This window comes from Symphalangus syndactylus, chromosome 19 (assembly GCF_028878055.3).
Source record: "Symphalangus syndactylus isolate Jambi chromosome 19, NHGRI_mSymSyn1-v2.1_pri, whole genome shotgun sequence".
Lineage (NCBI taxonomy): Eukaryota > Metazoa > Chordata > Mammalia > Primates > Hylobatidae > Symphalangus > Symphalangus syndactylus.
The window spans coordinates 20,984,521-21,045,468 of record NC_072434.2 but is presented as its reverse complement, the minus strand read 5'-3'; the positions used below and the strand labels follow the sequence as shown (position 1 = coordinate 21,045,468).

The window sequence follows — 60,948 nt, the reverse complement described above, 5'->3', positions numbered from 1 at the left end:
TAGTTGCTGGGGGACCAGGCTCGATCCAGTGTGAATTCCGTGAAGTTGTGCAGGGTTTTACCGTTTGCCGAGTGTTAGACAGGTTTACCTGGTAGAGTTCTCACATTACCTCGTGAGATACACAGATATTATGACTCTATTTTACTGGTGCAGAAAGAGGCTCGGGAAGATTCATGTTTCTTGCGCGACTTGCCCAAGGTGACACACAGTCCTAACAACTGGCTTATCGCTGGGTGTAAGATCTGGAACTCAGACCTTCCCAGCCAGGGCTCAGTCCTCGCCGCTGCCTAGATGCGGAAGCAGGAAGGGTCAGCAGAGAAGGGTGCCCCACCGGAACGACTGGAACACCTCAGTAGGATACGGGTGGGCAAACGGGGGCCACACGATCCCACCGGCCTCTTTTGTCCTAAGTCCCGAGGCACGGGTGCAGCTAGAAGAGTGGGCGGTAGAGCGCAGGGAGGGGATGCGGTCGGGAGCAGATTTCGGGGGCGGGGCCCGCGGCCCTCGGGGCGGGGCTCCCCTCGGGTTCGCGGCCCGGCGGGTGAGCAACGGCGCTGCGGACCATGGCGAGCGGCGAGCCTTCCCCCGGCACCGGCGCGGCCCGGCGGCCGCTGCACTCCACGCAGGCGGTGGACGTGGCCTCGGCCTCCAACTTCCGGGCCTTTGAGCTGCTGCACTTGCACCTGGACCTGCGGGCTGAGTTCGGGCCTCCAGGGCCCGGCACAGGGAGCCGGGAGCTGAGCGGCACCGCGGTCCTGGACCTGCGCTGCCTGGAGCCCGAGGGCGCCGCCGAGCTGCGGCTGGACTCGCACCCGTGCCTGGAGGTGACGGCGGCGGCGCTGCGGCGGGAGCTGCCCGGCTCGGAGGAGCCGCCCGCGGAGCCCGTGAGCTTCTACACGCAGCCCTTCTCGCACTATGGCCAGGCCCTGTGCGTGTCCTTCCCGCAGCCCTGCCGCGCCTCCGAGCGCCTCCAGGTGCTGCTCACCTACCGCGTCGGGGAGGGACCCGGGGTGAGTGTGCCCCGGCCTGGGCCCGCCGCTGCCTGCCCGCCCTTCCGGCCCCGAGCCGCCCTGCACCCGCACCTACCCCACCCGGGAGGGACAAGGAGCACCCTTCCAGAGCGTCCCTGGAGGGGCCTACTCCCCGCGCGCCGCCTCTAGGCCTCCTGTCCTTGCTTCCTCTTTTCCTCCCGGGCTGCCTGGTTTCCTTCTTCTGGACTTCCTCCAGCCACTGGGCGGCGCATCCTTCGCCCTTTCCGTCCTTCCGCGTCTCCTCCCTGGCCCTGGAGGCTAGTCTAGATTGCGCCGCATTCCCGCTCATCGCACACTGCCGTTTCTAACATCTTCCGTGGCTTTCTAGGTGACCTGTTGTTCATGCACTTCACTTAGTGCTGTCTTGGACTTTTGGGCCGAGGTCCCTGATTATCAGCCACCTTATCTCTGCTTTTTTTTTTTTTTTTTTTTGAGACAGAGTCTCGCTGTCGCCCAGGCTGGAGTGCAGTCGCGCGATCACTCACTGCAGGCTTCGCCCTCCGGGGTTCACGCCATTCTCCTGCCTCAGCCTCCCGAGTAGCTGGGACTACAGCGGCCCACCGCCTCGCCCAGCTAATTTTTTTTTGTATTTTTAGTAGAGACGGGGTTTCACTGTGTTAGCCAGGATGGTCTCCATCTCCTGACCTCGTGATCCGCCCGCCTCGGCCTCCCAAAGTGCTGGGATTACAGGCGTGAGCCACCGCGCCCGGCTCCTTATCTCTGCTAATGGTGGCTCTGGAATTAGCCAGATGCTGATCTAGCTCTTTGTTCTGTGTGGCCTTCTAGTTCCACGGTTAAAGTTCATATCTTTGTTTTTGTTTCCTCCTGTGATTTGATTAACGAAATCCTCCTGGATTTAATTAACGAAAGAATTTGAGTAAAAGTGAGAATTGGAATTAGGGTGCTATAAGCATTATAATAATTTGGCCTTCTCACTGTTGGTTAACTCTTTAATGTTTTTTCGGGATGGGGCAAATATTGGAAATAAGAGGATGGAGTTCCGTGGCTTATGTCTGTAAGAGTCAGAAAATCCTTCCTGGAGAGTCCTTAGGCTGTGGCTGCCAATTATCTCAGGTAGAGTTGGTTGCAAGTTTCATAGTAAACTGCTTTCTTACAGTTTAATTTTTCTTTGGTTTATTTATTTGAGGTAGAGTCTCACTCTCGTCCAGGCTGGAGTGCAGTGGCAAGATCTCGGCTCACAGCAACCTCTGCCTCCGGGTTCAAGCGATTCTCGTACCTCACCCTCCCTAGTAGCTGGGACTACAGGCGTGCGCCACCACACCCGGCTAATTTTTGTATTGTTTAGTAGAGACAAAATTTCACTATGTTGGTCAGGCTGGTCTCAAACTCCTGACCTCTTGATCCGCCTGCCTTGGCGGCCTCCCAAAGTGCTGGGATTACAGGCGTGAGCCACCGTGCCCCGCCCACAGCTTGGTTTTATACATTAGGGAGACATGATACATCAATCAGTATATGTAAGAAGTACATTGGTCAGGTCTGAAAAGGCGGGACAACTTGAAGCAAAGGCAGGAAGACATGAAGCGGCTTCCGGATCACAGATAGGTGATATACAAATGGTTACATTCTTTTGAGTTTCTGATGAGCCTTTCCAAAGGAAACAAATCAGATATGCATCCATCTCAGTGAGCAGAGGAGTGGCTTTGAACAGAATGGGAGGCAGGTGTGCCTTAAGCGGTTCCCAGCTTGAGTTTTCCTTAGTGATTTTGGGGGCCCAAGAGATTTTCCTTTCACAGCCTGATAACACCACTGCACTCCAGCCTGAGCAACAGAGTGCGACCCTGTTTTAACAAAAAAAAAAAGCAAATATGATGAGTAAGCAATTTTGGTGGGTGGGGGGTGATGGCTAATATTTAATAAGATGAGCCAGGCACTAGTCTAAGTGCTTGACATATGTTAAATGAGTTGTCTTTCCATAAGTGGCTAATATGGTGTGTGGTACATGGTAAGTAAGCTGTGTTAGCTCTTACTGCTAACTTTTGTATTTCTTTTTTTTTTTTTTTTTTTTTTTTTTTTTTGAGAAGGGGTCAAAAAGCTCCCTACATTGTTCTTTTTAAAAATCTCATTTCCAGGCTGGGTGCGGTGGCTCACATCTGTAATCCCAGCACTTTGGGAGGCCAGGGCTGGCAGATCACCTGAGGTCAGGAGTTTGAGACCAGCCTGGCCAACATGGTGAAACCCCATCTCCACTAAAAATACAAAAATTAGCTGGTTGTGGTGGCTCACACCTATAAACCCAGCTACTTGGGAGGCTGAGGCAGGAGGATCACTTGAATCTGGGACACAGAGGCTGCAGTGAGCTGAGATCATGCCATTGTACTCTAGCCTGGGTGACAGAGCGAGGCTCCTTCTAAAAAAAAAAAAACTCATTTCCCAGCTGATCAGTAAAAACATCACTGACTGATGGCATTCAATGATCAGTCAATTGATCAATTCTTACTGACTGGTGTAGTGGCACCATCTCAGCTCATTGCAGCCTTGACCTCCCTGGCTCAAGTGATCCTCCCACCTTAGCCTCCTGAGTAGCTGGGACCGACCACAGACCTGCCACCTCCACACTTGGCTAATTTTTGTTATTTTTTGTAGAGATGGGGTTTTGCCATGTTGCCCACACTGGTCTTGAACTCCTGGGTTCAAGCCATCTGCCCGCTTTGGCGTCCCAAAGTGCTGGGACTACAAGCATGAGCCAACATGCCTGGCTTAATTTTTTTTTAATAGACTTTATATTTTAAAACATTAAAGAAGAATTGAGCAGCTAGTTCAGAGAGTTCCCATATACAGTTCAGTACTCCCTACATACACATATACACACAGATTCCCCTCTTGCTACCATTTGGCATTAGTATGACACATTTGTTACAATTAACCAATGCTAATACATTATTAACCAAGATTGAATCATTTTACATTAGTATAATAATATATTTGTTATCATTAATGAACCAGTACCAATACTGGAGTCCATAGTTTTTTCAGATTCCCTTAGTTTTTACTTAATACCTTTTTCTGTTCCAGGAAGCCATCCAGAATTCCACATTATATTTAGCTGTCATGTATCCTCTTGGGACTGTGACAATTTCTCAAACTTTCCTTGTTTTTGATATAACTTTGACAGTTTGTTTGTTTTTTGAGACAGGATCTTGCTCTGTCACCCAGGCCGTAGTGCAGTGAGTGGCACAATCATAGCTCACTGCAGCCTTGATCCCCCTGGTTCAAGTGATCCTCCTGCCTCAGCCCAAGTAGCTGGGACCACAGGTGCATACAACTGCGCCCAGCTAATTTTTTGAATTTATTATTTGTAGAGATGAGGTCTCACTGTGTTATCCAGGCTTGTCTCAAACGCTTAGGCTCAAACAAACAATCCTCCCACCTTGGCCTCCCAAAGAAAGTGCTAGAATTACAGGCATGAGTCACTGCTCCCAGCCAGTTTTTTGTTTTTTATTTTTTTATTTTTATTTTTTCTGTAGAGACAGGGTCCTCCTATGTTGCCCAGGCTGGTCTCAAACTCCTGGCCTCAAGCAATCCTCCTGGCTTGACCTCCCAAAGTGCTGGCATTACAGGTGTGAGCCACTGAGCCCAGCCAACCTTGACAGTTTTGAGAAGTGTTGGCCAGGTATAGTGTAGGATGCCCCTGTATTGGAACTTATCTGATGTTTTCTCATGATTAGATTGGGATTATGGGTTTTGAGGGGAAATTCACAGAGTTTTAAAGTGCCATTTTCTTTTCTTTTCTTTTCTTTTCTCTTTTTTTTTTTTTCCTGAAATGGAGTTTCACTCTTGTTACCCAGGCTAGACTGCAGTGGTGTGATCTTGGCTCACTGCAACCTCCGCCTCCCTGGTTCAAGCGATTCTCCTCCCTCAGCCTCCGAAGTAGCTGGGACTACAGGCACATGCCACCACCCCGGTTAATTTTTGTATTTTTAGTAGATACAGGGTTTCACTGTGTTGGCCAGGCTGGTCTTGAACTCCTGACCTCAGGTGATCCACCCGCCTCAGCCTCCCAAAGTGCTGGGATTACATGTGTGAGCCACCCTGCCCGGCCAAAGTGCCATTTTCATCAGGTATTGAGGGCGCATAGTATCCACATGATACATGACTGTCAGCGTTGACCTCGGTCCCCTGGCTGAAGCAGTGTTCATCAGCTTTCTCCACTGTGAAGTTATTCTCTCATCCCTTTCTAGATTGCACTGTACCTGTTATAAGGAGACTAATTAAATTTTTCACACACAAAAACTCAAAGAAAAACCCAGCGTCCCAACGTAGCTTCCTTATACCTCTTAAAATAGATCTCAGACACTGCTGTGTTCAGAACCCTTCATTAGACTTGCCCAGGCCTGCCTCCCCAACTCTGCATCCAGAGCCTGCATCTGTTTATGCCTCTGCTCATGTTGCTGCTCGTCTCCTTGTGAATGTCTCCTCTCTTCCTTTCCAGCCATCTCCATCCTGCGTGTCTTTGAAGGTCCAGCCAGAAAGTTTTCTTCCCCTATGAAATCATCCTGGAGTAATCGAATCCATTTCTAAATTCTAAATGGTATTTGTTACTGACCTATGCTCCACCCTGCCCCACTTCCAGGTAAATGAATGCCTGTTTGCTATAGGCAAAAAGTGGGTTTTGTTATAAATCATTCAGATTTGACCTTTTTTTTTTTTTTTTTTGAGGCAGAGTCTCGCTCTGTCACCCAGGCTGGAGTGCGGTGGCATGAGGCATGATCTCAGCTCACGGCAACCTCTGCCTCCTGGGTTGCAATTCTGAAGCAATTCTGAAGCAATTCTCCTGCCTCAGCCTCTTGAGTAGCTGGAATTACAGGTACATGCCATCACGCCTGGCTAATTTTTGTATTTTTAGTAGCAACAGGGTTTTACCATGTTAGCCAGGCTGGTCATGAACCCCTGACCTCAAGTGATCCACCTGCGTCGGACTCCCAAAGTGCTGGGATTACAGGCATGAGTCACTGCACCCAACCCAGATTTGCCCTTTGTTTAAGAGCTGACAGAACACAGATAAAGAATCATATAACCAGTGCCCATCATATAAAATACATTTCTTCTGAAAAGGTAAATTTTAGGAATAGAAAGCACATATTAGGCCAGGTGCAGTGGCTCATGCCTGTAATCCCAGCACTGTGGGAGGCTGAGGCGGACAGATCACCTGAGGTCAGGAGTTCAAGACCAGCCTGACCAACATGATGAAACCCCATCTCGCCAGGCGCGGTGGCTCACGCCTGTAATCCCAGCACTTTGGGAGGCCGAGGCAGGCGGATCACGAGGTCAGGAGATCGAGACCATCCTGGCTAACAGGTGAAACCCCATCTCTACTAAAAATACAGAAAAATTAGCCGGGCGTAGTGGCGGGCGCCTGTAGTCCCAGCTACTTGGGAGGCTGAGGCAGGAGAATGGCGTGAACCTGGGAGGCGGAGCTTGCAGTGAGCCGAGATGGCGCCACTGCACTCCAGCCTGGGCGACAGAGCGAGACTCCGTCTCAAAAACAACAACAAAAAAAGAAACCCCATCTCTACTAAAAATACAAAATTAGCCGGGTGTGGTGATGCATGCCTGTAATCCCAGCTACTTGGGAGGCTGAGGCAGGAGACTCGTTTGAACCCAGTAGGTGGAGATTGCAGTGAGCCAAGATCACACCATTGCACTCCAGCCTGGGTGACAAGAGTGAAACTGCCTCGAAAAAAAAAAAAAAAAGAAAAACACATATTAGGCTGAGCATGATGGCTTATGCCTGTAATCCCAGCACTTTGGGAGACTGAGGTAGGCAGGTTGCTTGAGGCCAGGAGTTGGAGACCAGCCTGGCCAACATGGTGAAACCCTATCTCTATAATACAAAACTTAGCTGGGCTTGGTGGTGCCCACGCCTGTGGTCCCAGCTACTTGGGAGGCTGAGGCATGAGAATTGCTTGAACCTGGGAGGTCGAGGTTGCAGTGAGCCGAGATTGCACCATTATACTCCAGCCTGGGTGACAGGGCGATACTCTGTCTCAAAAAAAAAAAAAAAAAGAGGATACATATTAATCACTGACTCCCAGTTGAGTTCTGCTTTTCTGTGTCTTATCACAAGTCCAAATGCAGTTGCTTCAGTAGTTTTTTGTTTGATGAGAAACTACTACAGTGAGAAGGACACAGATAGGGTACAGATGACAGGGTCAGAGGCTAGGTCCAGGGTCTCTGAGATGACCCATGGGATGCAGTGAGGAATGGAACCTTTCTGGTGGTCTGCCCTGTGAAGTGGATGTCATACTTTGGCTTGGATTCCAGGATGAACTAAATACACAGAGGAAAGAGCTTTCTAGTCGAAGCAGACTGGCTGGCAGAAAGGTTTTAAGGATTACCTAAAATTCTCTCATTCCAGCCAGCTCACTTCTCTGGCCAGACTGAGCTCGTGTGGGAGATGTCAGTTCTGAAATGTTCTTCTTTTCACTTAGGTTTGCTGGTTGGCTCCCGAGCAGACAGCAGGAAAGAAGAAGCCCTTTATGTACACCCAGGGCCAGGCTGTCCTAAACCGGGCCTTCTTCCCTTGCTTTGACACGCCTGCTGTTAAATACAAGTATTCAGCTCTTATTGAGGTAAGGAGACTAAGGTTAGGTGCACCTGCCCTTGGGATTAATAAATGATTTCAGATCTATCAATCAGGTCACATTTCAGTGGTAAATTATTATTCATCCATTCAGTGGTACTTCTGAAAAATTGCTTACTTTTAAATTCTTCCACCTACTGAAGTTGTATGTAGCCTTCCTCTAAATCCCATCAGTTGAGCACAGATTTAGTTTCTTGAAACCTTTGTGTTCTCCAAGATAGACTCCGGGCCATTATCATCACACACAGGTGGCCGGTCATGCTCTTATTCAAACTAATCAAAAGGAGACTCTCTCCAGGTAAAATCTCCTAAGCTTTCTCTGTTGTCAGGTCCCAGATGGCTTCACAGCTGTGATGAGTGCTAGTACCTGGGAGAAGAGAGGTCCAAATAAGTTCTTCTTCCAGATGTGTCAGCCCATCCCCTCCTATCTGATAGCTTTGGCCATCGGAGATCTGGTTTCGGCTGAAGTTGGACCCAGGTAGGAGACAAAGACCCCACAGGCAAGGTTGGATTGGCCTCAGAGGCGAGGAGGACTCTGACCAGTGGACCTGCTGGGGTGGTTCTTGGGCAGTCTTGGATCCTCTATGTGAGTCCAGAGCCTTTCTGCAGCTCATGCAGCATGAGCACAGCTGGAGGAAGTGCTCTTTTTCTCCCTGCCTTTCTCACTCTCTCTCTCCAGTTCTAATCCTGCTGCCTGGAATGAGATCATCATCCCTGCTAGCAGTAGCGCTGTCCTGGGCTGCCTTACAGAGGGATGTTGGAATTTAGGCTGCAGTTTTGGGAAATGGATTTATTTTTTTATTTTTGAGATGGAGTCTCGCTGTGTTGCCCAGGCTGGACTGGAGTGCAATGGTGCGATCTTGGCTCACTGCAACCTCTGCCTCCTGGGTTCAAGCGATTCTCCTGCCCCAGCCTCCCAAGTAACTGGGAGTGCAGGCATGCCCCACCACGCTCGGCTAATTTTTGTATTTTTCATAGAGACAGGGTTTCACCATGTTGGCCAGGCTGCTCTCGAACTCCTGACCTCAGGTGATTCACCCGCCTTGGCCTCCCAAAGTGCTGGGATTACAGGCATGAGCCATCATGCCCGGCCTGGGAAATGGATCTTTATTAATATCTTTAAGTTTTAAATGCCCTTCTAGCAGCTATATCCACTTTCCTATCTTTGTACCAAATCTTCCCCATTTTCTTTTGCACATAGTTCCTGGAAATAACAACTTTGGTATCATTTCCCTCTAAGAGGGAAGCGGACTCTCCTTCCTGTCTGCAGCAGATGCATGAGTCTAAGCCTATGGTGACAGCAATGCCTCCGTGAAGTTACATGGATCTTGTGAAGATAAAAAGGGATTTTGTAAGGTTTCCTGAGAAAAGAGGTTTGACCAGGAGTATAGGTTTTTCCTGGCTCTTGTATTACCTGCCAACATAGCTTGGTCCCAACGTGGGAGCATCACAGGCTGGACGGTGAAGCCGTGACCTTTTCCTGGCGCTGTTGCTGTTCTTTATCTCTGGCCCTGCTCCCAGTTCCTAGAGGCAGTGGTGTCCTTGACAAGATTAGTTACAAGCCTCAGACTTCATAACTGGGCTCAGTGGCACTGCTGGTATCATGAGTCTTAGTTTCTGGTTATCAGATGGAATAATAAATGGGATTCCGTTGGCATCTGCTCCCAGTGCACACACTCAAAACAATACCAGTCTGGAAAGACAAAAGTGCCCTCCTCTCACGAAGGGCTGTCTTCCTAATAGGCAGGGCAGGAAATAACCAAAAGGATGTCATCTTTGCAATAGACAAGCAAGTAGATAAGTAAAGGAATGTTGTTTCCAAGAATACCCTTACTAAGGTTCTGTTTGTAAGAGTATGAACTATTAGTGGGAAATGAGAGAACAATAGATTCTAAAGATACTGAGTGATAATGATTTCTTTTTACACTGCCTGTAATAAAATGACAACGTGGTATATCGAACTAGGTGACAGAATCCACTTAACTGGTGGTAATGCCTTATTCCTTCCCGGATTAGATAAACAGTCCTTGCCTCCTGGGTCACATTGTAGGGTCTTGTGGGGGTTTATTTATTTATTATTTTTAAAATGGAGTCTTGCTCTGTTGCCCAGGCTGGAGTGCAGTGGCACGATCTTGGCTCACCACAACCTCCGCCTCCCGAGTTCAAGCAATTCTCCTGCCTCAGCCTCCCAAGTAGCTGGGCCTACAGGTGCGTGCCACCATTTCTGACTAATTTTTATATTTTTAATAGAGACGGGGTTTCACTGTGTTGGCCAGGCTGGTCTTGAACTCCTGACCTCATGATCCACCCACCTCGGCCTCCCAAAGTGCTGGGATTACAGGCATGAGCCACCACGCCCGGCCGTGGGGGTTTATTAAATGGGAGGGTCTACTGGCAAGGTATGCCACCTATCCCAGTCCCTGTTACTGCAAGAGGAAAATCCGGGGCAGAGGGGAGTTATGGGTATATCCCAGTAGGCCCTTTTATGTATAATCTCTTCTAATCCTTACACAGACTCCATGAGGATGATACTTTCTACATTTTAAAAATAAGCAAACCAAGGCTGTGGTGAGTGGCTTGTGCAGGACCACTAGTTGGCAAAACTGGAATTAAAATTCAGGTATTTCCATTGCAAATCCAGTGCTCTTTGCAATGTACCACAGGTAGTGAGATTGCAGCTTGACTGAGAGCATCCTCATTTATTTTGACAGAAATGTGTGTCCTGGGCCGGGCGCGGTGGCTCACGCTTGTAATCCCAGCACTTTGGGAGGCCGAGGCGGGCGGATCACGAGGTCAGGAGATCGAGACCACGGTGAAACCCCATCTCTACTAAAAATACAAAAAAAAAAATTAGCCGGGCGTGGTGGCGGGCGCCTGTAGTCCCAGCTACTCGGAGAGGCTGAGGCAGGAGAATGACGTGAACCCGGGAGGCGGAGCTTGCAGTGAGCCGAGATTGTGCCACTGCACTCCAGCCTGGGCAACAGAGCCAGACTCCGTCTCAAAAAAAAAAAAAGAAATGTGTGTCCTGGTGGAGGTATCTTGGATGACTGTCTTAAACCTTCTAGTTGTAACAAGCTGAAGTCCACTGGGCTGAAGGACTATGGTAATTTTGATATCCAAGGTGGTGGTAGAACAGTTCACAAAGTAATTCCTTGAAGACACTGACTGCCGTCCCATGGTCTTTTTCTGTCTGGTTTCCTGTCGCATCATCTTTGGCGACTTTTCTCTCCTAACACCCAGGGTTGAGGGTGGCTGCAGGGTTTCTTGTGCCCTGCCCTGATCTGCCCTTCTCTTTCTCCCTCCCTCCCTCCCTCTCTCTTTCTTTCTTTCTTTCCTTGCCTCGCTCTCTTGCCCAGGCTGGAATGCAGTGGCACAATAACAGCCCATTGAACCTCAAGCTACCAGGCTCAAACAATCCTCCCACTTCAGTCTCCAGAGTAGCTGGGACCACAGCTACTCTGTCACCATGCCCAGTTAATTTTGTTTGTTTTTTGCAGGAGCAAGGTCTTGCTATGTTGTCCAGGCTGATCTTGAACTCCTGGGCTCAAGAGATCCTCCCACCTCAGCCTCCCAAAGTGTTTGGATTGCAGGCATGAGCCACCACACCAACCTTCAGGGTTTCTTGACCTCTACTCAGGGAGCCTTCTCCACTCTGTCAGCCACCTATATTCACACCCATGCTCTGGGGTCTAGAGCCTAGACATCGTCATTGTCATGAACTGTACCATATCTGAACTTTTAAGCCCCTTGAGCCCCTTGTCCTCATTCATCCTGACTCTGCTAACCTTCCAGCTCTCTGGCAGCCTCTCTCCCACTGTATTCCACCATGTCTCCTCCTTGAGCTCATGGCAGCCTCCCTTCCGGCAAGCCACTCATTTCTCCTGGGCAGTCAAGACCCTCCTGACTGGGCTTCCCTCCCTGGCCCAAGTGCATGGTTGGTTACCTCTTATCAGCACCCCAGAGCCCCTTGCCCACTATCCCGCTGCTATAATGTCCCAGTCCCTTGTTATACAATTCCTTTTCTCTACTTCTATAAGTGGGTATTTGGGAGCTGTAGAAAATAGTGAAACTGGCCGGGCGTGGTGGCTCACGCTTGTAATCCCAGCACTTTGGGAGGCTGAGGCGGGCGGATCACGAGGTCAGGAGATCGAAACCACGGTGAAACCCCATCTCTACTAAAAATACAAAAAAAAAAATTAGCCGGGCGTGGTGGCGGGCGCCTGTAGTCCCAGCTACTCGGAGAGGCTGAGGCAGGAGAATGGCGTGAACCCGGGAGGCGGAGCTTGCAGTGAGCCGAGATTGCGCCACTGCACTCCAGCCTGGGCGACAGAGCGAGACTCCGTCTCAAAAAAAAAAAAAAAGAAAAAAGAAAATAGTGAAACTACACAGTAATAACCACTACACCTTTCTCAATTCTTCGTGAAAAGTCGGAATTAAAGGAAAGTCGAAATAGACATGTGTGGGGTTTTCCAGAAAAATGTAGCAGATGCACAGTCTTCAGCTGCAGGTGTGCTTTCAAGGTCGTTCAACAGTCCTCTTGTTTATCTTTCCATCTCACTCCCTTTAAGCTGTTCTAAGACTACTCTTCTCTTTAAGTTTGCTATGCAATCCCATCCCCTCATTTAAGCAGAAGGTCTTGTCTCCTGTTTTATTGAGAATATTAAATTCATCAGATATGATTATGTCAGCTTCCTGTCCTCTACTTAAAAAGTTATCTTCATCTGCTTTTATCCTTCCGGACTGCATCGAGGGTCCTTCCTTCTGTTTAAAGCCAAATCTCTTCCCTTACATGTCCTCTGGGACTTTGCCTCATCATTTACACATCTCTCTCTTCAAATCTGCAGCCTCCCCCTCTAGACAAGCACCAGTTTCTCTGAGATCTATAGCAAAGCAAAAAACAAACTCAAGGCTGGGCGCGGTGGCTAACGCTTGTAATCCCAGCACTTTGGGAGGCCAAGGTGGGCGGATCACCTGAGGTCAAGAGTTTGAGACTAGCCTGGCCAACGTGGTGAAACCCCATCTCTCCTAAAAACACAAAAATCAGCTGGACATGGTGGTGCATGCTTATAATCCCAGCTACTCAGGAGGCTGAGGCAGGAGAATCACTTGAATGCGGGAGGTGGAGGTTGCAGTGAGCCGAGATTGCACTACTGCACTCCAGCCTGGGCGACAAAGTGAGACTCCACCTCAAAAAAAAGCCAAAACGAAAAAAAAAAAAACCAGACTCGGTCGGGTGCAGTGGCTCATGCCTGTAGTCCCAGCTACATGGGAGGCTGAGGCAGGAGAATGGTGTGAACCCGGGAGGTGGAGCTTGCAGTGAGCCGAGATCGTGCCACCGCACTCCAGCCTGGGCAACAGAGCAAGACTCCGTTTCAAAAGACAAACAAAAAACAAAAAACCCTTAACTCCGTATTTTCTTCTGGCACAACACACTGTCCTTCCCTCTGTAGCCAGGTGACTTGAGTGGCATGTATACTCACTGGCTGCACTTCTTGAAACCCCCCCACCCCACAATCATTTATTGCTACAACCCATTGGAATCCAGCCCCCCACCCTTGCCATGCCGTTGAAACTTTGTAGTGAGAGGCCATTCGCCTCAACACAGATAACACGTGATGCTTTTTAGCCCTTGCCTTCATGTTCTGCTGTTTTTCTTCTGCCCCCATTGACCCTCCCCTGGCTTCTGTAACACCACCCATGCTGGTCGTCGGGCCTCCTGCTTAGTCCTTTCTCATCTCCTTCCCTGACTCCTCTGCCCAGCTCCTTGTGTGTCGCTGTTGTCCAGGGCTCTGTCCTTGACCTGTTCTTTTCTTCTACATGCTTTCCTTGGAGAAGCTCACCCATTCTTGTAGTTTAACATATTTTCTGTGTCCTGCAGCCAGGGTGATCTCTTAAAACTAAATCTGATAATGTCACTTGTGGGCTTAAAATGCTCCCGTGGCTCTGAAGGTCCAATTCTGTAACAGTGCGTCTGAGGCTCTTTATGACCTGACCCTCTTGGGCCTCTCATGTCCCACCTCCTGCCACTGCCTCCCGCATTGCAGTCTGATCCTGTCCTCGAGTAATCCCAGACTCTCGGTGCTTTGTCACATGCATATGCATGTTCCATGGCTAGGTCTTTACTTTTGATATTTGGGAAGTACCTGATACTGGTTTCCCTGTATCTTTTCTTTCTTTTAGAATAGTTCCTATGCTTCAGCAAAGGCAGAGGAAGTTTTCCCTCATCCTGGCCTGGACCCATCCCACTTTGCCATCAGTCTTTTTTTTTTTGAAACAGAGTCTTACTCTGTTGCCCAGGCTGGAGTGCAATGGCGCGATCTTGGCTCCCTGCAACCTCCGCCGCCCAGGTTCAAGTGATTCTCTTGCCTCGGCCTTTCAAGTAGCTGGGATTACAGGCACGCACCACCATGCCCTGGTTATATATATATATATATATATATATATATATATATATATATATATTTTTTTTTTTTTTGTATTTTTTTTTAGTAGAAACAGGGTTTCACCATGTTGGCCAGGCTGGTCTCGTACTCTTGACCTCAGGTGAACCGCCCACTTCGGCCTCCCAAAGTACTGGGATTACAGACGTGAGCCACTAGGCCCAGCCAGCCTCATTCATATGTCCGTGTGGAAAAGCAGTTCTACAGCGCAGCCAGGGGCTCTTGGTCAAGCAGAGCCTTTGGCTGCAGGAGCCCTGAGTCCATTGCATCTTTCCATTAGACTGGATCTTCTTGTTTTGTTTTTGTTTTTGTTTCCTCCAAGCCACCTTTGTTTCCCTATCTTTTTATCAGGAAAATTTCAAATATTTAGAAAATTGAAAGGATGATGCATTGAACACCTATAGAACCGTCTACTCTGTCATATTAGTTTTATGAGTGGATTTGTTTTTATTTTTGCTAGACCATTTAAAAGCAAGTAAATCTGTGTGCCTCTGAAGAATAGAGGCATTCTCCCTTATAACCACAATCCTATTATTGTACCTAAGGCAGTTAACAAATTTCTGTTAACATTAGTAGGTTTGGGTCGGACACAGTGGCTCATGCCTGTAATCCCAGCACTTTGAGAGGCTGAGGCAGGTGAATCACTTGAGCCCAGGAGTTTGAGACCAGCCAGGGCAACATTGCGAAACCCTACCTCTACAAAAATAAAAAAATTAGCCAGGCATGATGGCGTGCACCTGTAGTCCTAGCTACTGGGGCTGGGGAGCTGAGGTGGAAGGATCATTTGAGCCCCAGGAGGCGGAGGTTGGATCACACCACTGTACTCTAGCCTGGGCAACAGAGCAAGAACCTGTCTTTAAAAAAAAATAAAAAAGGTTTGTCTCTTAAGGTTTTATTCAATTCCAGATTCTATTGTTGGGACGCTTTCTTATCTCTCCTATAAGTACGGAGAAGAAAACTAACATTTACTGTATAAACCACTGTTCTTGAGGGGCTTTTGTGTGTTGTCTTATTTAATCTTCACTCATTTTACAGATGAGGAAACTGAGGTTCAGAAGTTAAATCACTTTTGCAAGATCACATTCAGTAGCGAAGCCATAACCGTGTAGCATGGTTCCACCTCCATGAGGCTGTCTTGAGTTCTTGTTTCTCAGGTGTGGTGAGCGGTCTCTTGGATCTGCGTGGTGATCTGATCTTGCACTCCGTCACGGTGGCTGACTGCATTGTCACATTCACTTGGCGGAGGCCAATTTTCTACAGGTGCTTTCAGGATCAGGTCACTGCGATGGTCTCTAAACACCATTCTGCTTTCTCTGCTCTCTTGTCTTTAGGAGCCGGGTGTGGGCTGAGCCCTGCCTGATTGATGCCGCCAAGGAGGAGTACAACGGGGTGATAGAAGAATTTTTGGCAACAGGAGAGAAGCTTTTTGGACCTTATGTTTGGGGAAGGTGTGGTATCACATTGACGCTAGTGTCTCCTGTTAAACTGAGTCCCTGGTTTCCATTCTTCCTCTTCGTGTGGCTTCTCCACCTCCTGCCTCCCAGAGCAAAGTTTCCCTGATCCCAGAAGTGAAGGAGAGGAGGAAAAGAGGAGGGTATAAGCCAGGCTCCTCACTTGCTGAGGAGAGGACCTAGGAGATGAGGTTCTTTTTTTTTTTTGAGATGGAGTCTTGCTCTGTCGCCCAGGCTGGAGTGCCTTGGCATGATCTCAGCTCACTGCAACCTCCACCTCCCAGGTTCAAGCGATTCTCCTGCCTCAGCCTCCAGAGTAGCTGGGATTACAGATGCCCTCCACCACACTCAGCTAATTTTTGTATTTTTAGTAGAGACAGGGCTTCACCATGTTGGCCAGGCTGGTCTCAAACTCCTGACCTCAGGTGATCTGTCTGCCTTGGCCTCCCAAAGTGCTGGGATTACAGGTGTGAGCCACCAGGCCCAGCAGAGAAGAGGTTCTTGAGATGATCAAAATGTGACCTGCAATTGCCAAGTTTGAGATGGGGCAGCACTGTCAAGGTCCTTTGTTGACCTGTGTTTTCCCATTGCTGGAAGTTTCCCCACACTCTGTTTTTAACTTTCACATCTTCAGACTTTAGGCTCCTTAGATAAAAGGCTCCACATTGGTCTTTATGACTCCAAGTTGGCCTCCAGGGAACTCCATGTGATGGAGCTGATAATGCACTTACCACCTCCACACCTGCTTGGAAGGAGAGAGGGAAACAAATGCCTGGAGAGTGAGCTCCGGGAGAGCAGACACCACCTGGATGAGGGAAGTCCCAGTGAGGCAGGGGAGCCACGTGGGAGAAGCATTGAGGAGCCTGGGCTTTATTTTCCACACTGGGCCTGAAATCGTACTCTGCCTGTTTAGTGACTGCATCTCTTAGGGCTTAGAAATAGGCTGGAAAGGGAGGCGAGGTAGGGTCTGCTCCGGGAAGTCAGGGCCTCTCAGTGACCTACCCACTTCTCAGCAGGTATGACTTGCTCTTCATGCCACCGTCCTTTCCATTTGGAGGAATGGAGAACCCTTGTCTGACCTTTGTCACCCCCTGCCTGCTAGCTGGGGACCGCTCCTTGGCAGATGTCATCATCCATGAGATCTCCCACAGTTGGTTTGGGAACCTGGTCACCAACGCCAACTGGGGTGAATTCTGGCTCAATGAAGGTTTCACCATGTACGCCCAGAGGAGGATCTCCACCATCCTCTTTGGTAAAGTGCCCACCCCTCTCCTAAGGACTCTGCCTCCCATTCTTTTTTTTTTTTTTTTTTTTGAGACGGTGTCTCGCTCTTTCACCCAGGCTGGAGTGCAGTGGTGCGATCTCGGCTCACTGCAGGCTCCGCCCCCCGGGGTTCACGCCATTCTCCTGCCTCAGCCTCCCTTGTAGCTGGGACTACAGGCGCCTGCCACCTCGCCCGGCTAATTTTTTGTATTTTTAGTAGAGACGGGGTTTCACTGTGTTAGCCAGGATGGTCTCGATCTCCTGACCTCGTGATCCGCCCGCCTGGCCTCCCAAAGTGCTGGGATTACAGGCGTGAGCCACGGCGCCCGGCCTCTGCCTCCCATTCTTAACCTGTGGGGCCAGTGTGATCTCCTTATGGGGTTTCAGAATACAAGTGGGTGTGAAGAGACGAGGCAGTAGTGCGTATCCAACATTTTTCTGTATGTATGAATTGTCAAACCATACGTGGTTTAACAACTGACTTTTTTTAAAAAAACATTTCCCCAGGTCAGTAGATTTTTTTTTTTTTTTTTTGAGACAGAGTTTCGCTCTTGTTGTCCAGGCTGGAGTGCAATGGCACAATCTCGGCTCACTGCAACCTCCGCCTCCCGGGTTCAAGTGATTCTCTTGCCTCAGCCTCCCGAGTAGCTGGGATTACAGGCATGCGCCACCACACCTGGCTAATTTTGTATTTTTAGAAGAGACGAGGTTTCTCCATGTTGGTCAGACTGGTCTCGAACTCCCGACCTCAGGTGATCCAGCCGCCTCGGCCTCCCAAAGTGCTAGGATTACAGGCTTGAGCCACTGTGCCCGGCCCATTAGATTTTCTTCTATAGCTGCATATATGGATGTTTTTTAATTTACTGGTTGTTTCCAATTTTCCATTGAAATATGTTCCAAATTTCCTTACATATAAATGTCTATTGGCCGAGCGCGGTGGCTCACGCTTGTAATCCCAGCACTTTGGGAGGCCGAGGCGGGCGGATCACGAGGTCAGGAGATCGAGACCACGGTGAAACCCCGTCTCTACTAAAAATACAAAAAATTAGCCGGGCGTGGTGGCGGGCGCCTGTAGTCCCAGCTACTCGGAGAGGCTGAGGCAGGAGAATGGCGTGAACCCGGGAGGCGGAGCTTGCAGTGAGCCGAGATTGCGCCACTGCACTCCAGCCTGGGCGACAGAGCGAGACTCCGTCTCAAAAAAAATAAATAAATAAATAAATGTCTATTCATATCAGATAATTTCAATAATGATAAATTCTTAGAAACATAATTTCTGGGTCTGAACTTTTTTTTTTTTTTTTTTTTTGAGACAGAGTCTTGTTCTGTTGCCCAGGCTGGAGTGCAGTGTTGCAATCTCGGCTCATTGCAACCTCCACCTCTGTGGTTCAAGCAATTCTCCCGCCTCAGCTCCCCCCCATCCCACCCCCTGTAGCTGGGATTACAGGCATGTACCACCATGCCCGGCTAGTTTTTATGTTTTTAGTAGAGACAGGATTTCGGCATATTGGCCAGACTGGTCTTGAACTCCTGGCCTCAAGTAACCTGCCTGCCTAAGCCTCCCAAAGTGCTGAGGCAACAGCTGTGAGCCACTGCGCCTGGCCCTGAACATTTTAAATTACATAGTCTTTTTAGTACATATTGTCCATTATCTTCCAGAAAGTTTGTACAAATTCTATACTTTCGTTCAGAATGTATATAGCAAGAGCCTGTTTGTGAATATCTTAATCAGCCATAAGGAATCCTGCAAGCAAATATTTTTATCCCATTGTACAGTTAAAGAAACTGAGGCTGAGAGAGGCTAAGTCACTTACTCAGAGTCAAAACATCTAGGAAAGGGCAGAGCTGGCTGGTTCCAAAACCCTGTGCCCCACCCCTCCACTGTTCCCTCAGTCATTGTTTTTAATGCAGAAGGAGACTTAGAGATCCTTAAAAATTTGGGGTTGATAATTTCTTTTGTCTGACAGAAACAGTCAGATGAAAATAGTTCTAAGTTTTCACAGAAGATCAAGTCATTGCCAGGCACGGTGGCTCACGCCTGAGGCAGGTGGATCACCTGAGGTTAAGAGTGTGAAACCAGCCTGACCAATATGGTGAAACCCCGTCTCTACTAAAAATACAAAAATTAGCTAGGCATCGTGGTGTGTGCCTGTAGTCCCAGCTACTTGGGAAGCTGAGATAGGAGAACTGCTTGAATCCAGGAGGCAGAGGATGCACTGAGCCGAGATCGTGCCACTGCACTCCAGGCTGGGCAACAGAGCGAGACTCTGTCTCGGAAAAAAAAAAAAAAAAATGATCAAATCATTTTCTAAAAATAAGGCCGGAGGCCGGGCGTGGTGGCTCACGCTTGTAATCCCAGCACTTTGGGAGGCCAAGGCGGGCGGATCACCTGAGGTCAGGAGTTTGAGCTTGGCCAACGTGATGAAGCCCCCTCTCTACTAAAAATACAAAAATTAGCTGGGCGTGATTGTGCACACCTGTAATCCCGGCTACTCGGGAGGCTGATGCAGAAGAATCGCTTGAACCCGGGAGGAGACGGAGGTTGCAGTGAGCCAAGATCGCGCCACTGCACTCCAGCCTGGGTGACAGAGTGAGGCTCTGTCTCAAAAAATAAAATAAAATAATAAAATAAATGAAATAAGATAAAATAAAAACACAGTACTTTGATAAGGAAAGGTAACTGTCAGAAAGGTGCGATTCCCCCAGTCCTCACTTAGGAGAGAGACCAACAGCCTGAGTTAACCAAGTCCTTTGTAGCCCACAGCAACAGGGAGCTAGGGACTGAGTCAGGCTCTCTGTAACTGTCCCTATTTGCCCTGGGTCCCCAGGAGGGTAATGTTATTAAGCTTCAGGTATCTGTCGCTGTTCTTCTTGAGGCCACAAGGAGGCAGCACAGTGTCTCTGTCAGGAAAATACATTTGGATGTGGTGACAGACTTTTTCCTGGGGCTTACGTTTGATTCTGCACCAGGCGCTGCGTACACCTGCTTGGAGGCTGCAACGGGGCGGGCTCTGCTGCGTCAGCACATGGACATCACTGGAGAGGAAAACCCACTCAACAAGCTCCGCGTGAAGATTGAACCAGGTCCAGGAGGCTCCTCTGTCTGACACCCACTGCCCTCAATTGAGCTTGGAGCCCCAAGTTAATGTGAACTTCATGTTGATCAGTGCACACTTAGAATACTTCATTTGGAGGGAGGGGCACTCCAGAGCTCTTTCTAGCCAATTCTCTGGCCACTGGGCTGACTGAACCCAAGCCATTGCAGCCAGATAGGAGTTCTGTCCAGTCTGTGCGGTTCGTGATGACTTCACCATTGCTTTGCATTTGTACAAGTTGATATCATTTTACCAGGCTCTTTCCCATTCCTTCATGATCATCAGGGCAGATCTGTGGATTCTGTAGAGTAAAAGCATTAGCCTTATTTTACAGAGGACGAGACTGAGTGCCAGACAAGTTAAGTGTCTTGTCCAGGTCATGTACCTAATCAGTGCATGACTGCAACTGAGATCCGGGTCCTCTCTCCAAATTCAGATCTTTTTACTTCCTAATATTTTCTTTCATTCCATGTGTGACTAATCTGAAACCTTTTTATGCAATTGAAGCTCATGTTCCTTGATGCCGTTAAGTGTGCAGATGAATTTCTTAGAGACTGGTAGTTAGTTTTAGCCTGGAACAGCTGTGAAAACAACACATTGGCTCGGCATAGTGGTTCACGCCTGTAATCCCAGGCCAAAGCGGGCAGATCATGAGGTCAACAGTTCAAGACCAGCCTAGCCAATACGGAGAACCCCGTCTCTACTAAAAATACAAAAATTAGCTGGGTGTGGTGATGCACACCTGTAATCCCAGCTACTGGGGAGGCTGAGGCAGGAGAATCACTCGACCCCAGGAGGCAGAGGTTGCAGTGAACTGAGATTGCGCCACTACACTCCAGCCTGGGCGATAGAGCAAGACTCCATCTCAAAAAAAAAAAAAAAAAATTGATCTGGGAGGGGAGGTTGAGTATTTAGGTGGTGACCAATAGGGATGGAAAAGACACAGCTTGGTGCTTAGTGGGAAGAGCTGATGGAACCTACCCACACAAAGTGTATCCTGGGACTAAGGAAATGTGTCCACTCCTCTGGAAGGCTGGTTTCTTTGTCTTCATATTAGATCCACAGTGAATGGCCCTCTGAGATCTTGGAAGTACCTTGAGAGAGGCCCAATATCTGGAGAGAGATCTTGGCCTTGAGAGAGAGATCTTAAGAGAGAGTCTTGGCCTTGCTGTCCCTGGGGAAGCTGAATTCTGATCTCTTCCATTGCTAGTCTTTGACTGTGGAGCTAGAGAAGAACGTTACGGGTGACAGGCCACAAAAGCTCAAATCTTGTTTGCTTTCTCCTCTGCCAGGCGTTGACCCGGACGACACCTATAATGAGACCCCCTACGAGAAAGGTTTCTGCTTTGTCTCATACCTGGCCCACTTGGTGGGTGATCAGGATCAGTTTGACAATTTTCTCAAGGTATAGTCACATGAGGGGAGAAGGAAGAGGAGCGGATAAAGCCACTGGGCCTGATCAAGGGTAGAGGCAGGGGGTGAAAGAGGTAAGGGGTTGGAGGAGGACCCAGGACACAGAGGGACACCACTCCCCATGGGGCCAGAGAGGGTGTGAAGAGCCTTCCCTCCTCACAGGCCTACGTGCATGAATTCAAATTCCAAAGCATCTTAGCTGATGACTTTCTGGACTTCTACTTGGAATATTTCCCTGAGCTTAAGAAAAAGAGAGTGGATATCATTCCAGGTAAGCAGAGGAACTGGCCCACAGGCTTCTAAAAAATAGTAGAGAATGAGATCTCATTTACACTCGGAAAGTTGGTGGTGGATGGGAAAACACCGGGTCAGAGTCAGCTAGGTAGAGGCATTTTGGGAAGCAAACCCAGAATCCTGGGATTTATTCCACAAAAATGACTTCTTTTGACTCCTCTCTGCCTCATTTTCTCCCAGTCTATATCCTTACTCTCTCCTCTCCTCTCTCCCCTCCTCTTGTTTTCCTCACACCTGGACACACATAGTCAGACTCTTAACTTGCCCAGAGAGCTGCCACTGCTGCTGCTGCACCACTGCCCCAAGCTAAAACTCGGCAGGAGGCCGGGCGCGGTGGCTCAAGCCTGTAATCCCAGCACTTTGGGAGGCCGAGGCGGGCGGATCACGAGGTCAGGAGATCGAGACCATCCTGGCTAATCCGGTGAAACCTCGTCTCTACTAAAAATACAAAAAAAAATTAGCCGGGTGATGTGGTGGGCGCCTGTAGTCCCAGCTACTCGGGAGGCTGAGGCAGGAGAATGGCGTGAACCTGGGAGGCAGAGCTTGCAGTGAGCTGAGATCGCGCCACTGCACTCCAGCCTGGGCGACAGAGCGAGACTCCGTCTCAAAAAAAAAAAAACAAAAAAAACTCGGCAGGAGTGGAGGCAGCACCCCCTCCTACAGCCTTCTGAGTGAAGGCAACCCCAGTGGCCCTCCTTATTTCTTTCTTTCTTTTTTTTTTTTTTTTTTTCTTTTTTTTTTGAGATGGAGTTTCAGTCTTGTTGCCCAGGCTGGAGTGTAATGGCACCATCTCGGCTCACCGCAACCTCCGCCTCCCGGGTTCAAGCGATTCTCCTGTCTCAAACTCCCGAGTAGCTGGGATTACAGGCACGCGCCACCACACCCGGCTAATTTTGTATTTTTAGTAGAGACAGGGTTTCTCCATGTTGGTCAGGCTGGTCTCAAACTCCTGACCTCAGGTGATCCACCTGCCTCGGTCACCCAAAGTGCTGGGATTACAGGCGTGAGCCACTGTGCCCAGCCTCCAATTTCTGCCTGGGAGGTACTGCTTCCAAAGAAAAAACAAAAAATGTCCTGTCATAGATGACACAGTCCATTAGACATACCCCCACTTCTTGCTGTGACCTGAACCTTGAGTCACTCTTGGTTTGATGAAGTCTGCGTCCTCTGACAGTAGGATTGGTCAGGCCTTTAGCAGCACCTACTGTTCGGTTGGAGGCTTGCATTTTAATGTCATGGGCCTCCGGAGCTAATGATAGTTAATTCCAGAGTACTTACTATGCATCAGGCGATACGCTAAGCTTTTAATGTTTATTTGCTCATGTAATCCTCATAACCATCACTGAAGCAGGGCCTATCACCCCCACTTTATAGATAAAACTGAGGTGCAGAGAGGTGAAGTAACATGCCCGTGGCCTCCCAGCTGGTTAATGACAGAGCAGGGGTAGGAACCCAGGCAGCCTGGTCCTAGAGCCCGGGTGCTTAAGTACAGTGTGGTTCTGGTGATCAGTAGGAGAACGTGCACATGAATAGAGCATCCACCAACTTGGCTCTGACAACACAGTGCTAATTTGGAGCGAAAAGCACTTTCACGGTCAAAACGGCACAGTCTCTAGATATCATTATAACTAGGACCCTGCTGGAGCAAATAGTTAAATGGGAAAGTAATGTTAAATGCTGGGGAAAGAGTTTGGGATGGAGAGAGGAGAAACTTGAGGTCTCTGGGAGTTGCTTGAACCAGCTGACCGTAACCTGGCCAGAGAATTCTGATAGTGTCTTCTCTCCTCCCAAACAGGTTTTGAGTTTGATCGATGGCTGAATACCCCTGGCTGGCCCCCTTACCTCCCTGATCTCTCCCCTGGGGACTCACTCATGAAGCCTGCTGAAGAGCTAGCCCAGCTGTGGGCAGCTGAGGAGCTGGATATGAAGGCCATTGAAGCCGTGGCCATCTCTCCCTGGAAGACCTATCAGCTGGTCTACTTCCTGGATAAGATCCTCCAGAAATCCCCTCTCCCTCGTGGTAAGAAAAAATGGTGAACCAGGGCTCCTTGTGTGCAGAGCTTTATGTCAGGGGCTAGAGGGAGGCTCACAAAAAGTAGTGATGCCTGCCCCTAGGGGACTGCCACATACACTAGGGAGACTGGCACTCCACAAAGAATGTGCCATCGGGAAGTTATGGGTTAGGGGACTGCCACGTACACTAGGGAAGCTGGCACTCCACAAGGAATGTGCCATCGGGAGGTTATGGGTTCTACTTATAAGCACCACAAGAACAAAGTCACAAAGCCTGGCATTGCTCAAGTCCGAAGCTCCTGCAGGCGACTCTTGTAAGACCTTTGTGTCTATTAAGTCATTTAATTCCCACAACTCCTCTGGGAAGTAGGTGGTGTGATGTTAATACCCAGGTGACAGAGAATGAACTTGAGGTACAAACAGGTCGCACAGAACCCACTCATCCAGAGCTCTCAACCACTAATGCTTTGTGGCTGCTCAGTCAACATAATATTCACCAAGGGGTTAAAAAGAAGTTAGAGCCAAGATGACTTTTAGCAGGTGAGTGGTAGGAGAAAAAATGGGACAGATATTGGGGGAATATGTCTGCTTTAATCTTGCTCTATCGACCAGGCTGGAGTGCAGTGGTGCTATTGGCTCATGGCAACCTCCGCCTTCTGAGTTCAAGCGATTCTTGATTCTAGCGCCTCAGCCTCCAAGTAGCTGGGATTACAGGCGTGCGCCACCACACCCGGCCAATTTTGTTTGGTATTTTTAGTAGAGATGGGGTTTCACCATGTTGGCCAGGCTGGTCTCACACTCCTGACCTCAAGTGATCCACCCACCTCAGCCTCCCAAAGTTCTAGTGTTACAGGCGTGACCCACCGTGACCAGCCACAAACCATTTCTTTCTCTTCTCCAGGGAATGTGAAAAAACTTGGAGAGACATACCCAAGTATCTCAAATGCCCGGAATGCAGAGCTCCGGCTACGATGGGGCCAAATTGTCCTTAAGAACGACTACCAGAAAGATTTCTGGAAAGTGAAGGAGTTCCTGCATAACCAGGTGGGTGACCCCTGCCTCGCTGTTCCCAAAAGCACACTGGGACCCACTCGGCCATACGTGAAGTAATCATGTGGGCGGGGCTCATCCAGGACTCATCTGAGGCACAGAGGGAGGGGCAAATGACCTGAGGACCCTACCACTCAGCCTCTTTACTAGTGTGGCTATGAAGGCATTGCCCTAGGGACAAGAGGAGGCTTGCAGGCTTGCAGAGCTTTCTGCATTTCAGCTGGTGAGACCCCAGGGAAAAAAGCTGGCCAGAGCCAACCCAGAGGTGGGAAAGAGGGTGACAGCATCATGCGGGAAACACAAGAGGGAAAGGGGCCAGAGGCCAAGCAAGAGGAGCAAAGGCTTGGAGGTTAGGTCCCTGCTGCCCTGTGACTTGGGCATGGTTGGGGCAGCAGCCAGACCCTCTGTCACTATGTGAACCCGGGAGGCGGAGCTTGCAGTGAGCCGAGATAGCGCTACTGCACTCCAGCCTGGGTGAGAGAGCGAGACTCCGTCTCAAAAAAAAAAAAAAAGAAAGTTGCCCTGTTGGGGAAAGGCCCCAGGCTCTCAGGATGAACCGAATGTTATCAGATTCCGGAGCAGGGAGGGGCTGGAATGGAGACGAAGCAGTGCTCTGCATCAAGTCAGGGCTGTGTGCCTGTTTGGGGATATTCTGAGCCCTCTGACGGCTCCCTCAAGATTCTGGATTTTAGGAACTTGTGATGTCGCTGGCTTATATTTGTGTGAATTTGACCTGTGGGTTTTCCTTTGTTTGACTGCAGTTGGACCGTATGCAGCTGTGAGCTTTATGTGCTGCAGCCGTTGATATCTGCTATTCACTTGGTGGCTCACCACCTACACCTTTCCAAAAGTCTGGAGTCCCATTGTGTCAACCCAACTCATTCGTTTTGTTGAGTGTAGACATCCCCATGTTAGCATGGGTTGGGATGCATATTGAGATCCATCTCCATGGATCTTTGGCCCCCAAGAAGATACCTGAATTAGAGCACTTCTGATGAGAAACTCCTCATTCCAGCTGTGATACCCACATCCCTTTTAGCACCTAGCCATGGCTGCTGTTAGACTGGCACTGGGGGCAGGAGGGCTGGACAGACCCACCAGGCAAGCTTCTTAGGCATGTGTATGTGTGTTTCTTGCAGGGGAAGCAGAAGTATACACTTCCGCTGTACCACGCAATGATGGGTGGCAGTGAGGTGGCCCAGACCCTCGCCAAGGAGACCTTTGCATCCACCGCCTCCCAGCTCCACAGCAATGTTGTCAACTATGTCCAGCAGATCGTGGCACCCAAGGGCAGTTAGAGGCTCCTGTGCATGGCCCCTGCCTCTTTAGGCTTTCCAGGCTTTCAGAATAATTGTTTGTTCCCAAATTCCTGTTCTCTGATCAACTTACTGGAGTTTATATCCCCTCAGGATAATCTGTTCTCTAGGCTTAGGTATCTGTGACTCTTGGGCCTCTGCTCTGGTGGGAACTTACTTCTCTATAGCCCACTGAGCCCTGAGACAGAGAACCTGCCCACAGCTCTCCCCGCTACAGGCTGCGGGCACTGCAGGGCAGCGGGTCTTCTCCCCACCTAAGTCTCTGGGAAGAAGTGGAGAGGACTGATTCTCTTCTTTTCTTTTTTCTCTTTCTCTCCTTTTTCTTGCTGATTTTATGCAAAGGGCTGGCATTCTGATTGTTCTTTTTTCAGGTTTAATCCTTATTTTAATAAAGTTTTCAAGCAAAAATTAAGTTACGGATTGAGTGACTATTAAATTTCTTCCACCAGAGGTCTTCACTGTGTTTGTTCAGGAAAGGTCACTGGGGGAGGCCCAGAGAATGACAGTGTTTTCCTGTCCTCAGGAAACAGCCAGGGTGAAGGAGGTAGGTGTCCTACACATATGAAAAAAAATATGGCAAAATGGCACAGCTGGTGCAGGAAAATGAAAAAGGAATAGCATTCCAGTTCTCTGTGAAGCAGCTGAATTCTCTATCTGCAGCAGCATTCCTATTATCTTTTCCATCACTAAGAAAAAAAAATGGGCTGGGCACGGTGGCTCGTGCCTGTAATCCCAGCACTTTGGGAGGCTGAGGCAAGAGGATCGCTTGAGCCCAGGAGTTTGAGACCACCCTGGCCAACATAGCAGGACTTCATCTCTACCCAAAAAAAAAAAAAAAAGCCGGGCGTGGTGGCTCACGCCTGAAATCTCAACACTATGGGAGGCTGAGGCAGGCAAATCACTTGAGGTCAGAAGTTTGAGACCAGCATGGCCAACATGGTGAAACCCCATCTCTACTGAAAAAAAAGATAGATGCAAAAATTAGCCAGGCATGGTGGCTCACACCTTGCAGGGGAAGTTTCCAGTTACTTGGGAGGCTGAGGCAGGAGAATCACTTGAACCTGGGAGGTGGAGGTTGCAGTAAACTGAGATCATGCCACTGCACTCCAGCCTGGGTGACAGATCAAGACTTCTCAAAAAAAAAAAAAAAAAAAAACAAACTGGGTGTGGTGCATTCCTGTGGTTTCAACTACTCAGGAGGCTGAGGCAGGAGAATCACTTGAGCCCAAGAGGTCAAGGCCACAGTGAGTCTTGATTGTGCCACTGAACTCCAGCCTGAGTGACAGAGTGAGACCCTATCTCAAAAATAAAAAAGTGTCTTATGACTTTTTATCTACGCTTCTCCCCATCCCCAAGGCTTCACTGGGCCTCACCTGTCTTTGCTCCTAGATAACTATTTGAATAGTAATCAGTAAATTCTTTTAGAACTTAGCACTAAATTCTGATTTCCTGGCCTCAACATGGGGACCTAAACAGTTAGCAATCTGGGTTTGGGAGTGGGATGAGGGGAGGGTTGGAAGAAATATTTAGTGTGTTTCAGTTGCCTTTCTTAAATACGGGGCACCCCTGAAACAGGCTTTGTTCGCAGCTCTGCTCTGTCCTCGGATTTAGGTTATCAAACAGGCTTCCTCCCTCCCCTGCACAAGGGCTGGGAATGAGTCAATATGCTTTCACTCAGCAAGAGCAACGGACTAGTGGTGACCAAGTGGTAGACTGTAGAGGCCTCTGCCCCATGGCACACTCAGCTCCGCCATCAGAGAGGGTGACGTGGGTCATAGGCGAGGGATCTGGAGGCCCAGTATTGGAAGAGCTTCTCCAGGCACTGGCATTTTGACAGCAAACTGCTTCCGTGGCTCTTTCAGGACTGTTCCTGGCAATATGTTATTGGCAAGGACTATTTTAGGGCTATCCAGTTGCCTCCCCCTCTCCCCAACCTTTTATCTAGCTTGTCAGTAGCTATCTTTCCTTGCTCTGTACAAAAACCTATAGCACCAATAGGCCCAGTAATCATGAAGGGTCAGTGGAAGGAAAGGCTGGAAGCCCTTCCTCTAACAGCTGTGCTGTGACTCCACTAACTTTGTGGGGTCTCCCATTACATAGCGTGGGTATCCTGAGCTGTGCAGCCTGCCTCACTCACCACCTTGGTACCTGACAGGACTACTGGATGTGCCTGTCCTTTTGTAGGACATTCTCCCATCCCAAAGATGTGGCTGTGCTGCCGTGTGGGCAAGCTCTGTGGGGAGAGGGGAGGCCAGTGGGTTGTTTTTGCCATCACAGAATACTGGGAAGCCCCTGGCATCCTGTTCCATAGCTCTCTTGACCACTATCCTGGAACCTTCTCCCCACCCCCATCCCCATGCCTCCAAGGCACTGACCTCAAATCCAAGTCTTTCCCACTTATCTCAAGCTGCCAGCCTGTAGGGATTCCTTATCTCAGCTCCATGTCACCGGTGAGGAAGCCCCAAGAAGGCAAGGGAGCTGACAGCCTTCTCATTTTTCTCATACATCCTCCTCTTCACCCTGCCATCCCGGGAGCCCCAGCCAGATGCTCTTCAGGGCAGGGAGCACGTGAGCAGCCCTGGGGCTAGAAGCTGGTTCTCCCACATTCCTGGGTGAGGGACTGGGTGGAGGGTGTGCCTGCCTCAGGCTCCTTGGGGGAGGCCCCCTGAAGGGCTGGGGAAAATCCTACTGAGCCCCAGGCTCTCCTGCCTGCACTGGCCCAGTGAAGGGCGGGGGCGGGGGCGGTGGGGAGGGGGATCCTGGACATTAACTCTCTCCTAGGCACCCGGGAGCTTCAGAGAGGAAGAAGGTAAGGTAAGAAGCAGATTCTCTGGGCAGGACTTTCTTAGTCCTCAGGCTATAGTGTTAAAGAAAGGAGTATCTGTGGAAGGTGGAGTCACCTTTTGTTTGAGTAACCATTTCACCCACCCTGGCTGAGGGTGGCCAGGAACTCCCCAAGTTGTGCATTAATGGAGGTGGGTCACACAGATTCTACATTTTTTTTAAAGTTTCTTTCTTTTTTTTTTTTTTGAGATTTTGAGATGGAGTGATTACAGGTGTGAGCCACTGAATCCTACATTTTAGATGCATAAAAATCCAGATATGGGCTGGGCGCGGTAGCTCACGCCTGTAATCCCAGCACTTTGGGAGGCTGAGGCAGGCAGATCATGAAGTCAGGAGATCGAGTCCATCCTGGCTAACATGGTGAAACCCCGTCTCTACTAAAAATAAAAAAAGCCGGGTGTGGCAGCGGGCGCCTGTAATCCCAGCTACTCGGGAAGCTGAGGCAGGAGAATCGCTTGAACCCAGGAGGCAGAGGTTGCAGTGAGCAGAGATCTCGCCACTGCACTCCAACCTGGGCGACAGAGCGAGACTCCACCTCAAAACAAAATAAACAAAATACTAGATCTGGAAGAGATCTTAGGGATTATTAAATTCAGACAACCTCATTTTTTATAGATGGGGAAACAAGCACAGACTCCAAGGGTCTCACCCAAGATCACACAGTTGCAGATGCTGGCTACAAGTCTCCTGCCTCAACCACCTGTATTACCCCATTCAGGGTCTCAAGGAGGGTCTATAAGACACTGTCCATTGTGTTTCGGGCTGAGTCCATAGAGACAACCACAGACAAGGGGGACTCTGCCCACAGGGAAGGCAAGGGCTCTGGCCATGGAGCTGGGTGGGAAGACTCTGAAGCCCGAAGACATTGAGTCCTGTGCAGGGAAAGAGCAAGCGTTTCGTGTACAACACACCTGCATACCTGGATGTGAATCTCAGCCCACCCCTTCACCAACTCTGTGTGGCCTGGGCAAGCCATTCTAAGGGAACCCTCCACACTGCAACTTTTTTCTCTATAAAATGAGAATAACCATGCATTCCTTACAGGACTTTTTTGGTGTGAGGATTAAATGAGAGAATATGTTGAAAAGTGCTTGGTAAATATATTAATACTATGCATTCCCTCTTCTTTGAATGACGTGACCCAGGTAGTCAGGCTTCTGACCACTAGAGGGCAGCAGAAGGTACTGGAAAACTGGGCCGAGTGACCCAGAGATTAGATGGGGTCCAGAGAGCAGGGATTAATTTACCCGTGTGGATTCTGGCAACTCTGGCAGGGAGGGCTCCAGCAGATGCTGAGAGAAGAACTTTCGAGCAGAGCCAGGTCTTTTCAGGAGTGACTGCAGCAACCCTGATGCTTGGATTGGATGGTAGTGAAGATCTTGCCAACAGAATGGGTGCTGGAGAAGGAGCCCTTTAGTGGGGACCCTGGGGCCAAGGCTAGGCTGGCAGGCCCAGCCACCACCAATTAATCCATGAGTATTGCCCAGCGTTGAGCCTGGAGCACCTCCCAGCCCCTGGCTAGAGTCCTGGGTGTTCTGGGAAAAACCCCTAAACCTAGTAACTCCTCTCCCTACTAGGCCTCTTTGTTGCTGAATCTCTGGAATTTAGGGGCCAGCAGCTTTCTGACCCAGGTCAGCCAGGGGTTCATGTTCCCTCACTTGCCCTCCCCCTGCCTGGCCCATCTCTGGCCTGGCCCCTGGGAGGAATTTCCTGGGCCAGAGGGCAGCCAAAAGCACAGATGCCCACCCCAGCAATGTTCCCGCCACCTGCCCAGGCCAGTGCCCTGTGCCCAACCCCAGAGGGTGCGGGATGACAGACTCTGACAATCATTAAACCAGCCGGGCCTGATTTCCCAGCACCGCCTGCTAAGATCCGGGCCAAGTGGCACTGAATATGCAAATCACCTGGGGCCAGGAGCCCAGTCTAAAGGCCAGAAAATCCCCTCCATCCAATGAGCCACCAGCTCAGGTTACTGCAGGGGACGCACTATAAAGGCCTGAGCTCAGGGAGGAGCTCCCTCCAGGCTCTATTTAGAGCCGGGTAGGGGAGCGCGGCGGCCAGACACCTCAGCGCTACCTGGCGGAACTGGATTTCTCTCCCGCCTGCAGCTTAAGCCTGACTGCTGGCGGGCCTGCCACAGCTGGACTCCGCCACTCCGGTAGGATTCCCCGCCTGTCATTCCCTAGCTCAGCTCTTGGGAAACTGCAGAGGGGTCCAGAGGATTTGCAGTTCTGAACCTGCGCACTCCAGTCTAGGATCTCCGAGCAAGAGCGTAGGTGTCCTGAGGGTCGAAGAACAGAGATTGTCTCTGGGAGGGCAGAATGGCCATGACGCCACCAGTCTGGCTCCAGGGCCCCAGAGATCTGAGGAGGGAAGCCCAGCTGGAGTCTCCTGTGATCCTGCCCTGGTCTGAGATCTTGGAGCCCTTCTTGAAGAGAGGGTGTCCACAGAGTTGCTGATCTTCCTGCTCCTGGGGGCTACTCTTGCCCAGGGTTGGGCAAAGCAGAGTAGCTGGGAGTGTAAGGAGAGGACCCTCGTCCCCTCACCAACCTCATCCTCTCTCCCCCTACCCACAGGTAGCCTCATGGCTGCAACCTGTGAGATTAGCAACATATTTAGCAACTACTTCAGTGCGATGTACAGCTCGGAGGACTCCACCCTGGCCTCTGTTCCCCCTGCTGCCACCTTTGGGGCCGATGACTTGGTGCTGACCCTGAGCAACCCCCAGATGTCATTGGAGGGTACAGGTGGGTCTCAGCGGGGTGGGATGGGGCACGGAGTGGGAGACAGATCCTTCTAAGGGCCTGTTAGACAAATGGGGGAATGGGCAGGGAGGAGGGTCTCTAGGCAAATTCCACGGCTAGAGGCTGAGACTTAGTGACTGAGGTGCTGGGGGTTGTGGGGCTGTTGCTGGGGGTTGTGGGGCTGTGACAGGCAGAGGGAGGTGTCAGATACCAGGACAAGGGTGTTGTGAATGCTACCTCCTGCCCCTACTCTTGGGATGGCTCCAAGGGCTGAGGTGTGAATCCCCAGTGTGCTCCAGGAATGGGGCTGTGTGGGCTGGGAGTGGTGGCTCACGCCTGTAATCCCAGCACTTTGGGAGGCTGAGCCAGGCAGATCACCTGAGGTCAAGAGTTCGAGACCAGCCTAGCCAACATGGTGAAACCCTGTCTCTACTAAAAATACAAAAAAAAATTTATCCCAGTATGGTGGTGGGCACCTGTAATCCCAGCTACTGGGGAGGCTGACGCAGGAGTATCGCTTGATCCCGGGAGGTGGAGGTTGCCATGAGCCGGGATCGTGCCATTGCACCCCAGCCTAGGTGACAGGAGCAAGACTCCATCTCAAAAAAAAAAAATGGGGCTGTAAGGTCTGCTGGGCAGCCTGAGCTGAGCCTGTTTCCCTGCCTGGCCCTTGCAGAGAAGGCCAGCTGGTCGGGGGAACAGCCCCAGTTCTGGTCGAAGACGCAGGTTCTGGACTGGATCAGCTACCAAGTGGAGAAGAACAAGTACGACGCAAGCGCCATTGACTTCTCGCGGTGTGACATGGACGGGGCCACCCTCTGCAATTGTGCCCTTGAGGAGCTGCGTCTGGTCTTTGGGCCTCTGGGGGACCAACTCCATGCCCAGCTGCGAGACCTCAGTGAGTCCAGGCCCCTGGAGGCGGGGGAGCAGCTCTACATGTTGAGCCGAGTTGAGTTCAGTGTGGCCATGGGCAGGCCCTGGAGCTCTGGGCCAGCGGCACAGCCAGAGAGAGCCCTTGAGGGAGGGATGAAGGGAGTGTGACCCTTCCTTCCTTCCTTGTCAGCTTCCAGCCCTTCTGATGAGCTCAGTTGGATCATTGAGCTGCTGGAGAAGGATGGCATGGCCTTCCAGGAGGCCCTAGACCCGGGGCCCTTTGGTGAGAACCCGTTTTCTCCTTCCTTCCCCAGCCTGTCTTGTCCCATCCCTACCCCTCCGCAGAGTGCTAGAGATGACCCCCTCCCCAGACTTCTTCCTCCCTCAATTAGAAAAATTGCAGCAGGTCATCAGACCCATGGGCAGCCTTACCAGTCCTGGTCCGGTCTCCTGAGCCCTCTCTGAGTTCTCACCTCCTCTTCCCAGACCAGGGCAGCCCCTTTGCCCAGGAGCTGCTGGATGACGGTCAGCAAGCCAGCCCCTACCACCCCGGCAGCTGTGGTGCAGGAGCCCCCTCCCCCGGCAGCTCTGACGTCTCCACCGCAGGTGAGAGCCCTCTCTAGGCCACAACCTCCCTTCCCCGAAGTGTCCCTGGTTCCCTCTGGCTCCCAGCACCAGAACTCAGGCCTTCTGGCAGGAACAGGAACAGGCTGGGAAGTGTGTCCTGAGAGCCAGCAGCGTGGTTTAGCGGAGGGCGGGCCGGCAGGGGACTTACTCTAACCCCACCCCCCAGGGACTAGTGCTTCTCGGAGCTCCCACTCCTCGGACTCCGGTGCAAGTGACGTGGACCTGGATCCTACTGATGGCAAGCTCTTCCCCAGCGGTGAGTCGCGGGAGGTCCCCAAGAGGGAGTCCCATTTAGCAATGCACAGAGGGCCCGGCCCTTCCTGCAGCCTTTTCCTGTAGAGGGGCTGCTCTCCCTAACTCCCCCCTTGCCCTCCTTGACCTTCCCCCACCGTCCCCACAGATGGTTTTCCTGACTGCAAGAAGGGGGATCCCAAGCACGGGAAGCGGAAACGAGGCCGGCCCCGAAAGCTGAGCAAAGAGTACTGGGACTGTCTTGAGGGCAAGAAGAGCAAGCACGGTGAGCTCCGGGGGCACCTGGGTCCTCCCTGCGCCGAGGCTGAGTGGCTTCCTGGGGCACTGCGGGTCATTGCTGGTATCCCTTCTCCCGTTTTCTCTGGCCTCCGCACGGCCTTTGGTAAGGCTGTGCACAAGGTGGGGGCTCTATGGTATCGGTCACCACCTAACTGCAGAGCCTGGCTTGGTGGTCCTGGAGAGGAGGAGGAAATAAGGCTCCCAGTGGGAGGCTCATGGCACTAGTGTCCTATCCACTGACTCCAGTTCTCTCTGCACCTGGCCACTGTCCTGCCCTCCGGGACATGCTCAGTGTGAGCAGTGGGTCTTAGGTGGGCTGAGGAGAAAAGCAGTCACTGCAGTGCCCACACAGAGGGCACTGCAGGTTCTCTGGAGAGGCTTGCTCCATGCTGTGGCCGAGTCAGCAGTGTGCTGGGGCGGGCAGGGCCGGCTGGCCTTGGGTGAGAGGGGACACCTGGATGGCAAACTGACAGAGGCTGGCCTTGCAGCGCCCAGAGGCACCCACCTCTGGGAGTTCATCCGGGACATCCTCATCCACCCGGAGCTCAACGAGGGCCTCATGAAGTGGGAGAATCGGCATGAAGGAGTCTTCAAGTTCCTGCGCTCCGAGGCTGTGGCCCAACTGTGGGGCCAAAAGAAAAAGAACAGCAACATGACCTACGAGAAGCTGAGCCGGGCCATGAGGTGAGCTGGCAGCCAGGACCCTCACGATACAGCCGGACACGGGGGCAGTCGCTCACACTCCCACTGCCCTCTTCCTGGCTGCCAGTTGGCTTCGTGCAACAGGGCTGAGTCCTGTAGAGTGAGGACAACATCTGGGTTGGCCTACTTCGTGGATTAAATGACAACATGGAGAAAGTATTAGCCTGGCGGACGGCAGGCACAGTGCGCTTGAGCTAACAGCAACATTTCTTGTATCGCCTGTGAGGCTCGTCCTCAGGAAGGCACCTGGAGAGTGGGGAATGGGGCAGGAGCCATGCCCACCCAGGGCCTGGCTTTCTCCTCATTGAAGCATTTACGTTGCTTTTCTCTGGGCCTCAGTTTCCTCCTATGTCCAGGGGTAGACTAGATCATCTTAAGATCCCGTCCAGCCCTAAAATCATGTACTTACTTTTTTTTTTTCTTTTTCTTTTTTAAATAGAGACAAGGGTCTCTATGTTGGCCAGGCCGGTCTCAAACTCCTGGCCTCATATGACTCTCCTGCCTCGGCCTCCCAAAGTGCTGGGAGTACAGGTGTGAGCCAGTATGCTTGGCCTTTTCTTTTCTTTTCTTCTTCTTCTTTTTTTTTTTTTTTTTTTGATACGGGGTCTCGCTCTGTTGCCCAGGCTAGAGTGCAGTGGCACAGTCTTGGCTCACTACAACCTCTGTCTCCCAGGTTCAAGTGATTCTGTGCCTTAGCCTCCCAAGTAGCTGGGATTACAGGCACCTGCCACCATGCCCAGCTAATTTTTGTATTTTTAGTAGAGATGAGGGTTTCACCATATTGGCTAGGCTGGTCTTGAACTCCTGACCTCAAGTGACCCACCCGCCTTGGCCTCCCAAAGTGCTGGAATTACAGGCGTGAGCCACTGGGCCCAGCGCCTGGCCTTAAAAATGTAATTTAATGATCAGACCCCAGTCATAGCCATAGGATACAAAGAAGCAAAGGCAAAGAGCCATGTGTCCTGGGCACAGTTACAGGCCAGTGTAGGGACAGAGCTTCTGCTTGCAAGTGGGAAGAACAGAGGAGCTCAGGAAGTGTGAGTCAGGCTCACACTTCCAGGCAGGCAGAGACCAGTGGGCATGGGTTACCTGGGGGTAACGCGGGCCAGGTGGGAGGGCTGGCAGCCTGGGGCCCGTTTCCTGCCAAAGCACCTCTGACCATCCTTCTCCTCACCCAGGTACTACTACAAACGGGAGATCCTGGAACGGGTGGATGGCCGGCGACTCGTCTACAAGTTTGGCAAAAACTCAAGCGGCTGGAAGGAGGAAGAGGTTCTCCAGAGTCGGAACTGAGGGTTGGAACTATACCCGGGACCAAACTCACGGACCACTCGAGGCCTGCAAACCTTCCTGGGAGGACAGGCAGGCCAGATGGCCCCTCCACTGGGGAATGCTCCCAGCTGTGCTGTGGAGAGAAGCTGACGTTTTGGTGTATTGTCAGCCATCGTCCTGGGACTCGGAGACTATGGCCTCGCCTCCCTACCCTCCTCTTGGAATTACAAGCCCTGGGGTTTGAAGCTGACTCTATAGCTGCAAGTGTGTCTCCTTTTATCTGGTGCCTCCTCAAACCCAGTCTCAGACACTAAATGCAGACAACACCTTCCTCCTGCAGACACCTGGACTGAGCCAAGGAGGCCTGGGGAGGCCCTAGGGGAGCACCGTGATGGAGAGGACAGAACAGGGGCTCCAACACCTTCTTTCTGGACTGGCGTTCACCTCCCTGCTCAGTGCTTGGGCTCCACGGGCAGGGGTCAGAGCACTCCCTAATTTATGTGCTATAAATATGTGAGATGTACATAGAGATCTATTTTTTCTAAAACATTCCCCTCCCCACTCCTCTCCCACAGAGTGCTGGACTGTTCCAGGCCCTCCAGTGGGCTGATGCTGGGACCCTCAGGATGGGGCTCCCGGCTCCTTTCTCCTGTGAATGGAGGCAGAGACCTCCAATAAAGTGCCTTCTGGGCTTTTTCTAACCTTTGTCTTAGCTACCTGTGTACTGAAATTTGGGCCTTTGGATCGAATATGGTCAAGAGGTTGGAGCGGAGGAGAATGAAGGTCTACCAGACTGAGGGTGAGGGCAAAGGCTGATGAAGAGGGGAGTTACAGATTTCCTGTAGCAGGTGTGGGCTTACAGACACATGGACTGGGCTGGGAGGTGAGCAAAGGAAGCAGGTGAGACTGTTGGAGAACGCTTACAAGACTTCACGCAAGCAAGGACATGAACTCAGAAAGCTGAGGTCAGGAGCATCCTGCTGTCATGACACCGCTCGAATGACCTTGACCTTGACCAAGTCTGTCCTGTTTAGGACTGATTCTTCCTGTAAGGCTAGGGTTTGGACCTGATGTTCTCAAGATGTCTAGAATTGCATGGCCGGCCTTGTGGAATAGATGGTTTTGCATTCCAGCCAAGTGGGCTCTAAACTGTGTATCTGTAATATGAATCCCAGCTTTTGAGTCTGACGAAATCAGAGTTAGGATATTGTAAAGGAAAAAAAAAATGGAGATGAGTACTTGCTGAGAAGGAATGAGGGAAAGAGTTGGCATTTGTTGAAAGTATAGTCTTTTTCTCTTTTTTTTTAATAATTGCAACTTGTACTTTAGATTTGGGAGGTATGTGCGCAGGTTTGTTACATGGGTATATTGTGTGATGCTGAGCTTGGGATGCGACTGATCCTGTCACCCAGGTAGTGAGGTAGTGAGTATAGCACCCAGTGAAAGTGTAGTCTCATGTCAGGCACTGTGCTAGTCCACTCTGGCTCATTTAATCCTAAGAAGAGAGGAGACGCAGCGTCCCCATTTGACAGATGCAGAAAGAGGTTCCACAGGTGTGCCTTGATTCTGTCCTAAAACCATTTCCCGGGAACTTTTCCTGGTGTAGGCGCTCCTAACCTAATCCTAAATCGATTCCAGAACGATTATTCTGTTTCCACAGGATACTGTGTCTAGGTTTTAGGGAGGACAGTTCATTGATGTTACTTAAGAATGCTTTCCAGGTGGAAAGTTCTTTAAGTTTGAGGCTTCAAATTCCATACAGCACATTAAAATCCCATTCGTGAGTTTGAAATACTGCTCTGTTGTCTTGGAAATACCAACCAGATTATTGGCTGAAGTGATGTGGGTAAAGAAGGGATCTTAGAAAAACTAAAGCTTGTGTGTGGATTTCTGGAAATGCAGCTTGCTCTGGAGCAGCAAGGAATGGTGGAAAGGAGAGTGGGGAAGTTGATTGGAGAGAAAAGTGAGGTCATGAGAGAACCTAGAATCCTGGAGCCATTTGGAAAAAGGCTTTTACTTGCATTTCCCTTCTGAAGTGTGAGCCAGTTAGACAAAGGGGATGCAGGCCAGGGCATAGGTTTAACCTCAGAAGCTGGGGAAGCTTTCACAACTACGTAGTCTAAAAATGACCCCATTTCTTGAAAATGATGCATTACACTCTGGTCTAGTTTCCCTAGCAACAATATCTCGGGGTCCTTGCACCCTTAAGAGAGGTGACCCAGCTGGGCGCGGTGGTTAACGCCTGTAATCCTCGTACTTTGGGAGGCCAAGGCGGGAGGATCATGAGGTCAGAAGATTGAGGCCATCATGGCCAACACGGTGAAACCCTGTCTCTACTAAAAATACAAAAATTAGCTGGGCATGCTGGGCATGTAGTCCGAGCTACTCAGGAGGCTGAGGCAGAAGAATCACTTGAACCCAGGAGGCGGAGGTTGCAGTGAGCTAAGATCGTGCCACTGTGCTCCAGCCTGGTGACAGAGCGAGACTCTGTCTCAAAAAAAGAAGTGACCCAGTGTGGCCTGAAGTCACCTAGCCAAGAAGTGGGGGAGGGGCCTCTGGAGCCCGGGACAGGCTTGTTCAGCCTCCCTTGACTCCCAGCCTCTTCAGCTCCTAAAGGAGATCCTAGAGGGGAGGAGGGCTGGGAATATGGCGCTCAGCCCCTTCACCCTCTTCTGGAGGGCTGGGGGCAGGTGCTGCCCGCTGCGCGCTGACCTTTGTCCTGCCATTTGCAGTTTATGAGGCGCTTTCCTCATCCCATTATCTCATTTGATCCACCTCACAGCTCTCTGAGGAGACTGGGTGTCCCCATTTTACTGACAAGGCTAGTGGTGGGCTGAAGTCACTGGCTGGGTGAGAGCGGGGCCAGCTCACAGCATGCCTGCCTCCACGCTGCAGCTCAGTGAGACCACCTGGGCAGGTGGCCTCTGCAGGGCAGCGCCTGGGACAGCCTGGAAGACGGCAGCTCTGGGAGGGACGTCTTTCTCCCCAACAGTTCTCTGCCCTCTCACCCCTCAGGACGCTGCAAAGTCCTGGCACGGGCCCCTGGGCTGGCCTCTGTGCTGCCCTCCTGTCGGGCACCAGGCACCCTTACACTGACTCTCACCAGCCCAGGGGCCTCCTAGCAGGAGACGGCCCCGTCTCTCACCCACCAGAGTCTGCATCCCCTCAGGTGTGTCCTGGGCTGGGGAGTGGGGGTGGGGAGGAAGCCACAGGGCTGGGCTGTTTATATCCCGCCCTGCCGGAGCTGCTGGTCACCTCTTATCTGCTTCTGTGGGATTGGGTGTGTCGCTGCGCAGGTCAGAGGGAGGTCACCCCTCCCGCAGTGTTTGGGTGTGCCTGAGGAGGGGCTGGGGTTGGCCCCCTGGGACAGTTCCTGGCTTCTCCCATAGCCCCACCTGTCCCACCAATTGTGGGGAAGTCTGGCCTCTCCCTGGGGAAGTGGGTGAAGGGGTTGCATTTCTGAGGAGTCTGGTTTCAATCTGCTCTCTCACTGCCGTTGTCTGTTTACACATCTCTCTCTCTCGCCGGACTGTGAGCACCTCTGGGCAAGTGCTGGGGCTTACTCACCTCAGCACCTTGCACAGAGCCTGGCACAGAGGAGGTGCTCGATAAATATTTGCTAAATGGCCCCGTGACTCTCCCTGCCCTGGCCACCACCTCCCCCACACACCACCCACATTCATACACACTCATGGGAACCAAAGTCACACACACTCACACTCACAAAGATAAATATTCACAAGCCCTCACTCACATGCCCCTGCACGCACTGCAGACACTGCCTGCTCTCACACACTCACATACCCATATTCACAGCCTCACACACTTGCACACACCGGCGGCACGCAACACACTCCCACCTCACAGTCTCACATAGCCACACCCGGGCCTGCCTGCACGACTCACCTCCTCCCTCGGAGTCCTTCTATGAAGCATTTCCTGACCTCCTCTTCGGCCCTTTTTCCCCACCAGATGGGTTCAGCCCTTGCCTCCAGTCAGGACAGGCCTGGTAATTTGCAGAGCCCAGTGCAAAGTGAAAGCCTGGGCCCTTGTTAAAGAATTATTAGGCCGGGCGCGGTGGCTTACGCCAGTAATCCCACACTTTGGGAGGCCGAGGCGGGTGGATCGCCTGTCAGGAGTTTGAGACCAGCCTGACCAACATGGCGAAACCCCACCTCTACTGAAAATACAAAATTAGCTGGGTGTGGTGGCGTGCGCCTGTAATCCTAGCTACACTGGAGGTTGAGGCAGAAGAATCGCTTGAACCTGGGAGGCAGAGGTTGCAGTGAACCAAGATCATGCCACTGCACTCCAGCCTGGGTAACAAGAGAGAAACTCCATCTCAAAAAAAAAAAAAAGAATGATTAAAAATTTCAAAATGGCAACAGCAGAGCAGAGCATGAACCATGCGCCCGGTGCGGTCCTCTAAGCGCAGGGCCCTGTGGGACCACTGCACAGGTTGCACTCAGGAAGCCACCCGTGCCTTCATTTGCCACTGGCCTATAAAAGCTCCACTGAACTACCCACCATGCCTTCTACTACAGATATGTTTGCCACAGTCACAAAAAAATCAACAAGTTGTCAAGTTTTTTGCTTTTTGTTTTTGAGACAGTCATGCTCTGTCCCCCAGGCTGGAGTGCAGTGGTGCCATCTCGGCTCACTGCAACCTCTGCCTCCCGGGTTCACGCCATTCTCCTGCCTCAGCCTCCTGAGTAGCTGAGACTACAGGCACCCGTGACCACGCCCAGCTAATTTTTTGCATTTTTAGTAGAAATGGAGTTTCACTGCATTAGCCGGGATGGTCTCTATCTCCTGACCTTGTGATCTGCCCGCCTTGGCCTCCCAAAGTGTTGGGATTACAGGCGTGAACCACCGCGCCTGGCCCAAGTTGTCAAGTTTTTAAAAGGAGGAAAATTTTCACAGAAAAAAAACCTGAATTTGTGGCTTGTCTTTTTAAAAAATTGGCTGGGCGAGGTGACTCATGCCTGAAATCCCAACAACGGAAGGCCGAGGCAGGAGAATTACTTGAGCCCAAGAGTTCAAGACCAGCCTGGGCAACATAGGGAGACCCTGTCTCTACAAATAATTTTTTAAAAATTAGCCAGGAGTGGTGGTGTGCACCTATGGTCCCAGCTACTCAGGAGGCTGGGGCAGGAGGATCGCCTGAGCCTGAGAGGTTGAGGCTGCGGTAAGCTCTGATCGCATGATCCAGCCGGGGCATGATTTGCAACTTTGAGCAAGTCACCTTCCTTTTCTGAGCCTCAGTTTCTTCAACTACAAAATGGAGATTGTTCTACTTCGAGTGCTTTGTCCTACAAGTCACCAGAGTGAGACCTGGTCTCAAAAAAATTTAAAAATAAAAATAAATGTGAAAAAAATAATCAGAAGATTTGGCCCAGCTGAGTCAGCTCTCCCTGGAGCACAATCTCTCACAGTGGAGTCAGGCTGCTCCATACAGTCTTGAGTTTACCACCATCCCCACCATGCAGTTCCTATGTGGCCCCAGAAGCACTAAGTTTTCAACCCCTGGTTAAAAACATCCATGCTTCTCTCACCTACTGCTCCCAGACTAAGAGCATGTTTTGTACCCCCTCTACTTGGCAAAAGGATGGCTCGTTGGGCATGTCAACAAATAAATGAATGAAGTGGGTTGGGAGGGATGGGAGGATGCTCGTGAGTATGGAAGCCCAGCCAGATCCTTCTATTATGAGGGCCTGGGGTGGACACCAGAGCCCCTGATCCTTACTGGGAAGTATTGAGTTTTCTTACCTCCAAAACCATTGACTTTTAACCCAATTCAGTGCATGGCATAGCAGGGGCCCTCATGCACACTGGACTATCTCTGCATGGTCTTCTGGGCTGTGAATGGCTGCTTAACCCAGAGTGCCCAAAGATGCCACCACTGCCCAGCAGTCTTGTCCCATCCCCTCTCTCTGCTGAGGTAGGAGAGTTGGCAGAACTTCATTTGTCCATGTAATAGCTCTGCATATATTTCCCCCTCAACCCATCTTTTTTCAGGAAGAACAAGCACCTTAAATTAGTCCTTACATCGGCCGAGTGCAGTGGCACACGCCTGTAATTCCAGCACTTTGGGAGACCGAGGCAGGCGGATCACCTGAAGTCAGGAGTTCAAGACCCGCCTGACCAACATGGAAAAACCCTGTCTCTACTAAAAACACAAAATTAGCCAGGCGTGGTGGTGCATACCTGTAATCCCAGCTACTCAGGAGGCTGAGGCAGGAGAATCGCTTGAATCTGGGAGGCAGAGGTTGCGATGAGCCGAGATCATGCCATTGCACTCCAGCCTGGGCAACAAGAGTGAAATTCTGTCTCAAAAAAAAAAAAAAAAAAATTAGTCCCTACCTCATAACTACCGCTGATTTATAGGACAGAGCACTCAGTGTAGAACACTCTTCACTTTGCAGATGAGGAAACTGAAGCTCAGAAAAGAAAGGTAACTTGCTCAAAGTCACAAATCATGTTGAATGGAGCCTGAGCTTCATGTTGACAGCTGACCGCTTATTAAGTATCTACTAGGTGCCAGGCAATGTGTCAAGTTATTGCTTTACATACATCATTCATTCTCTCTGTGTACATTAACTGTCCGCTGTGTGCATGGCTCCATGCTGAGTGCAGAAGACCCAGTAGGGAAGAGGTCACCCAGGGGGAGTAGGAAGGCTAGGCTATGGCCGGGCGTAGTGGCTCATACCTGTAATCCCAGCACTTTGGGAGGCTGAGGCGGGTAAATCACCTGAGGGCAGGAATTTGAGACCAGCCTGACCAACATGGCGAAACCCCGTCTCTAGTAAAAATAGAAAAATTAGCCGGGCATGGTGGCGGGTGCCTGTAATCCCAGCTACTTGGGAGGCTGAGGCAGGAGAATCGCTTGAACCCAGGAGGAGGAGGTTGCAGTGAGCCGAGATTGCACCACTGCACTCCAGCCGGGCGACAGAGTGAGATTCCATCTCAAAAAACAAAAAGTCTGGGCGCAGTGTCTCAGGCTTGTAATCCCAGCACTTTGGGAGGCCGAGGGGGGTGAATCATGAGGTCAGGAGTTCAAAACCAGCCTGGCCAAGATGGTGAAACCCAGTCTCTACTAAAAATACAAAAAAATTAGCCAGATACGGTGGCAGGCGCCTGTAATCCCAGCTACTCGGAAAGCTGAGGCAGAGAATTGCGTGAACCCAGGAGGCAGAGGTTGCAGTGAGCTGAGATCATGCCACTGCACTCCAGACTGGGTGGCAGAGCGAGACTCCATCTCAGAAAAAAAAAAAAGAAAAGAAAAGAAAGAAAGCCTAGGCTAGAGCCTAGGAAATTCCAAAGACATCTATATAAACCTCTCAACAAGGTGGAGGATAAGTGCCTCATTTCACAGATGAGCAAACTGAGGCTTCAGAGAGGTTAGGAAACAGCTTAAGCTATCAGAGATAGCAGTAAGTTTAGGAAACTGGAGCTTGAACCCTGGCTTCTTTCTTCAATTCCACAGCTGACTCTGCTTTGAGAGGTGCTGAGCAACCCAAATGTCTCTGCTGCATGGGTGCCTGAAACCCCACCATTAGATGTGCAGTTTGAGGAATGCCCTATGGATATAGAAACATGCCTGGGGTGGAGGGTGGATTCAATGAGCATTGCTTTCCAGGGACCCTTGCATCCTGCAGGGTGGATGGAAAGTGAGTTTTCAGTTCTTCAGAACCTCACAGTGGCCATCCCTTGGGAGCATTGCCCTCTCATTCTTATCCTACCCTCCTCCTCCTCCTTCTCCTTCTGCTACGTGCAGGGCTGGGCTGGGGCACCAGCAGCAGCAATTAGTCCAGCTCAGCCGCCCGTTACTGGAACCTGCATGTCAACTCTGGAGCTGATCCAAGAAACCACACCCAGTGTCCTGCATGACTCAACCTCACCTGCCCCCTCCACACCTGCCAGCCTCAGTGACCCAGGCCACAGTGCCCAGGGGAAAGTTCCAGCATCCTTTGGTCAATCTTCATCTACTCCATGTGTTTGTAAGGCAAGCTGGGATTTAGAGTCTTTGTATCACAGGCTTGATTCCAGGCTGATTTCTAGCCAGGAGAGAATGCTCCAGGCAGAGCAATTGCTGAGGTTTGGAAAACTAGACTCTGTGGCAAATGCAGACGGATGGACCTCCTCTTCACTATCATTGCTTGAAACACGAACAGCTTAAGGCCGTGGGAGATATTACTTTTCATATGTCAAATTGGCAAAGAATTAAAGAATGCCCCTGATGTCTAGAGCTGGTGAGGATGTGAAGAAACTCAAACTTGACACAAACCACTAGTCAAGGTGTGAATTGAGAGACACTTTTTTTTTTGAGATGGAGTCTTGCTCTGTCACCCATGCTGGAGTGTGGTGGTGCGATCTCAGCTCACTGCAACCTCTGCCTTCCAGGTTCAAGCAGTGCTCCTGCTTCAGCCTCCTGAGTAGCTGGGATTACAGGCACACCACCACGCCTGGCTAATTTTTATATTTTTAGTAGAGACAAGGGTTTCACCACGTTGGCCAGACCGGTCTTGAACTCCTGACCCCAGGTGATCCGCTTGCCTTGGCCTCCCAAAGTGCTGGGATTACAGGCGTGAGCCACCTTGCCTGGCCGAGAGACATTTTCTTTCTTTTTAATTTTTTAATGTTTATTTTTATATATTTTTAAACTTTTTTTTTTTTTTGAGATAGGGTCTTACTCTATCACCCAGGCTGGAGTGCAGTGGCATGATCATGGCTCACTGTAGCCTTGAGCCTCCCCCACCCCCCGGGCCCAAGTGATCCTCCCACCTCAGCCTCCCAAGTAGTTGGGACCACAGGGATGTGCCACCACAGTCAGCTAATTTTTAAATTTTATTTTATTTTTGTAGAGACAGGAGTCTCACTGTGTTGCCCAGGCTGGTCTTGAACTCCTGAACTCAAGCTATCCTGCCTTAGACTACAAAGTGTGGGGACTACAGGTGTGAGCGGGATATGCTTTCTAAAGAACTATTTCACAGATTGTTTAAAAGCCTTAAAAAACATGCATATGTCTTTACACAGCAATTTCATGGCTAAGAACTTTTCCAAGAAAAATAACCGGAAAAGTGCACAGAGATATATGTACAAGGATGCTTGTTGTGGTGGTGTTATAACTGAAGACAAAAGCTAGCAACCCATGTCAACCAAAAGAGGACCGGTGGCTGCCCTGTCTATGGAGTAGCCATTCTTTTATTTCTTTACTTTTTTTTTTTTTTGAGATGGAGTCTTGCTCTGTCACCCAGGCTGGAGTGCAGTGGCGCGATCTCGGCTCACTGCAACCTCCGCCACCCGGGTTGACTCCATTCTCCTGCCTCAGCCTCCAGAGTAGCTGGGACCACAGGTGCCCGCCACCACACCCGGCTAATTTTTTGTATTTTTAGTAGAGATGGGGTTTCACCATGTTAGCCAGGATATTTCTTTACTTTCTTAATAAACTTCCTTTCACTTAAGAAAGAAAAGAGGATTGGTGACAGAGTCTCTCTGAACCTATTCTGGTTCAGGGCATGCTTAAAAAAAAAATTTATAAATAGGGCTGGGCATTGTGGCTCAAGCTCTTTGGGAGGCTGAGGCAGGAGGATCACTTGAGCCCAGTTCCAGACTAGCCTGGGCACATAGTGAGACACCATTTCTCAAAATATAAATACATAAAACTTTATAAGTAAATTTTTTTTTTTTTTTTTTTTTTTTGAGACGGAGTCTTGCTCTGTCACCCAGGCTGGAGTGCAGTGGCGCCATCTCGGCTCACTGCAAGCTCCGCCTCCCGGGTTCACGCCATTCTCCTGCCTCAGCCTCTCCGAGTAGCTGGGACTACAGGCGCCTGCCACCACGCCCGGCTAATTTTTTTGTATTTTTAGTAGAGACGGGGTTTCACCGTGGTCTCGATCTCCTGACCTCGTGATCCACCCGCCTCAGCCTCCCAAAGTGCTGGGATTACAGGCGTGAGCCACCGCGCCCGGCTTATAAGTAAATTTTTAAAGAGAGGATTGGTGAAATAAACTACAATAGAGATATTTATTCAAATATTAGGCAGTCATTAAAGTGATGCTATGGAGCTATATTTACTGACATGTAGCATTGTCCATGATATATTATTAAGTGAAAAAAAGTAGGTTTGTACTCATTTTGTATATAATGATTCTACCTTGTAAAATGTTAGTGGTTATCTCCGGGTGGTATGAAACATATATTTTCTGAAAAAAGTTAAATAGAGCATATGTTATTATAAAAAAGTAAGCTATTTTCCATTTTGGGAAAGAAAAAAAAAAAGCATCAATGGACTGAAGAAAAGCTTCCAAAGGCTGTTATTTACATCTCTACAACACTTTAAAAGTGTCTCTAGGCCGAGCGAGGTGGCTCATGCCTGTAATCCTAGCACTTTGGGAGGCTGACGTGGGCAGATCACAAGGTCAGGAGTTCAAGACCATCCTGGCTAACACGGTGAAACCCTGTCTCTACTAAAAATACAAAAAATTGGCCGGGCGCGGTGGCTCACGCTTGTAATCCCAGCACTTTGGGAGGCCGAGGCGGGCGGATCACGAGGTCAGGAGATCGAGACCACGGTGAAACCCCGTCTCTACTAAAAATACAAAAAAAATTAGCCGGGCGTGGTGGCGGGCGCCTGTAGTCCCAGCTACTCGGAGAGGCTGAGGCAGGAGAATGGCGTGAACCCAGGAGGCGGAGCTTGCAGTGAGCCGAGATTGTGCCACTGCACTCCAGCCTGGGCGACAGAGCAAGACTCCGTCTCAAAAAAAAAAAAAAAAAAAAAAAAAAATACAAAAAATTAGCCGGGCATGGTGGTGGTGATGGTGGGTTCCTGTAGTCCCAGCTACTTGGGAGGCTGAGGAAGAATGGCATGAACCCGGGAGGTGGAGCTCGCAGTGAGCCAAGATGGCACCACTGCACTCCAGCCTGGGCGACAGAGAGAGACTCTGTCCCAAAAAAAAAAAAAAAAAAAGGATCTCTAGGGCCAGGCTTCATACCTGTCATCTCAACACTGAGAGGCCAAGGTGAAAGCAAGGAGTTCAAGTCCAGCCTAGGCAACAAAGTGAGACCCCATCTCTACAGAATCAAAATAATTTTAGGCTGGGCACGGTGGCTAACGCCTATAATCTCAGCACTTTGGGAGGCCAAGGCAGGCGGATCACCTGAGGTCAGGAGTTCGAGACTAGCCTGACCAACATAGAGAAACCTCGTCTCTACTAAAAATACAAAATTAGCCGGGCATGGTGGCGCATGCCTGTAATCCCAGGTACTCGGGAGGCTGAGGCAAGAGACTCGCTTGAACCCTGGAGGCAGAAGTTGCAAAAAAAAAAAAAAATTAGCGGGGTCTGGTGGCACGCACCTGTAATCCCAGCTACTCGGGATGGTGAGACAGGAGCCAGAGGTTGCAATGAGCCAAGATCGCGCCATTGCACTCTAGCTTGAGAAATGAGCAAAACTCCGTCTCAAAAAAAAACATTAATGTCTCCAGAGGCATTTCTTTCTCTTAGGTACTCAGAGACAAGAATTGTTCTTTTCAGTTTGGCAAGAAACCTCTGACTCTGAAAGATTAAAACTTTGTCCAAAGATTCACAGCAAACTGTAGTGTTTTTAAAATTTATTCTTTTGGGCCGGACGTGGTGGCTCATGCCTGTAATCCCAGCACTTTGGGAGGCCGAGGCGGGCAGATCACGAGGTCAAAAGTTTGAGACCAGCCTGGCCAACATAGTGAAACCCTGTCTCTACTAAGAATACAAAAATTAGCCGGGTGTAGTGGCACATGCCTGCAATCCCAGCCACTTGGGAGGCTGAGACAGGAGAATTGCTTGAACCTGGGAGGCAGAGTGAACCGAGATCGGGCCACTGCACTCCAGCCTGGACAACAGAGTGAGACTCCAAAAAAAAAAAGAAAGAAAGAAAAAGAAAGGAAAGAAAGAGAGAGAAAAAGAAAGAAAGAAAAAGAAAGAGAGAGAAAGAAAGAGAAAGAAAGGAAGAAAGAAAGAAAGGAAGGAAGGAGGGAGGGAGGGAGAAAAAGAAGGAAGGAAGGAAGGAAGAAAGAAAGAAAAAAAGAAAGAAAGAAAGAAAGAAAGAAAGAAAGAAAGAAAGAAAGAAAGAAAAGAAAGAAAAGAAAAGAAAAGAAAAGAAAAGAAAGAAAGAAGGAAAGAAAGAAAAGAGAAAGAAAGAAAAGAAAAAAAAGAAAACAGTCTGGGAGGCCAGGCATGGTGGCTCACACCTGTAAATCCCGCACTCTGGGAGGCGGAGGCGGGTGGATCACCTGAGGTCAGGAGTTCGAGACAAACCTGGCTAACATGGTGAAACCCCCTCTCTACTAAAAATACAAAAATTAGCTGGGCGTGATGGCGGGCGCCTGTAATCCCAGCTACTCGGGAGGCTGAGGCAGGAGAACTGCTTGAACCCGGGAGGTGGAGGTTGCAGTGAGCCTAGATCACGCCATTGCACTCCAGCCTGGGGGAAAAGAACGAGACGTCGTCTCAAAAAAAAAGAAAACAGTCTGGGAGGAAGATATCAGCTTAATAACAACAACTATCTTTGGATAATGATATGATGCATAATTTTTACTTTTGTCTTACTTCCTTTCCATATTGCCTGAATTTTCCTTCACAAAAAGCCTGTATTTCTGTTAAAATATAAAAGAAGACATGGTGTAGGATGTAGTTGGAAGGGGAAAAAAAAAAGAAGAAAATGAGGTGGGAAAGGGCGCAGGGTTTGAAACATGGCAGACGACGCAGACCAGCAACAAACTACCAACACTGTAGAGGAGCCCCTGCATCTTATCAGGCTAGGCCTGGATGAGCAAATTACTTTATTTTATTTTATTTTATTTTATTTTATTTTATTTATTTATTTATTTGAGACGGAGTCTTGCTCTGTCGCCCAGGCTGGAGTGCGGTGGAGCGATCTCGGCTCACCGCAAGCTCTGCCTCCCAGGTTCACGCCATTCTCCTGCCTCAGCCTCCCGAGTAGCTGGGACTACAGGTGCCCGCCACCACGCCCAGCTAATTTTTTATATTTTTAGTAGAGATGGGGTTTCACCATGTTTGCCAGGATGGTCTCGATCTCCTGACCTCGTGATCTGCCCGTCTTTGCCTCCCAAAGTGCTGGGATTACAGGTGTGAGCCACCACGCCCGGCCTAACTCACAACTTCTTAAGCTAAATGGTATTTTCAGTTTTCTCAAGCTCTTCCAATAAACATGACCAAGATGCAGAACTCTTTTTCAGGACTTGTTTTGCTCCATTATTCTCACAGATATTTTTCTGATTTTTTTTTCTTTAAATTAAAATTGGTGTTTCCTTGGGAAAAAAAGAAAAGAAGAAAATTCTTCCTTCGTTTTGAAAAATAAACATCAGTAATTCAAAAAAAGTAAAATAAACAACATGTCTGTATTTGGAATGAGTTAACCAAAGTATGACTCATCTATTTCTACTATGGAATACTATGCCTTCATTAAAAATGATGATTCATTGAAGAATCTGCTTTGTGCCAGGCATTGATGATATAAAAGCAATCAAGATGAGGACTCTCCCCTCTTGAGGTTATATGAGTAAACAGATGCTTAACACATAATGGGAATAATTGTATGACAAAAGTATCTATAGTGACACTGAAACCACAGAGAAGAACACAGACTCTGGAACAAGGTGCGTGGGGGTTCTGAGAAGATAAGTAAGAACTCACCAGGGCACAGAGATGGGGGTCACCTAGGCAGAAAGAACACCACGTGCAAAGGTCAAGATGCATGAAATGGTATGATTTAAACAGAGGACAGGAAGAAATTGAATAGGATAGGAGCCTAGCATTTCAGGCAAGAGTGGCCAAAAATGAGGCTGAGAGATCTGTAGATCGTGAAATGTAAGGTAACAGAGTCAAAATAGCTTTTTGGTAACGTCTCACTGATGGCGATGTGGAGGGTAGCATGATGGGATAGTATTAAGGAAAGGACACCACCCAGAAAGCTGTTACAGTTCCCAAGAAAGGGGGATGAGGGCCTGAGTGGCAGCGATCACAGCGGAGATGAGGACTGGAGTGGAGCAAGGGGTCAGGAGACGTCACAGAGGTCTAAAGGGCGGGACTTGGTGAGAGGTGAAGGAGAGGGCAGAGTCAAGATAACACAGAGAGTCTGACATGTGGCTGGGTAGGCCGGGCTCCAGTCTTCAGGAGGAAGAGCGGACTGGGGGCTGGATCTGATTACTGCGCTTTGAGGGGCCTGAGATATTCTGTAGGCAGATGTTCAGGAGGGAGGCTTGGGTCAAAAAGTAGCTTTTAGGGGCTTGAAGCATTTAAATGATAGTTGAAGCTAAGGGTTTGAACACTAATCAGGGAAAATGGGCAGAAAAATACAGGGGAAAACAGTCCAGGGTTAGAGCTTCTGTATGTTTAGGGGCTAAATGGAGAAAGAAGGGCTGATAGATTGAGAAGGTGAGATCAACTAGGTAGGAAGAAAACAAAAACCAGGGAGGATGGGGTCAGAGAGACCCAAGAAGTAGAAACCTCAAGGTAGAAGTGGTCCATAGTATCAAATGTCAAAAGACGCACATAGGCCAGGCACAGTGGCTCATACCTGTAATCCCAGCACTTTGGGAGGCCGAGGCGGGCAGATGATGAGGTCAGAAGTTCGAGATCAGCCTGACCAACATGGTGAAACCCCATCTCTACTAAAAATACAAAAATCAGCCGGACATGGTGGCGTGCACCTGTAATCTCAGCTACTCAGGAGGCTGAGGCAGGAGAATCGCTTGAACCCAGGAGGCAGAGGTTGCAGTGAGCTGAGATTGTACCACTGCACTCCAGCCTGGGTGACAGAGCAAGACTCCGTCTCAAAAAAAAAATGTGCTATGATGGGCACACTGTCTCGCACCTGTAATCCCAGCCTTTTGGGAAGCTGAGGCAGGAGGATCAATTGAGCCCAGGAAGTCAAGGCTGCAGTGAGACATGATCACACCACTGCATTCCAGCATGGGTGACAGGGCAAGACTTTCTTTCTCTCTCTCTCTATCTCTCTTTCTCTCTCTATATATATATACACATGTACATGTATATACATATATATGTGTGTGTATATATATATATATAGTCCTGCCAGGCATGGTGACTCACTCCTGTAATTCCAGCACTTTGGGAGACTGAGGCAGGTGGATCACCTGAGGTCAGGAGTTCAAGACCAGGCTGGCCAACATGGAGAAACCCCATCTCTACTAAAAATACAAAAAAAGAAAAAAAATTAGCTGGGCATGGTGGCACATGCCTGCAATCCTAGCTACTCGGGAGGCTGAGGTAGGAGAATCACTTGAACCTGAGAGGCAGAGGTTGCAGTGAGCCGAGATCGTGCCATTGCACTCCAGCCTGGGTGACGGAGCGAGACTCTGTCTCAAAAAAAAAAAAAATTGCCCTATGGACTTAAAACAAAAGAAATTGTTTCCAGGAAAAGAGAAGATCCAGGGCACTGTCAGGAAACACTGTCTAAAGATGAATCAAGGATGTGACTGAAAAACCCTTTGTTAAGACTTCGGGGGGCTTGTCCTCCACATTAATTCAACTACAGACTCCCTTGGTCATCTCTTAATCCTTGTCATTACCTGACACTGAACACCTTAATATTCTCAATTTCACTCTGGCCACTGCCTCTCGTTTTTATAGCTCACCTCTGTGGAATTATAACTCCAGCACCCCTTCAGTTTCACAGGGATATCTAATCCACTGACCATTCTGTCTTTTCTCTGTCCCTCATCCCTTCATGTTTTCTCTCCCCTCTTTACCCAGATTACATTTTATGATCTGTCATTACAATCACTTTCTTTCAGAAACCCTGAACTCTCTTGGCCCCTTTTGCTTTGTGCTTCTCACTTGGTAGAACCACAATCTTGACAAAATCCAACCCTCTGTCCGTTCTGAGTATGCACCTGTGCTGATTAACAGACACGTTGACTGTTCTCAGTCTAAATCGGTGGTTCTCTGTAGGGAGCAGCTTTGTACCTGGCACTCCCCCCCGCCCACCAGCGCCACCGCCCCTGTCAGGGACATCAGTGTTTGGAGACATTTTTATTATCACACCTGAGGGTAGGTGCTACAGGTATTTAGTGGGTAGAGAGCCCAGCCATGTTAAGCATCCTGTAGCTCACAGGCCAGCTCCCAACAAAGACTTAACTGGCCTAAAATGTCAACAATGCTGAGATTGAGAAACGCTTCTCTAAATTATTGATCATGAATTTCATGTGGGCCCTACTGTTACCTGACAATCATGCTGCCTTTCCCAAGTTGACTCACCCTCTTGTTTTCTCAGAGGAATATTTTATACCTTCTCTCTCATCAAACCTTCATCTCCTTTCCACTTCTCACTTGGTGGAGGATCTTGTCTCTTAGTTCACTGAGAAAATGGAAGCGACCAGAGGAGGACTCCCTCCAATGTCTCACCCCTGCACCAACCCGCCTACCAGCCTCCATGCCTAAACCCTCTGCCTTCTCTCCTGTTACTGCAGATGACCGGCTGAGCTCCTGGCTGAGGCTAACCCCTCCGCCTGTGCACTAAATCCCCTCCCATCTTGCCTACCCAAGGACAGTGCTCTAGCAACTCTCTCCCTTCTCAAAAATTTCCTTTTTACTTGATTATTTACATTGGCATATAAACGTATTATAATTTCTCCCATCTTAAAAATAGGCTGGGCACAGTGGCTCACACCTGTAATCTTAGCACTTTGGGAGGCCAAGGGAGGATCGCTTGAGGCTGAGAGTTTGAGACCAGCCTGGTCAACATAGGGAGACTCTGGTCTCTACAAAAAATTGTTAAAAGTTAGCAAGGGCTGGGCACAGTGGCTCATGCCTGTAATCCCAGCACTTTGGGAGGCTGAGGCAAGCAGATCACTTGAGGCCAGGAGTTCAAGACCAGTCTAGCCAACATGGTGAAACCCTGTCTCTACTAAAAATACAAAAATTAGCTGGGCGTGGTGGTGCACACCTGTAGTCCCAGCTACTCAGGAGGCAAGAGAATCGCTTGAACCAGGAGGCAGAGGCTGCAGTAAACCAAGACGGTGCCGCTGCACTCCAGCCTGGGCAACAGAGCGAGACTCCGTCTCAAAAAACAAAACAAAACAAACTTAAGGCATGGTGGTGCATGCTTGTACTCCTCGCTACTCAAGAGGCTGAGGCGGGAGGATGGCTTGAGCCCAGGAGAGAAGGCTGTAGTATGCTATGATTGCACCACTACACTCCAGCCTGGGCAACAGAGCGAGACCCAGTCTCTCTTTTTTTTTTTTTTTTTGAGATGAAGTTTCACTCTTGTTGCCCAGGCTGGAGTGCAGTGGTGCGATCTCAGCTCACTGCATCCTCCACCTCCCAGGTTCAAGCAATTCTCCTGTCTCAGCCTCCCAAGTAGCTAGGATTACAGGCACCCACCACCATGCCCAGCTAATTGTTGTATTTTTAGTAGAGATGAGGTTTCACCATGTTGGCCAGGATGGTCTCAATCTCTTGACCTTGTGATCCACCTGCCTCAGCCTCCCAAAGTGCTGGGATTACAGGCGTGAGCCACCACGCCCAGAGAGACCCAGTCTCTTAAAAAAAAAAAAAAACAAACCAACAACAAAAGGGGGGTGGGAGGCTGGGGGAGGGATAGCATTAGGAGAAATACCTGATGTAAATGACGAGTTGATGGGTGCAGCAAACCAACATGGCACATGTATACCTGTGAAACAAACCTGCATGTTGTGCACATGTATTATAACTTAAAGTATAATAATAATAAAATAATAATAATAATAATTGTAACCCATTGCCCACCCTAGCCCTGCCCGCCTCCCTATCTTCTTTCTTGGTTTTATTTTTCTCCATAGCATTTATCATGCTCAGACACACAAAATGTTTATCTATTTTTGCTGTTTGTAATTGTCTTTCTCCCCTCACTAAAATGAACACTCCGTGAGGGCTCGGCATTTTGCCCTCTTTGCTCACAATGTCTATCCCACTGAAGACATCCAATAAACAATTTATTGAATAAATGAATGCATCTACCTGATATCTCATCAAGAAATTGATGGCCACTAATTATCATCTTTGAACCTCTGATTGGTGACTTCTGGCAAGGCTGAGGACCTTTAGCTCTAATCAATGGGCAAAAGGTTGACCTCTTTGCTACTGATTGGCTTTTCCTCTTCATTATACCCTTGGGCTGGATGGGGAAGCTGTGTGAATCAATGCTTCATAAGCTTTCCTCTCTGAGAACCAGGGCTTCCAAGGAATTGGATATGAAAAGGCAGAGAGGAAGGAGGAGGATATGAGATGCCAGATGGGGGAGGGTGTGGGGGATAGGTACCAGAAGAGGTCAGCTGGGACCCAGGCAGGATGGCATTGTGGCTGCGGGTGCCAGAGCCAGCCTGCCTGGGTTAAAGTCCTCAGTCAGCCTTGACTGCTGGGTAATCCGTGGTAAGTACGCACTGCTCCTGCCTCAGCTTCCCCACCTCTCACATGTGGTTGATCCTCACAGCCATCTCTTGGGGTTGTTCTGAAGATGAAATAAGATCATCTATGTACGAAGCTGGCACTTGGCCGGGCGCGGTGGCTCACGCCTGTAATCCCAGCACTTTGGGAGGCCAAGGCGGGTGAATCATGAGGTCAGGAGATCGAGACCATCCTGGATAACATGGTGAAACCCCATCTCTACTAAAAATACAAAAAATTAGCCAGGCGCAGTGGCGGGCGCCTGTAGTCCCAGCTACTCGGGAGGCTGAGGCAGGAGAATGGCGTGAACCCGGGAGGCAGAGCTTGCAGTGAGCCAAGATCACACCACTGCACTCCAGCCTGGGCGACAGGCGAGACTCCATCTCAAAAAAAAAAAAAAAAAAAAAAGCCGGCACTTAAAAGCAGAGAGAGGGTGCCAAGGAACGTATGGTCTGTCCTTATTTGGGGAATGGGGGTGGAAGTCGCCCAGCAGGGCGTGGGGCGTGGTATGGCAGAGCCAGGACTAAGGGTCTGTAGCCTCCTAAATCAGGGCTTTCTCCACAGGATTTCCCATGTTCTCACCATCTACAGAGTCACTCCCCTCCACCCTGCTGCCTCATTCCACCAAGTGACCCTCATGCTAGGTGGAGGGGCTCTCACAGATCTCTTGCCTTCAGCCTGCGGTCCTTTCTGCAGCACCAGGACCCTGGGACCAGCTGGTGGTTTCCACCAGAGCAGCCTTGGGGTGAATTTAGTCAGGAATGTGCCCTCAGCTCAAGAGAACCCTCCCCCACCTTCCACTCCCCATACCCACCCCCGACCGCAGGTTCCCCACCCACCCATGGCCTGGCCAGCAGCAACCTCCACTAGCTCGCTAGCTCAGTGACGGTGACGTCAGCCCTGCAGTGCAGGCTGGGCTGGTTTACCCGCAAGTTTCACCTCTCCCTGGGGAGACTGGATTACCTCACCCTGGGAGCAGAGTGAATGGTTAACCAGCTTCATCCTGGAGGGCCTCAAAGGGCCGTCCTGGGGTGTAGGCTTACAGGGCAAGGGGCTGCATGGTCACATACCTAAGTATGCGTGGTCACATACCCTAGTATGCGGGGTCACATACCCTAGCCAGGGCTGGGGTATGTGACCACCCCATCCTTGGCCACTGCCCTCTTATCTGCATCACTGCTCACAAGTGTCATAAAAATTTGTCTACAGCATATATAAATATACATATGACATGGAAGGCTTCCTGATGGCAAATAACATTTTCTATTTTGCATAAGCTTGGGTGGCTTTTTATTCATCTATTGTTGTTTTAAGTGCATATTTCCATCTAAACTTAGATGTATGTTTTTTTTTGTTTTGTTTTGTTTTTTTGTTGTTTTTTTTTTTTGAGACGGAATCTTGCTCTTCCCCCAGGCTGGAGTGCAGTGGCGCGATCTTGGCTCACTGCAAGCTCCGCCTCCTGGGTTCACGCCATTCTCCTGCCTCAGCCTCCCGAGTAGCTGGGACTACAGGCGCCCGCCAACACGCCCGGCCAATTTTTTGTATTTTTAGTAGAGACCAGATGTATGTTTAGGCCGGCCGCGGTGGCTCATGCCTGTAATCCCAGTATCTTTTAGGGGGTTGAGGCAGGTGGATCATTTGAGGCCAGATGTTCAAGACCAGCCTGGCCAACATGATGAAACCTCTTCTCTACTAAAAAATACAAAAATTAGCTGGGCGTGGTGGCAGGTGTCTGTAATCCCAGCTACTCAGGAGGTTGAGGCAGGAGAATCACTTGAACCCTGGAGGCGGAGGTTGCAGTGAGCTGAGATTGCACCATTGCACTCCAGCCTGGGCGACAGAGTGACATTCTGTCTCAAAAACAAAAACAAAAACAAAACAAAAAAAATAAACTTAGGTGTATATTTAAAAATTGCTTTTTACCCCTGAAGATCTCAGCATCCTACCTGCTCTATTCGTTAGTATTTAGATTACCCATGACACCAAAAGTACTTCCCAACCCAGAAATAGATCCAGGAGTTGATATAAAATATAGAACTACTATAATATTAGCAACTTGGAGCAGCAAGTTCTTGACTTGGGAAAGTAAGAATTCCTCTCATTAAGAGATGTTTGCCCACAGGGAATGCTGCATAGAAAAGAATTTGGCTGGAACTCTTTTTTTCCATTATGACTCCATTCACACTTGAATTGTTTCCTTTTACTTTTCTTTTTCTTTCTTTTTTTTTTTGAGACGGAGTCTTGCTCTGTCACCCAGGCTGGAGTGTAGTGGCATGATCTCAGCTCACTGCAACCTCCGCCTCTCGGGTTTAAGTGATTCTCCTGCCTCAGCCTCCAGAGTAGCTGGGATTACAGGCGCGCACCACCATGCCCAGCTAATTTTCATATTTTTAGTAGAGATGGGGTTTTGCCATGTTGGCCAGGCTGGTTTTGAACTCCTGACCTCAACTGATCTACCTTTCTGGGTCTCTCAAAGTGCTGAGATTACAGGTGTGAACCCGGCATGTTTCCGTTTTCAAAATAAGATTTGTCCTGATTGCTGTGAATTTATTTTCCATGACACATTCTGTTTTCAGACGTACTGACTTTAGGAGTTGGTAAATAGTCCTCTAGCAATGCAAATGCAAATTATATATTAAAATATGAATTTTTTTCTCCAGAAACATCACAAGATTCTGGATTTTTAAAATCATAAAGCTAACAAATTATACATATATGTATGTAAAGATGTGTGGTGTGTATTACACATGTGTATAGGTATAAACCTTGAAAGAACACAATGGGGGGGCCAGGCATGGGACTACACTTGTAGTCCCAACACTTTGGGAGGCTGAGGCGGGCAGATCACTTCAGCCCAGGAGTTTGAGACCAGCCTGGGCAACATAGTGAGATCCTGTCTCTAAACAAAACAAAACGAAACAAAACAAAAGCCTGGCATGGTAGTGCGTGCCTGTTGTCTCAGCTACTCAGGTGGCTGAGGTGCGAGGATCGCTTGAACCTGGGAGGTTGAGGCTGCAGGGAGCCACGATTTCGCCACTATACTGTAACCTGGGTGAGAGAGGGAGATCCTGTCTCAAAAAAAAAAAAAAAAACTATAAAAGAAAGACATTCAATAAAACATATCAGGATTGATGATCATGTATACACTGATTTATTCACAAATATTTAATGAGCTACTATTAGCTATGGAGTACTGTGCTAGATACTGAAGGCACAAAGTGGGAAGACAACAGTGATCCCTTCTCTCAAGGCTTTATAGCTTGTGAGATTAGCAGATGACATCCAGTGAACTGCACCGTTGAGTGAGGCCTGGCTGCTAGTTAGAGATCATCTGAATCAGGAAGGATAATCAACTGCTTTGCAGGGCTGGGCTGCATGGAGGTATCCAAGGCACAGATGGAGCAGTAGCACCTTCCACAGGCCCGGGGCACACAGGGCCACTCAGCACGAGGGCCCATCCCTGGCAATGAACGTGCTCCTTGGAGAGAAACCTCACATCCCAGTATTTCTGGATCATTGTGCCTAGAGACCATAGTGGTAGGAGTGATACAGTTTGGCTGTGTCCCCACCCAAATCTGAACTTGAATTGTATCTCCCAGAATGCCCACGTGTTGTGGGAGGGCCTAGGAGGAGGTAATTGAATCATGGGGGCCCCTCTTTCCTGTGCTATTTTCGGGATAGTGAATAAGTCTCACGAGATCTGATGGGTTTATCAGGGGTTTCTGCTTTTGCTTCTTTCCCATATTCCCTTGCTGCTGCCATGTAAGAAGTGCCTTTCATCTCCCACCATGATTTTGAGGCCTCCTCAGCCATATGGAACTGTAAGTCCAATTAAACCTCTTTTTCTTCCCGGTCTCGGGTACGTCTTTATCAGCAGTGTGAAAACGGACTAATACGAGGAGTCTGCCTACTGCAACCTTGAGTGAGGATTCTCTGCAAGGACCCCAGTCCTCCAGGGAGATTGGCTCCCTCTCTGTTCTGGAAATGGCTTTGTTTTCAGCGCAAGTCCCTGGGGATTTCCCAATCTCAGTCTTCTCACTGCACAGATCCTACCCTAAGTATTACCTCTGCTGCTGACTCAGAACCTTCAGATAGGCCGGGCACGGTGGCTCACGCTTGTAATCCCAGCACTTTGGGAGGCCGAGGCGGGCGGATCACAAGGTCAGGAGATCGAGACCACGGTGAAACCCTGTCTCCACTAAAAATACAAAAAATTAGCCGGGCTTGGTGGCGGGCGCCTGTAGTCCCAGCTACTCGGAGAGGCTGAGGCAGGAGAATGGCGTGAACCCAGGAGGCGGAGCTTGCAGTGAGCCGAGATCGTGCCACTGCACTCCAGCCTGGGCGACAGAGCGAGACTCCGTCTCAAAAAAAAAAAAAAAAAAAAAGAACCTTCAGATATGGGACATCTAGTCATTGGGTTCTACTTGGTTTCTGGGATGTATATGGATCCACGACAGTACGAAGTCCCTTGGGTGGCTTTGTTTGGGCACATTCCAAGCCTGCTGGTGCCATTTTCTCACACCAGTCAGACAAGTGTGAGAAAATGGCACCAGCAGGCCTGGAATGCAGCCCACAAATGGGCCACCTATCAGCTGTTTGCCAGGTGTGTACAGAGCGGATGGCTAGCCCTGTGTCAAAGGCCTGGGAGCACTAAGGCTCCCAGGAGAGCTCAGTAGCACCTGCTTGGTTGTTTGGATGGGGAGCTTGCATTTGACCCCTTTTCCACCTCCTCTTTCTCCTGTTCCCAACATGTGTCCTGAATTTCCCAGATTAGCAGATCTAGTTATCCCCACAGACAGGGATGAGGGAGAAGTCCTCTGTTCTCACAGCTTGTTGAATTTCCATCTTTAGTCACCCTGTACCATTGCCACATCTGCAGACATCCTAAATTCTAATATATTTTAATGTTTTCTATTTATTTATTTGTATTTTTTGAGATGGAGTCTTGCTCTGTTGCCCAGGCTGGAGTGCAGTGGCACAATCTCGGCTCACTGCAAACTCCTCCTCCTGGGTTCAAGTGATTCTCCTGTCTCAGCCTCCCAAGTAGCTGGGATTACAGGTGCGTGCCACCACACTTAGCTAGTTTCTGTATTTTTAACAGAGACAGGGTTTTGCCATGTTGGCCAGGCTGGTCTTGAACTCCTGACCTCAAGTGATCCGCCCACCTTGGCCTCCCAACGTGTTGGGATTACAGGCATGAGCCACTGCACCCAGCCTGATGTTTTCTCTTTAAATAGACTCCCCTTTACATCATAAGTGAAACAAGTCAGACATGAAAGAACAATTATTCTATGTGATACCTAGAATAGGCAAATTTACAGAGACAGAAAGTAGAACGGTGGTTGGTAGGAGCTGTCAGGAGGGGATGTGGCGAGGCAAGAATGGGGAGCTAGTGTTTAATGGGTACAGAGTTGCAGTTAGGGAAGATGAAAACGTTCTGAAGATGGGTGGTGGAAATGGCTGCACCACAGTGTGGTCCTTTTTTTATTATTATTATTAAGATGCAGTGTCTTGACCAGGCTGGAGTGCAATGGTGTGGCTCACCCCGCCCTCAATCTCCTGGGCTCAAGTGACCTTTGACCTCAGCCTCCCAAGTAGTTGGGACTACAGGCATGCACCACCACACCCAGATAATTTTTAGCCTTTGTATAGTGACGAGATCTCCCTATGTTGCCCAGGCTGGTCTCAAACTCCTGGGCTCAAGTGATTCTCAGCCCCGCAAAGTGTTGGGATTACAGGCATAAGTCACAGTACTCAGCCTCCACAATGTGAATATACTTTAATGCCACAGAACTGTACGTTTAAAATGGGACCTACAGCCAGGCGTGGTGGCTCACGCTTGTAATCCCAGCACTTTGGGAGGCCAAGGCAGGCAGATCACGAGGTCAGGAGATCGAGACCATCCTAATACGGTGAAACCCCATCTCTACTAAAAATATAAAAAATTAGCTGGGCATGGTGGCGGGTGCCTGTAGTCCCAGCTACATGGAAGCCTGAGGCAGAAGAATGGCGTGAACCCGGGAGGTGGAGCTTGAAGTGAGCCGAGACCACACCACTGCACTCCAGCCTGGGTGACAGAGCGAGACTCTGTCTCAAAATAAATAAATAAATAGGCCAGGCGCGGTGGCTCACGCCTGTAATCTCAGCACTTTGGGAGGCCGAGGCGGGCGGATCACGAGGTCAGGAGATCGAGACCATCCTGGCTAACATGGTGAAACCCCGCCTCTACTAAAAATACAAAAAATTAGCCGGGCGTGGTGGCGGGCGCCTGTAGTCCCAGCAACTCGGGAGGCTGAGGCAGGAGAATGGCGTGAACCCGGGAGGCCGAGCTTGCAGTGAGCCGAGATTGTGCTACTGCACTCCAGCCTGGGTGACAGAGCAAGACTCCATCTCAAAAAAAAAAAAAATAAATACAAAATAAATAAATAAATAAATAAATAAAATGGGACCTTCCAGACAGCTGAATACATGGAGGTTCCCAGAGGGTGGTGTGCCCAGGGAGGGTGTAGAAGCTCCATGCCCCTTCCCACATGCCTTGCCCTACACATCTCTCTGTCTGTATCCTTTGTAATATCCTTTATCATAAAGCAGTAAACTTGGCCAATTGCAATTCTGTCAACTCTGGCCCAACTCAACCCTCTCTTTGGACCACAGCTGAGAAATGAAACCATCTGGCATCTGACACATCATTGACCTTAAGGATGAAGACATGCTCCACAATACTCATAAGGTCATGGGAAGAGAATTCCTTCCAGGTGCAAAATCACCTCCAAATTCAAATCACCTTTCTTGACTTGCCTATTTTGGGCATCAGCCACCTTAAATGTTAAGACTGTATTTGAGTATCTTATTCAACAATGCAGTATTTCTTCTTTTTCTTCTTCTTTTTTTTTTTTTTTTTTTGAGATGGAGTGTTGCTCTGTCACCCAGGCTGGAGTGCAGTGGTGC

At 49.6% G+C, this 60,948-nt stretch overlaps 2 protein-coding genes across 9 annotated transcripts; both read left to right on the top strand.

Annotated features, from left to right (window-relative positions):
- The first annotated feature begins 459 nt into the window (after nucleotides 1-459).
- RNPEP (arginyl aminopeptidase) lies at nucleotides 460-26,376 on the top strand. Of its 8 annotated transcripts, none has more exons than XM_055233597.2 (11): nucleotides 460-1,010; nucleotides 7,481-7,621; nucleotides 7,962-8,110; nucleotides 15,404-15,520; nucleotides 16,540-16,775; nucleotides 19,754-19,867; nucleotides 21,171-21,283; nucleotides 21,454-21,562; nucleotides 23,381-23,605; nucleotides 24,500-24,642; nucleotides 25,788-26,376. In XM_055233597.2, the coding sequence occupies exons 1-11, from the start codon at nucleotides 564-566 to the stop codon at nucleotides 25,944-25,946; spliced, it is 1,953 nt and encodes a 650-aa protein (XP_055089572.1). In that variant the 5' UTR covers nucleotides 460-563; the 3' UTR covers nucleotides 25,947-26,376. The 8 variants fall into 8 exon arrangements, with proteins under 8 accessions (XP_055089572.1, XP_055089571.1, XP_063469333.1 ...); XM_055233596.2 differs by having other exon boundaries at nucleotides 16,537-16,775; XM_063613264.1 differs by lacking the exon at nucleotides 460-1,010 and adding an exon at nucleotides 1,073-2,105 and having other exon boundaries at nucleotides 16,537-16,775.
- A 4,039-nt stretch (nucleotides 26,377-30,415) lies between these two features.
- On the top strand, nucleotides 30,416-36,839 carry ELF3 (E74 like ETS transcription factor 3). Its single transcript, XM_055233601.2, has 9 exons — nucleotides 30,416-30,966; nucleotides 31,385-31,555; nucleotides 32,229-32,450; nucleotides 32,616-32,708; nucleotides 32,912-33,031; nucleotides 33,219-33,308; nucleotides 33,453-33,569; nucleotides 34,072-34,267; nucleotides 35,464-36,839. The coding sequence occupies exons 2-9, from the start codon at nucleotides 31,393-31,395 to the stop codon at nucleotides 35,576-35,578; spliced, it is 1,116 nt and encodes a 371-aa protein (XP_055089576.1). The 5' UTR covers nucleotides 30,416-30,966; nucleotides 31,385-31,392; the 3' UTR covers nucleotides 35,579-36,839.
- The last annotated feature ends 24,109 nt before the right edge of the window (nucleotides 36,840-60,948 follow it).

Bases quoted from the DNA above. Each gene is read 5' to 3' on its own strand.
- RNPEP (XM_055233596.2), top strand. From the start codon at position 564: ATGGCGAGCGGCGAGCCTTCCCCCGGCACCGGCGCGGCCCGGCGGCCG. The intron at 16,776-19,753 runs GTAAAGTGCCCA...ATTCTGCACCAG, and splicing joins GATCTCCACCATCCTCTTTG to GCGCTGCGTACACCTGCTTG. The intron at 24,643-25,787 runs GTGGGTGACCCC...TGTTTCTTGCAG, and splicing joins AGGAGTTCCTGCATAACCAG to GGGAAGCAGAAGTATACACT.
- ELF3 (XM_055233601.2), top strand. From the start codon at position 31,393: ATGGCTGCAACCTGTGAGATTAGCAACATATTTAGCAACTACTTCAGT. The intron at 33,570-34,071 runs GTGAGCTCCGGG...CTGGCCTTGCAG, and splicing joins GGGCAAGAAGAGCAAGCACG to CGCCCAGAGGCACCCACCTC. The intron at 34,268-35,463 runs GTGAGCTGGCAG...CTCCTCACCCAG, and splicing joins AAGCTGAGCCGGGCCATGAG to GTACTACTACAAACGGGAGA.